Genomic DNA, 55,121 nt, shown 5'->3' on the forward strand with positions numbered 1-55,121 from the left:
ACGACCACGCTTAAATTCATTTACCCAGTTATAAACCGTTGCTAAGGCAGGGGCAGATGTGCCATGAACTGAGTCCAATTCATTTTTTATCTCATATGGAGCGCGCCATCTGTTGGTCATTCTAAGGACTTATTGAACTACCCTCGTATATTTGACGCAGATTTTGAGTGAAGGTTTTTCGATTTTTCTTCATCTTAAAATCGCCGCAAACGTAAAAGTACATTCATATAAATTTTCTTCCGAACGCGATCGTGTTTTGCAATTTTTCATATTGGCCAAACCCATACGTTAGGGGTCCCATTCCAATCGGGGGTGAGTCGGCAGGTATAGAGGTGATAACCACCACAGCTCCATAGGACTGCAGGGCAGCGCGCCTTCGCTGGTTTCGTTACCTCACAGAATTGGAGAGTGGATCATTCCACACATCTTCCTGAGAAGCAGTGTCACCATTTCCAGTGTTTTTTAAGATAGCAGGATTTCAAATTCCAGAAAAAAATTGTAATTTTTTTACGAGTGTAATCGTAAAAATTGGTAGTGATGATAGCAGTAGTAATTTTTTACTTAACATTTGTTAAACTACCACGAAAGAATTAAATTCCATAAATATTGCAAGAAAGATATTGGACTACAAGCATACTGAGGTATCAGAGACGCCTGAGAGGGATTGAAAAAAATAGTAATGAAGTAGACCTTGATCTCCCTAAAGCAACCATTTTATGAAAGGCCAGTTTATGAAAGTTTAATGAAAATGAAACCAGTTTATGAAAGGCCGCTTATGAACCTATGAGGTTAGAGCGTTACCAGATTAAGGGGAAGAGGGTGAAAATGGTGCAGGGTCCAGATACTCTGTCGTTCGCTTGATTAAACCTATGGAGAATAGACATAAGGAGCTCAAACTCCTGTACATTGACTTCACCAAAAACGAGCATTTTTCTATCGGATTTCTATCTAATTTTCTATCGGAATTCTAGATCTTTCCGAGCGCGGCGCTAGTGTGGCACGGGTATGGAAGGCCGCTGTCATGGTTTCGTGTAATTATAACCTCAAGGCTCAAAGAAAATTGCAAAATTCGTAAAGCGTTGAATTAATTTCCTTGAGCTATGCCAAGATTATTAGAATGTAAAAACTGCTATATTTTAGTGAAAGTTTGATACCAGTTCTGTGATGCGTAAGCATACAAGATTTAAAACTGGTAAGTTATATACTTATTTTTCATGTCACCATATAATTTAACTTATTTTAATTAATAATAAAAAGCTTAGTCTTCGAGGCACATTTTAGATAAACTTCAAAAACCTGGCTATGGATAAAATGATACTAAATTTCAGAGGAAATATTTGGTGCATTTTAAACTGGTGAAAAATCCCATAATCTTGATTATTCTCGATTCAAATTAAAATCATTATACCAAGAATGTTTTGTTAATTCTTTACCGCAATATTTCAAAATTACCTACACGGAAAAACTTTCAATTATAAAATTTGATGGTATAATATTTATTTTCACAACACGACAATAGCAAGCGAGGATATAGAAACACTATATCAAGAATTACTATTGTGAATATTAAAGACTGAAGTTATTATGTCTATTGAAACTTAAAATAAATTATTAAATAATTGCACTTATACCAAAAGAAACTTACTATAATCCCTAAGACATACTGTGAAATTTACAAAACACAATAGTAAAAACATTCTGTCTATGTTCATTCTACGCATTTCTAATTTTTCCCATAGAAAATAGGAAAAACTTCCATGGTCGAAAGAGCAAAATAAAAATAAATTCGCATTCACTTCACGCACTATAAATTTTATACGTTAAACATACAATTAGATATTTATATTTTATTGTAAGCTGATAGAGAAAAAACCTTGTTAAAAGATATTATCCCTGGCGGGAATTGAACACGGTTCTCCGGGGCAGCAGAACGGAAATATTTCCCTGTGATAAAACAAATTATAAGTTTTAGGAATTTTATCATCCTCATGAACTTCGGCGCATGTAATGACGTCATTGGGTACTGAATCGCGAAGCAATTATTAGGTTTGTAGTATAATTATAAATTAAATGGAAAATGTATTTCTTCCTATGGCTGCGGCAATAATACTATTTTCTCGACTATATCCTAGATTGCCCTCGAACTTTTGTAAATATCAATATTATAATGCCAAATATTACGATCAAGAGTTTCTGCCTGAACCTCGTCCATTGCAGGATCACAATGAATAAATGTTTCGAGATTAAGTAAATTCTTTCAATCTTTTTTATATAAATAATAACTGATCTATTTAAATCAAATATAATAATCCTTAATATGTAATGCAAACTGTATCAATATCGACGATGTAAACATGGGCAGCTGCCATTTTATCTCCGTGCCACATTAGCGCCATACGCGGAAACGGGAAGTACTGTAACCATGCCCATACGACAAAATTTGCTCATTTTCGGTTACACTTCTTTGGGCTACTTATGTCTACTGTCTATGATTAAAACATTTGAAGACAGCAGCATCCAAAAGCACATTACTCTTTTTGCAATAAATTTACCAGCAAAACACTTTAAGTGGAAAGAACATACTTACACTGTAAAAAAAGATTTGTGTAAAATTACAAAGTTTCGGAAAATTAAATATTGTGTCATTGTAAATATTACACACTGGTCTGTGTGATTTTACAAAAGTATATAAAATTACATCCTCTAGCGATGTTTCACCCTGACGGAAACTGAAAAATTTTCTATTTACAGTTAATTAAAAATTTAGAAAAATTAATCAAATAATATGTGAATATGAAAGCGTCTCTCGTATTCGTTGTTCATCGATGCCTTCATCCTTCAATTTTGGAGCATTTTTTTTAATGCGAGGAAATTGACAGCTATGTTTAACTTTATTTTTTTATGGAATATTGAAACATCAAAAAAATACCCATAGTATCTTATGTGTTTTAGGTAAGTGGTAACGTGTCCGGCTTGTAGCCCTGATAAATTTTATTTTATTTTATACTTTCACATAATGAATTTTACATTTTCTCATGTAAAATTATGGACCGAATAAGAATATCACAACTGTTCTGTTTTCCCAAATAAGATTTTATTTCTGAATGAGGTCAAAGAATTTTGAGGTTATGGAGTTTTATTATTACGAGGAAAGGGTTGATCATTTTTGCGGTTACTATGGTTTATTGGGTCTTTTGAGGTTATGTCAAAATCCTGACGGGCAGGTCTTAAACAGGCAAACAAGTTATCAAACAGAAAATCACTTACTTTCATTTATATATTATTTTTCTACGAAAAACACATTTTTTACAATTACCAAGTTAATACTTTACGGTTGATGGTTATAAATAACTGCCGTAGAACTCCGATGCCTAAAGTTGATCGAACGTATCTTTCTACCATGTTCAATACACAACGAGGTGCTATTATATTTGAAACGATACGATGGTTCCAATGACAAAATATACTTTTCACTTTTCATTTATTTTAACGTGTACCAGCAAACTTTTCTTCTCATTTCCATTAAATGTTTCGTGTATTCTTTTGTTTGCATCAGAAAAACAATTTTCAAAATATTTTTTAACACTGAGTGAGAAAAAAGAATTTTCTATATATAATATTTTAATAATCAAATGAATTTTCAAGAAATTAGTTTCACTTTCAAAGAAGTGGTTCATTTTATTGTCTGCAAATAATTTTATTTTCATTTAAAAATAGGTTCAATTTTCAAGCTAAAAGACTTCATTCCTACAGAACAGTTCAATTTTTAAACGAAAATATTCATTTTTAATCCAGAATAGTGAAATTGCTCAATTATGTGTTATGAATTAATTTGTCATGAATATTAAGGTAAAAAAACGAGAGGAAAGTAGTTGAACTACTTTGTAAAAATTCATTTTTTTGTTGTTGAAAATTCCTTTTTGTTGATTAATGTTCTTTGTTGAGAATGATCATGAATAAAAAAGAAACTATTCTATTTTTAAAGAAAATTTGTATTTTCTTGTTGAAACTAGATTTATGCCGTTAAAGATTCATTAAAAAAAATTTTAAATGCCTTTTATAACTCAAAATCTATTGCAGATTTAGAGAAAGTGGAACGAATGATTATGATGGGAATATAAAATAAAATTCATGTCCATGTTAAATTTTATCCTTTATTATAAATTAATTTAGCATTATTTTACATTTTTAATTATTGTTCATCAATATGTGTGTGCAAGAATTAAGGCAAGATTACTCTCATATTATGTTGACCAATGAAGTGGACAGTCGATCTGTGTTTTGTCGACCTGTGGACAAACAGATAAGAGAATTAGTCTCAACTAGTTGTGCAAAACATGTAAATAGTGGAAGTTAAAGTGAGGTGTGGGTACCGAGCAAGAGTAAGTTGAGTGTGAGTTTGGGAAGTGTGGAGAGGGGGAATAAGAGGAGGAAGAAGAGGAGGAAGAGGTTGGTGAGGCGAATGATAAATTAAGGAAGGGCACGTACTGATAGATAAATGGTTGGCAGTGAGGGTGGGGAGAAAGTGGAAGTGAAGTGTGAGCAGTGCAGGGAAGTAGGGGAGGGGAAGTCAGGTTTTAAGAAGTGAGGAGAGGGAAAAGAGAAGTAGAAAGAAGTTGGCAAAGCGAATGGTGAAGTGAAGGGAGAGCGACGTATATGCTAGAAAGGAAAAGGTGGGGCCTTGGGCTGGGAAAGTATTGAAGGGGTGGTGTAAAATATCGGGTCAATTTAAAATGAAAGAAATTTGATCAATTACACCCCTGATTGAGAAAAAACCTAGACGATTTAGCCACAATCCTATAATATATTCACCTTAGATTATTTATTTATGGTTTTAAAATTACCGGCTTAGTTACCACAAAGCGACAAGTGGTTCAAGAGGGCGGAATTCGTGGTTTGGTATATAGTATCCAGTAGGAAACCCAGCATGCGTTAGTATATCTCCAGAAAGATATTTGGTTATTGGCTGACCTGAACCAGTAAAAAAATATATAATTATTATCAATTTTACAGAAGAAAATTTTTTTAATCATCCTAATAACTCTTTATTGATTCAAAAAATTATTCATACGCAGACTTGAATCAGTTAATATTCACATGTTCTAAATGAGGAGCTTTACTTTGTAAGTATAAAGAGTATATTAAGAAACGCTAAAGGGCGGCTTCAGAGTAAGGTTTTTCTCCACTTTAGAAGTATATAATAAAAATTTGAATCAAAACCTGGGAGTGGGGTTGGGATTGTACTTACTTTAACCACCTCTGGGTCCGCTCATATAAAAGAAATTCATGATTAAAAGAAAAAAAAGAAGGCTAACAATAAAAGAATCCGATGTTAATTTTTAAGTTACCGATTCTAGCACTCGAATGAGCAAGCTTATATTTTAATAAACATATAATATTTCCAGTTCCATCTTCTTCTGTGTATCGCCCGAGAACTTCTTTAGAAGGTGGGCGAATGAGGGCATCGCCTGCCTGAGGAATGACTGGATTTGGCTCTGCAAAAAAATGTATACCAATTATTTAAAGAATTGAAAAATTCATCAAGTTAATGGAAAACAAAATACATGCAAACGTAATATTTTAATACACGTTACCAACCAAACTGCTCTTAAAACGGAGAAAATTGGGTGATTATTTAAAGAAACAGGAAAATAAATTATGTTAAATAAAATAGATGTGTAGGTACCAAAATGAATTCAGTAGAAAACGTTTACGATTTTAGGTTGAAATATATTGCATTTTCAACAAAATAGTTAAGTTAAAGAAAATATTTATTTTAAGGTGATAGTTGAATTTTAAACTAAAAGCGTTTAATTTCTAACAAATTATGGAATAGTTGCAGCGTTATCCAGAATTGCCAATTCTCTAAAAAAATGGTATTAAAATAGTACCACTTTTTTATTCGTTATCTGTAACAGAATTGTGACTATGAAAGGTGACCCTAAAAGTCGACACAGCCGACAGTCAGTCCAGTGTCCACAATCTTGGGAACTTTTTAAGCTGCGATTGCGTCCCGCCGACCAGGCACCGACAACCCGATTGGTCACTATTTGCTCGCTGAGTTTGAATTATATAAATATTCAGATTTAATATTTATAATAAATAATTCAATTATAATGAAAAAGAGGTTATGAATTCTGAATTAAGAGAAATAAATCAGTCGAGTCTTAAAATTAAAATTTTGTTTATTTCCGACAGTGACACTTAAAATAAAATCACTAAAATGACCAAAAATGAATTAAGAACAATTAATTACTGCACGGATAAATGTTATATCATACAATCTTTAATAACTTAAGGAAGGCCTGGATTACAAGACAGTGACACAATATTCGCTAAATATATGAATAACATTTTCAGTCTGTTGTCTAGATTCTAGAAATTTAAACAAATTTTCTATTATGAGTACTGTGACTAATTAATTAATGTATAAACATTATAAAATAATTAATATTGTATACAAATAATTAAATCGTATTCATACTGTTACAACTAATATTTTTTGCGTTTTCCAATCATTATTACTCATAAATATTAAATCTGAATATTTATATAATTCAAACTCAGCGCGCAAACAGTGACCAATTGGGTTGTCGGCGCCTGGTCGGCGCGACGCAAGCGCAGTTTAAAGAGTTTCCAAGATTGGGGACACTGAGTGTCTGTGTTGGCTCGTCCGACTGTCATCTGTTCTCGCTTTTTTTCTGTTGCACAAGCGTGAGTGCCTTCTGTCCGGCTTTTAGTTCGGGGTTTAGTTAGAGTTCGTTTAAAATCTTCAGTCTGGGATTGAAACCTTTATTCCTTCTCTGATTCACATTTGCTCACCCGAAGAAGACCCCCCGCTCAACCAACCCAGCCCGGGTTCGGCCCGACTCAACGCCCAGCTCGTTTGACGCCCGCTATGGTCTACAACCCGACTGTCAGTGTCTTTTCACGAACTGGACGCCTCAACGATTGACGTAAGTGGCGACAAAATTGCTTTTAAATTTACGATGGTGTAATTTTTGTTGTTTCGCTTATCTCAGCTTCCCACCTCCAAAAACCCGTTCCTTGGTATTAATTCCGTAACATATCTCAGAAGTAAATTAATGATTACGATTTTTAAAAAATCGTTCTTTAAGGCCATGTGATGAATATAACAGCTGATCAAGTCAGCCCTAAGATCAATGTTTTTTCACCCATATTGAATAATAAAAGTTTAAATAACGCGAAAATGTTTTCGGGAAATGTTAATAGATATTAAAGGATCGTTTCTGGCCTTGCAAAGATTTGGAGGAAGAAAAAAGATTATTTATGCAAATAATGATTATCGACGGACACATTTGTGTTTTACAGCAGAAGTTTGACGTGCAACTTTCTTTGACGACAGCACGGTCGCTATTTCTCCAAAATAGTAATTAAAGAAAAACTTTTTTCACAATTCTAATTATTTAGGACCAGAGACACATTCTTGCATGCCTTCTATTTATCGTGCCAAATTTTTAACACCATATCTCATTTCGTGTGGACGTAAGTTGGGAAAGAAAACTTCCACTGGTATTTTCTTCAAACAAAATTTTTCTTAAAATTTCCACCGGAACAAAGCAGAGACATGGACTTTATTACCTCCTTTTTCATTTCCCAAACTTTCAGAACGATATCTCATTTCGTTTAGACGTAAGTTGGGAAAGAAAAATTAAAGACCAGGTTTGGTCACGTGACCCTCGCGTCACATGGCCTTAAGTTTATTAAACTTCGCGTCGATGGAGCGAATAGATGTTATAGATTGAAAATTACCTTCTTCATATCCAAGAATCCTAAACTTGCGGCCAAAAATGTCCACTTCCCCACCTAAATATACGCTTTGTGATTTCCGTGGCCAGCACGATGGGCACATTGATTCTGTAAGTACAAAATAAAGTTTTTTTTCTAATAAGGTGGCAGTAAGTGAAATTGGAAAGTCAGTTAATATTAACGCGACTCGTAATCATTGCCGTGGTCTAAACTCAAAGCCGTAAAAATTTGACCTGTATATTTGGAAAAGTTGCTGTTCTCTAAAATCAATAATGCAATTAATGTAAGCTAAGAGTGATATTTTTTCTGGAAGACAGTTTATAATTATTTCAATGATGTTCATTTATTGAAACAGTTTTTGTTTTCTATAAGAAAGCTGATGCATTTTAAGGGATATTATTTGTTAAAGACAATTTTTAATTATTCAATCAACTAATAATCATGCACTTGCGTCATTTTATATAAAAGGTAAGAAAAATTCTATTTTTTAAAAATGTTTCACATTGTAGCTCTCATTGATCAGTATTTTCTGATCTGAACAATTCTACAGCAATTTTTTAACCAGTAATCGTTTCTGTACAACAAATTGTATATAGCTACGTTATGGATAGGGGTTTCAGATCGATTTCGTCAAGATAAGAAAACACCGAATAATAAGCGAAATATTTTAACAGATTAAAAAAGAAACTAGAATTTCGTTCCCTTTTTTGAAAAGTCGCAAGTGCAAGTTTTTTGGTCGTGAAAATAATTGAACACTGTCTTCAACAATAAACATCACTGGACGATTATCAGCTATGTCATCAATTCCATAAAATGATACCTTGAAAAGATTTTCGAGTTAATGGAAAAAAATGATACTAACAAAAATCAATTCCGATTTGACGCCACAAATTTCAAAATATTTTGAGCCAAAGATGTTTTTTTTGATATTTGATTAATTTTTGAATTTGTGTTTTATTTTTTTATTATTTCCTAAACCTGTTCAAAAAATTTAATTTCCTTGGAATTCTTATTATTATCCACTATAAAGATGGATGATTTTCAAATCAAAATTGTAATCTTTGCATAGAAACAGAGAGATAGAGAAATAGATATGGCAGTTAAGAAGACTGCGGAAGGATGTCGAGGTGAAAGGAATATTGCCGAACCGCAGGCGGGCCTTAAGGAGGGTAAAAGCACTATCAACAACATCTACGTTCTGCAGCAAGAGGTGAAAGAGAATTAGTGAAGAAGGGGTCAAGAGTGCACGCGTTTTTTGTAGATCTTAAAGGCGCGTTACCATTGGTTATTACGGGGGAGGTTGTGGGAGGCGATGGAGAAGAAGTCTTTTGGATGGATAGGGGATTGAAGAAAGGGTTATCGCTTAGCCCAAAGCTTTTTGAGATTTTAATAGCGGATATGGAAAGTAAGCTAGTAGCTGGAGAATGCTCCTATTGTAATCTGCAAAAATTTAAAAACAAATATTACGGACAAAAATAAAAATGAGAATTCTTGAAGTCGCCAGTGATGAGTGTCTTATATAATAGAGTGGAGGTGTTGAGGTTAAAAGGAAAGTGAGGAGGTAAATAGGATGCAGGAGAGGTATGTAAAATGGAAAATGAGGTTGTCAAGGAATACGGCTATTTACATTGTCAGTAGGGAGACGGGCAGAACAAATCTAGGGATTATAACGAGAATTCGAGCGCGAAAATATGAGTAGAAATTTTTAGAAGAGGGAAGGAGTAAGCTTGTTTAGATAGTGTTGGTGAGAGAAGGAGAACAGGAGAGGGGCTGGGAAGGTGGCGGTTGAAAGGGAAAGGTATTTTAGAACAAATGGTTTGCAGATGGATGACGGGAGAAGGATGCACAAGGAAGACAGGATGGTATATGAAATGGTTAGGATGACCGGCATGTAGAGAGAGAAGGCAGAAGGAGAGAAGGTTGAAATGGATGGGTTAAGTGTGGAAGTATTGTAGCGTAAAAGGGGTGATGAAAGGCTAGCAGAATATGTGAAGGGGGTATTGGGCAATGTTAAGAAAAAGAGGAGGAAGGAGGAAGAGAAATGGAGAAGGAAATATTGTAAAGATTAGAGTAAGTAAGTGTAACAAAATGGTAAATATTGTAAATAGTAGATAAGTTATTAAGTATTAGTCGCGGAGGAAGAGGTTGGCAATGTGTGGCTAAGCGATAAAGTAGGCAAATGCGCGATAGGCGAGGCGAAGCGAGAAAGGTAAGGTTATAAGAGCGAGCAGTCTTAGAAATAAGTTGTGGATGAATGCTAGTTTTTAAGAGTTAGTGTTAAGAAATTCCTGTATAAAAATGGGATTGCCAGTCAGTCAATTTTTTTAAAGGCTAGCGGGCTAAGAGATCAACGATTATCTGTGTAATTATTTTCAACGAAAATGTTAATAGAGAACATGTATAATATCTTCAATAATTTGAAAGTCTTCATTTAATCGCGTAGGCGTGTTTTCCAAATTTAAAATTTGTAACATGAAAAACTTCAAGTAAAAAAAGGCAATCGTAGAATGTAATTTATAATGTAATTATATCACAAATTAATCCTTCCTTGAGTTTTAGCTATTTGAAAAGAAATATAAAAATAATTTTGATTTCAATTATAACTCGTGATATATTGTTCAGGAATTTATTAAAATTTGTTACACTTCCTTCTGTGTAAGCAATATAAAAAAAATCTGCTTTCTACGTGGGAAGATTCTCATCGCGCGCTGTAATTTCGTGATTGCGAATTCTCTTTTGTTAAAAGATCTTAGCAGCAAATTTGTTTTTTTGGAGTTTAAAAATACTCTAACTCTGATCATTTTCTTTTCATAGAAAAAAGTCATAGTGCTACATTGTTTGAGCTTCTGAGTACTATGAATAACCGTACATAGAATTTAAAAATCTTAAAAAAATGTGGTTTCAAAAATGTTTGGTACGATCAAATTATGAATTTTAAAATTTTCGTCCAAATTAAAAGAGTTGTTATGATTATCTTATAGGTCTTTTAAAAATCAACGTTTTTCTTCTCTCGACTTTTTTCATATCATGCGTTGTTTGGCTAAAAATGTTCATTTTAGTCATTAGGATAAATTATTTGAGTTTCTGAGTACTATGTACACCCGTAGATAGAATTTTAAAATCTTGAAAACATGTAGTTTCAAAAATGTTGAAAATCTGCTCAGTTTTTGAATTTGGATCCAAAATAGCAGGTTTACGAACTTGTTCTTTCTTCTTAGGCCTCAAAAAAGTGTGCAAAAGCAGAATCCAATCTGATCGATTTTTCGAAAGTTATCGTACCTACAAAATACAGACTACAGACAGACAAACACCTGCGTAAAAATCTTTTTTCTGTCTCAGTGAGTCTCAAAACGTGGAGATTTGATATAAGCCGAAAAAGTGAGATTTTACATAAAACCAATATCTTCTCATTAGGATGAGAATGTAAAAAATATTAATTTTTAGTCGCGTATTATAATAATTAATTAGGCACTCGCACATTATAATCTAGTGAATCATATGTTAGCGCCCCAGGTAAAAATTACACAAAAGTTGTACAAGGCACGTATTCAATGGTAACATATGTTTTGACTGTTTCTAAAAAGAATCAAATAATTTTTGAATGTAGTCTAGATCCTCGATGTATGATATCTGAACGTATAATTGATTTGCTATTATTATGTTGCATTGTACTTACGAATAGAATCAAGAAATATAAAACCAAAAAGCAGTAGAGTAAAAATAAATTTCTTCATTGTGCTACAGACAAAGAACTGAATTTTCCAGAATTTCTGAAGCTGTAGCTGATAGGATGTTTTGAATGTGTATCACTTGCTTTTCTATGACATATAGAGATTCCCTCATTACTGATAAAAATGTTTACATAAAATTAGTTCCGAAAGAAGTTTTCATCTAACTTTCCTTGAAATTGTTATTCTCATGGTCATGTAAATTGAAAATCCGGTCATTGTACGTTACAGTAGGCTGAAAATACAAAACTTTTAAAATGTGAATCAATCGACGTGAAAAATTTAAAAAAATCTCTAAGGTATATAGTAAATTTTGAAACGACCCATTACTTTTCCCTTAACTATTTTTGAGCACTTGATATTTTGATTTTATTTAATTAAAAGCAATTATATCTTTCAAAAAGTCCCATAATATATTTTTAAACCATTTTTTATCGGACCAGATTCGAAATGGAGATTGTTTCCACAATTGGTTCTTCTACTTATAACTTAGCTAGATATATTTCTAATGTTTCACAACCAGTTCCACGTAACACAGAATCATTTGTTAAAAATAGCTGGGATTTAAAGGACACTCTAATAAAATTAAGGTTCCTTCAACACATTCCTTAGTTTTATTGGAAATTGTTTCAATTTTAAGTAACATTTTATTAGATATAGAATTAAACTGCATCGAAGAAAAACTATTACAAAATAAAAATCTAACTAAAATAACGAAAAATGAATTTTTAGTCCCTACTAGAACTGTTTTCAATAACATTGTTTTTTCTTTAAATGGAAAATATTATAAACAATTAAATAGTTGTCTTATGGGCTTACCATTGTCTCTTATAGTTTCAAATTTGGTTTTAGAAGATGTTGAAACAAGAGCTTTGGAAAAATTGAATTTTAAACCCATTTTATATAAAAGGTATGTGAAGGATATTTTAACTATTGTTCCTACTAAACAAATTGTAGATTTCGTAAATACTTTTAACAGTATTGGAAATTCCCTGCAGTTTGCATTTGAACTAGAAAATGATAATTGAATAAATTACCTTGATTTACAAATTATAAAAATAGCTGAAGGTAAGGTAATTTTTTTGGAATGGAAGCTTCTAATGTGTCCCCCAAGGGTTTTCATTTTTCTTACACCTCTTTTCTCTATTCCTTAACACACCTTCCACACACTTACTTGGTGGTGGAAGGGGGACCTACAGTTGAAGGTGGGTTCCGAACCACCGAGAGCAACAGCCTTAATTACATAGAGAAAACCTTTTTCTCTAGAGGTACCGGTCCCATCACACGAGCTTCATGGTCTGGTAGATATCTTGATTTTAATTCCCATAATTTATATTGTCGAAAGGTCGGCCTAATAAAAGGTTTGATCGATAGATGCATAAAATTGAGTGATAATAGTTTCAGGAAAGAAAATTTGGATCAAATTAAAATCACTTTAGTTGAAAATAATTATCCGCTTCCTTTGATAAATAGTATTATTCGAGAATGAATTCATGAAATCTACAATGGTTCCAGTAAGAAAAATAACTGGGTTGACATGTAAAAAAATCGGATTAAAAATTAACGTTATCGTATGTTCAAGGACTTTCTGAAAGGTTCCGACGATCGTTAAAAAAATTTAACATAAATGTTTATTTTAGTAATCAAAAATCTCTTGAAAAGTTTTTACTTAATCAAAAAGATATTGTTAGTCCTGAAAATTTGTCTGGAATTGTATATCTCATTAAATGTAATTGTTCTGAAAAAGTTAATATTGGTGAAACAGGTAGAAGATTAAAAACTTGAGTTTCAGAACATAAAAGAGATTGTAGAGTTGGAAATTTCAATACAGGTCTTTCACAACATTGTTGGAACTTTAACTATTCTTTTATTTTTAGAAATATTAACATTCTTGCTAGAGAAAAAAATACATATAAAAGACACATATTAGAATCATTTTTATAAACAAATATCACAATATTTCGATAAACTTACAGACAGAAATCATGAATGTCAAAAAAATATATCAAAGTATTATAAAATAAACAAAACCAAGTTAACATTCCAGTTACTTTGGCACGCTTTCCTTATTCCCGGTTCCTTAAAATGACGTCTTTATTTTGTATTAATGAATTGATCACCTTAATGTATGTCTCTTGTCTACTTTGCTATGTTTGACATTGATCCAAAACATTGTAAGGATTTTTTCGTCAATTAAATGTAGTTTCTTAAAAAAGCCTTTTTAATTTTTGTGAGCCTTTCCTATTATAGGTTTTTTTACATTTTAATTTAATTTAGTGTCACACATCATTATTACTTTTAGAAATTGAAATTAAACTATTGACAGATCTTTGACTTCAAAATTAAATATTCTTGTTTTTTACTAGATAATTAGCGCAGGTAATTTTTATTTCTTTTACTTTTTTAAATAAACAAATTTGTTCGCAATTAATTTGTAAGAAAAGGTCGTTATTTACATATTACAAATTAAGATTTTCTAAAAAAGGCACGCAGTGTTAGCCGAAACGTCAGAATTTTAATAAACGAACTTTTCAGTAATTTCGTTCTACTCTTTCAAGTAATGAAGACCGTAGGACCTACGAAAAACCTTACTCATAGAAGTAATTTAATTCATTATCAACAAATTTTTCAATTTCTATTAATTCTATATATTTCTACATGTTCTATTAATTCAGCTTAAACTTACGTAAAAAAACAAAAGAGAAAAAGTAGTAGAACTACTTTAAAAAAATTAAATTTTTGTTCTTGAAGATTCTATTCGATTGGTAATTAGTTTTTTTTGTTGAAAATGATTTTAAATGAACATTTAACTATTCCATTTATGGATGCAAATTGGTATTTTCTGGTTGCAACTAGAACTATTTAGTTAAAAATAAACTTGTTTATTATGGTAGAAAATTAACCTTCTTTGTTAAAAACTGATCTTTCTGATTGAAAATTCATGACTTTTTTTTGAATATTTGATCATGTTTGTTGAAAATTTATTGTTTTTGTTTACTTAAAAATTCTTTTCCTTTTAACTTAGACTTTAAATATTCTATTTTCGAATGAAAATTTATTCTCACTTTTTGCAACTACCACTATTTGCTTGAAATACCTTATATTCTGCTAGTCTTTATTGAAAATTCATTTTTTTATTCGGGTAAAAATGCCTTTTATAAAATACAATCTATTGTAGATTTAGAGAAAGTGGAACGAATGCTAACGATGTGAATATAAAAGAGAATCCGTGTCTATGATAAATTCATTTATTATAAATTAATTTAACATTGTTTCATATTTTCAATTATTGTTCGTCAATGGTTATGCGCAAGATTTGAGGTAAGATCAACCTCATATTATGTTGACCAATGACGTGGACGCTCGATCTTTGTTTTGTCGACCTGCGGGCACACGAGGACCAGAATTACAAAATTTGGATATTATTCTAAACCACATGTGAATATTAAATTAAAAATTTATGCTAAGTAGTCACACCGAGCCTAGACTCGGCTCCAGTGGTGCTAACAGTTGCAAATTTCATAACTGCGCAGGCGTCTCGTGAAGGAGAGACGAAGAGGATACCTGTTTTTTTTCTTACCCTTCCCATGCGCGACGCGTGCGCAATGGGAAAAGTCGTGGTCCATTAGCACTACTGCTCGGCTACCTCGTTGCATAGAATAGTCGCATGCCGGGAAGTGGTGGGAGAGCGCGCGCACGCCCGGAACATACGACGCTCTCCCACCACTTCCCGGCATGCAGCGGTGTACGCCGGTTTTCCGCAATGAGGGAAATAAGCCTAGGCTCGGTGAGCAACTTTAGACTGGGTTCGTCCGTTCTCTGCATATAAGTCTACAATGAAGGCAACAAATAAGCTGTATCCTTCAACTCATGGTAAATTTGTGGATTAGAAATGAATGAGAGAAAGTACGATAAATTATTGGAAATAAGGGTAGTGTCGTGTATAATATAAACAAGTGTCATGTAGGTGGTGCGCAAGAGTAGGGGATGTGTGGGTTTGGGAAGTGTGGAAATTAGGAAGACGTTGGTGAAGCGAATTTGAAGGGAGGATGTCGGTCTGCCCGTACGTTGTATTTTTCTCCAAGAGGGTAAATGGGGGAAGGAGATTTAGGGGAAAGTGCGTCGGGGAAGTGACGGAAAATGAGGGGAGCGTAAGTAGGGGAAATGGTTGGAAGTGATGGGAAGTCAGGTTTGTAAAATGAGGAGAAGGGAAAGAACGTGAGAAAGAAGTTGGCGAATCGAGTGGTGCAGTGAGGGGAGGTTTTAAAATTTGCGTCCATTTTAATTGAAAGAGATTTTATCAATCATATTCTGATTGAGAAAAAACTGGACGATTTAGCTACAATCTTATAATATGTTCACCATATATTAATGAATTTTAGTTTTCAAATTAACGGTTGGATTACCACAGCTCTCCGATCATTTCTTGAAGTGGGCGAAATCGATATTTTGGTACATCATAGCCAATAGGACGGATTTTACGTTTTAGTACATTTCCATAAAGATATTTAGTTACTCGCTGACCTGAACCAGTTAGAGAAATATATAGTCATTGTTAAGTTTTAAGAAAAAATTTATTTTAATTATCCTAATACTTCGTTATTATAAAGGGCGGATTCAGAAGAAGGTTTTTCTCCAATTGAGAACTTCAGAATGAAAATTCGAATCTGGCGTTGAAGGGGTGGGGGGATTGTACTTATTTTGGTCATCTTCAGATCCGGCCATTCAAAGAACGTTATGATTAGGAGGGAAAAAGAAGGCTGATAATAAGAAATTGTATGTTAATTTTTAATTTACCAACATAAGCAGGCACTTATAACAGCGTCTCAAAGAAACATCACTTTGTGTTCTTCCATTATAGTATTGAGAAGTCTGTCAATTTGTCCAAGTAAGTTATATTACAGATCTTGAAAGTGATGTTGTAGGCAATTACATCTCTTTCAAACTCGACTAAAGATCTTTGCAAAAAGGTTTCATTTAATCCATTTTAATTAGTATATGAGGAATAGAATGAATCTTAAATTTTTTCAACCAGAATTCAACAGTTTTCAAAATTTCACGAAAAAATGGAAGAATAAAAGTATTAAAAGGACTACATTTTTTTAAGGTGGTAATGTTATTACCAATTGGTACAGGAAAAGTACATATTTAGGTTGGATTTAAAATTTCGTTTCTGCCTATCCTTATCAAAACAAAATTGTAGTAATCAAAAATGTAGTTGACAGAGCTTTAGGCTTGTCTCATGTTTTATTTCACAAAACAAATTTAAATAATATTAGTAATATCCTTTTTTAAATAGTTTCTCACAAAAGTTAATTTGAGAAATATATAACAATTAAAATAAAACAAATAAAAAAAGTAATAGTTTCCTGGTAGATAATTAGAAATCAAAAAGGGCATTTGGTGAGTTGCTATCTCATTTTTCTTTCCTCTTTCTTATTTTTGTCCAGAGATTCATTTTTTTAAGAGGATCATTTTTTATATTATAATAGGAGCATTGTGCGATGATTGTTTAAATTTGGTCGTTGTATTTTTGGTTTTACTTTAAGACATTTTATACATTAAAGTCCAAAAATTTTTCATTGGTCCGAAATAAGGAGGGATTATATGTAATTGGAAAGTTAATAATTATTAAACAGATTCGTGGCGATTAGCGTGGTCTAAATTTATTCCTGGAAAAATTTGACTTTCGATTTTTGATAATCGATTCTCGCCAATTTGTTTGCTTTCGTAAAAAAAATCTCTATTTTTTTCAAATTGGTATTTTTTTATTTGCTGAAACCATTTTTTTCCATGCAAGTTTTGAAAAGTTACTGATTTCTGAAACTCATAACGTAGTTGTCTATACATTTGGTAAAAACGACGACTTTACGACGACTTTACGACATTCTATGTCCATGTCGTTTCGGTGTCTTTACGATATCGTAAAGACATTGTCAGATCATACGACTTATTTACGATATCGTAAAAACACCTTAACGACATGGACATAGGATGTCGTAAAGTTGTCGTCAATATGTCGTAACAATGTCGTAAAGACGTCGCCAAATTTCGTGCCCACTTGGTTAGTGACGTAGCTGATAAAGTGTAAGCCATATTTCTGATTGAAGACAATTTGTAATTATTTCATCAACCTATAATCATGCACTTGCGTAATTTTATACAAAAGCTACAGAAAATTCGAGGTTTTTTCATCTTTCACATTGTATCGCTCATTAATCAATATTTTCTGATCTCAAAACTGATAGTCTAACTTTTTAAAATAATACTAGTTTTTGGAAACTAATTATTTACAGTTTCGTAATCGATGGTTTTTTTAGATCGTTTTCGTTGGGATAAACAAATATTGAATAATAAGCGACATAGTGTAACAGATTAAAATAAAAACTCAAATTTTCTTCAACTTTTCTATGAAAAGGCGCAAGTACATGTTTTTCAATTGTTCAAATAATTCCCCAGTAGGCACAAAATTTGGCGACATCGTTACGACATAGTTACGACAACTTTACGACATCCTATGTCGTCCATGCCGTTAAGCCGTCTTTACGATATTGTAAAGACGTCGCCAAATTTTGTGCCCACTGGGTCAACACTGTCTTCAACAATGAAGATAACTTAAGGATTATCAACTGCGTCATTAATTCCATAAACTAATAACTGTCAAAGATTTTCGAATTAGTTAACAAAAAATTACGCAAATAGAAATTAATTCCGAGTTGACGTCACGAATTGCAAAATACGTTAAGCCGGAACTATGTTTTCTTGGATTTTATTATTTTTTTTTTTAATTTCATTTTTTATTGTTTTATACCTTCCAAAATTGCACAAGCTTGTAAATTTGATTACTTGAAACACAAATTGTTAATTTTTGGTAAAAAAACGGTAAAAGAAGAAAAAATGAAAAGTTTAGAAAAATGTTGAAACTTTTAAGTCTAATCAATTTTCAGCGAAAATCCTAACATGAAATACGTTTTAATATTTATACTAACTTTAAAGTTTTAATTTATTCGCGCAAATGTTCCGAATAGCACAAATTTTTCTCAATTTTCATGAGTTTTTCTATGATTTGTCTCAATGCGAGCCTTGTCTTGGCTGAGATGGTCGAACCATTTTTGGCTCATAAATAAGATTAAAATTGATGAATGAAAAATTTGTAACTATTAAACTATCTTTTTTTTTAATTAAAAAATTCAGAATCTGTGCGCCTGAACGAGTATAACCCTTAAAAATTTTCTTAAAAAAAAAAGTTGTAACTTTCTAGAAGGATCTCATAAGCCCTTGCAAATAAGTGAAACAAACAATATTTTCAGTATCATCATTAAACAAGTAATTACAAGATTTAAAAATTCGACTCAAGAGATAAATTGATGTCTTCAAGACATAAGAATTTGCCTCCAAGGTATAGAAACTTGTCTACAAGACATTGAAACTTGTCTCCAAGGCACATAAACTTGTCTCCAAGATATAAAAACTTGTCTCCAAGATAAAAATTGAAGTCTGGCTCTACCTCAAAACTGAGACATGCTAAAGTCGAACTTTTCGACTTCAGCATGTCTTGATTGTGGGCAATTCAAGTCTTACTCAAGTCGAAGCATTTTTACTTGGACTAGCATCTTTGGTAAAAAAAAAAGTCGGCGTGGCCACTTACTTAAAAATCCGTGTGGGCGGATTATTAACTTGGTATTATTATGTTATGTTTCCTCAAACTTTCCTGGAAATTTTTATTGTTAGAGTCATGCAAATAGACAATTTGTTCATTGTAAGCTAGAGTAGGTTGAAAATACAAAAATTTCTACATTTGAAAAAGGCCCTACAATGTCGCATTGAGGTCAGAAAATATTTATTTAAACAATTTTAACAAATTTCTTTATGGGGGTTACAAACTTATGGTAATTTTTATTTACAGTTCATTTTAAAATTAAATGATAATGATCTACGTTTTGATATCCCCTGAAGCCGAACTTTATACCATTTTTTGATAAGAATCGAGTTTTTTATTTTATGCATCGAAAATGTATGAGTCAAAGATTTAAATTTAAAGCCAAAAGACCAGAAATAAAGGGACAAGTTGCTAAAGGAATTTCAGCGTTTAAAATTTTTCACCAATTTTTTTAACCATTTTTTTTAAACGTATAGTTTTTAATTTATTTATTGAAATTAATATGCAGAAATCGAAAAGTCCAATAATTTACCAAAAACTTGAGACAAGTAAAAAGACTTAAAGAAGGCCTGTTAGGAATCTAATGCTCGTTAGTTTAAAAAAATAATTCGCTGGATGTTAAACATAATAAATCAAATACATGTTGGTGTATCGAGAAAAAAAGTAGATATGATTTATTTCATTAATATCTGTCAGATATAATAATTTATTAATTTATTCGACTCATTTTAAATTTATTACTATATACTATTGTTATTAAAAATTGGTCTTTTCTCGAATTTTAATTGTTTACACTTTTAATATCAGGAAATAAACGAGAAGGAAGGTGAATGTGTGATTTACCTGTTTACCTAGCCTATTCTTAAGTTTCAATAAATTTATTGCAATCTCATTGTTTGGAACAAACTTGAATCTGTTGGGCAATCTGATTCTTTCTTTTAACTTACCTATTTCTAATGTTTTTGATTTTTATACTCTTTTTTATATTAATATGTATAGCCTGAAATAAATTTAAATATTTTCAACAAATTAGAATTTATTTATTTGGCAATTAAATAATAATAATTTTTAATCAAATAAATAAATGAAATAAATAAACAAGGATATTTTCTTTAAAAAAATGAAAAGTTTTTATGCTAAGTTGTACTGTTTGTATAGGTTTTCATGGTTATTTGTTATTGTTTCTAAACAATTTTTCATGAATTTTTCCCTGTTTCAAAGAATTTAACTTTTTCCTCTGTTTTGAAGAAACTTCCGCTTTTTCCCTTTTTCGTAGTTTTTGCTTAAATATGAACTGAATGAATACCCCCCCCCCCTTCCCAATCAAAATATTTTTGGTTAGAAGTTCATTCTTTTTAATTAAAATATTTTATATCGTATTTCTGCTGTTTAATTCATCTCGTAAAAAACTCTGCTATTTAGTTAAAAATTTATGTTAAATACGTTGGTAAAAAATTATTTTTTGTCGAAAATTGATTTAATTTTCGAAACAAAATTGGGAAATACCGGCTACCAACAAAATAATTTGACTTTCAACCAAATAGATGAATTTTCTATTAAGAAAAGTATATTTTTGACAAAAAATTGATCTGATCAAAATTTCAAAACAATATAGTTGAATCCTCAAGCAAGAAAGATTAATTTTTGATAAAGCAGTACATTTTTAACCATGAAATATGAATTTTCTGTCAAAACGGATGAATTTTCAAATCAAAAAGAACTATTTTCATCTAAAAAAGATTTCATTTTCACTTTTTGATATCAAAATATGAGTTTTTAACGAAAAGTAAATATTTTAATTTTCAACCAAAAACTGGTATTTTTAGCCAACGAAGATGCAATTTCTACTAAAATAGAAGAATTGTTAAATTAAAGAGACAAATTTTCAAACAAATGGTTAATTTTTTATGAAAACAATAGTCGAGATGATTTTTCAGAACGAAAATATGAATTTAATAAAAAAGTAAATTTTTTACGAAAATACAGTCAAACTTGGATTTAGTCACCCTCCATTTAATGTTTCCGAGGATTGACGGTGCGTGATAGGGATTGGTGAGATGAGCTGCGGGATGATATCCGGTGCTCACTAAAGCGCCACAAAACAGAGAGAAAGAGAGAGAAACAAGAAAGAGAAATAACGGGAGAGAGATAAAATAGTTCTGGGACTGCATATAATGTCACGTTCATTAAGAAAATAATCATTAATAATACAGGGCCACAAGATGAAATTGAGGTGGAGCATCTTTCAGCCTAGTTGACCTTTATGTTTTTGGGGTCACTGATCACGATCCCGGTATTCATATGACCCCATCAAGTCTAGATCAAGGTCAAATGAAGGTCAAACACCTTAACTTGATTGATGCATTTTTTTGATACCGGATTCTGAAAGAGCGGAAAATTTTACGTCCGAAAATTACGAAAGAGACAGTGAAACCGAGAGTAGCAAGGAAAATGACGAAGCAAAAGGAAGAAGCTCAGCTCAAGAAACTCAAGTACAGTACAAGTCCGATAACTTGCCGTCCAATAAGTGTACACTCCCCTTAAAACGTCATCACACGTACGACGCGCACACTAATTGTGATTCTCCCACTACGTGTGCTATTTTGCTCATGATTTGCGCCCATGACTTACGCATGCGCGTACGCAATATGGTGCCACCAGAGGTAGCACTCGGAATTACCGAGGATTTTCCCTTATATCCTAAGAATTCTAACGTGCACTAAAGTTGCATTATTTTACTAAAACCTTTTATTATAATTTAATACCTAGAAAAAACTGTACCCAAAACTTAGCGAGGGAAAATTGTTCAAATTCTTTTAATAAAAAAAGTTGGGCCAAATTGTGATGCCACAGGACCCTTTTTGGGTTTGAAAATTGGTGCGTTTTCAGCCTACTCTATCTACAACAAAGAAATTATCATGCTACATGAGTATGAAATTAAAAATTTCAAGAAAAGTAAATGAATCTTACTTACTTCGGAACTTCTTTCTGTCATCCAAGGTAAAAAGATAGACGCGTGACTATGCAGTTTAGGGTTAGCTCTGGATCTTGACAATGAAAAACACGGCCTAAGCGTCAATAATGAGAAAATATCTATAGCATACAAAAACAAGTTTCACACGTTCAAAAGTTCATACGCATTCCGGAAACTTTCTACAAATCAGTTTTTTGTATCAAAATGGAGAATTTGATATTGAATCTACTACTCTTCGCTTTTATATTTCTCAAATCCGTTCGTAAGTAGAATACAATATTAAAATACCAAATTAATTGAATATTCGAATATCTTACAACCAAATATCGCATGTATTCAAATATTATTTGTTTTTTCTTTAAAACAGTTGAAACATATGTTATCGTTGTACACGTGTCTTTTATACATCTTCGGCGTAATTATATATTCACAGATATAGTATCTTATTAATGGTTATAAAATCATTTTTTATGATATTTTTTTTATGAAACCAATTAAAATGCGTTACAAAGTGGATTTTTGAGTGGATTGCTACGTCGACTTTCACCTGAGATGCTAACATATATTACACCAAACCATGTAATTTGCGCAAGACAAATGTTTCAGGGTATTGGACGTGGATCAGAAGGGTGACCTTGAAAAGGACCTTGGCATTGACCTTCAAGGTTATTTCAAGGTCAAATTTTATTTTTCAAATAAAAACTCATATTTTTGACACTGACAATCGAAAGAACGCAGAATTTTACGTTCAGATATGTATCAAGGACATGTGATCCGATGGCCTTCGGGGTCATTCCAGGGTCGTGTGAACTCAAATAAGGTCTTCAATGTCACCATTCAGATCCTCGTCCAAGACTCTTGAAACTTTTGTCTGAAATATTTCTCTCGAAAACGCATATTTTCGGTGAGCAGCCGTCGACGCCTTGTTTGAGTGTATACGACCCTGGAATGACCCCCAAGGTCATCGGATCACAAAACCTTGATGCATATCTGAACGTAAAATTTTCCGTTTTTTCGATTGGCGGTGTCAAAAATAGGGGTTCTATTTAAAAAATAAAAGATGACCTTGAAATAAACTAGAGGTCAACTTCAAGGTCAGCTTCAAGGCTACTATTCAGACACTCGTCCAAAACTTGGAAACTTTTGTCAGAAATACTTCTCTCGAAAACGCATATTTTCGCTAATCAGCCGTCTAGATTTGCCGTATTAAAAATAGGGGTTTTCATTTGAAAAATAAAAGTTAACCTTAAAATAACCTTAAAGGTTAACGCCGAGATCAGTTTCAAGGCCACCTTGGTTTTCAAGGTGAACAAAGAAAAGCGGAGTGGGCTACAATGAGTTAGTTCCCACCCACCGTCAACCCAAAAATCGGCGCTATAAAAGACATTCGCTGTATTTACAATTTTATTTTGTTTAGGTTATGTGTGTTTTTCACCTGCAATTTGAAGCCAATGAATTTTGCTTAAAATTATCAAATTAAGAAGCTTAAAAAATTTTAAATGTGCTAGTGTTTTTCGCCGGAAATTAAAATTGGTATAAAACATTATTGGACTTAAAAGGAAGATACACAAAAATTTAACAAAATTGTGGGTCATGTTAGCGGATTACACCAGGAATTAGTATTTTTGGGAAAAAACTTTATACGTCAAAAAAATTAGAATTTTTGGAAGAATTTGAATAAATAGTAAACACAACAAAAAATATAGATAAAATAAGAAAACATTTTTTTAGCGTATTTAAATTTTTTTACAGTTTCTGTTTGTCTAAATAGCACAAAAAGTCGGTAAAGATTTCGCAAAACTGGGAATGCTGACTTGGGAATATTCCATTGAGAAATTAGGGCAAGATTGGTTCAACCAATAAAATGTCTGCTTTTGAGGAATATTGCGCAACAAGGTTGAGGAGAGTCTGAAAGATTTATAAAACCTAATTCGATGCGCAGTAGTGTTATAAGGCCCTTACAGCTGCGCAGTAGTTTTCAACGCTCTCTTGACATACTTGCGGATATACTCACTATATTAATTTGTCATATTTGCAAAAAAATTGAAATTTGAAAAAAAGACAATTTTAACCATAGAATACTTTTGCGCACTTAATTAAGTTATATAAATCGTCCAAACCTACTACACGATTTTTTAATATTCTTATCATTTATGATTGAGAAAGTATTAGAATTGTATGAAATTTAACATCACACTTTTTCAATGGATCTCCACGTTTCGAGACCCCCTGAATCCGAAAATCAGGTTTTCACGATGGCGCCTGTCTGTCTGTCCGTCCAGCCGTCCGTTCGTAAACACGATAACTTTCGAAAAAATGAACGAATCAAATTCATTTTTGGCACACTTTTTTTAGGTCCTAAAAGAAAGGACGAGTTCATGAACCAGCCATTTTTGATAAAAATTCAAAAAGTGAGCGCATTTTGAAAATTTTTGAGACAACTTTTTTCTGAATTTGAAAATTCTATGTACGGAAATTTATAGTATTAAAAAGAGAAAACAATTTATCCTTATGAGTTTTTCGATAAAAACAAAATTCTCAGAGTTATAGCGTTTTCAAAATTTGTTTAATCAACAGAAAATCAAAATTTGAAGCCGAAAAACGCACGATATGAAAAAAAGTCAAGAAAAGAAAAACATTTATTTTTGAAAGCCCTACAGCATTATCATAACCAATTTTTGGATTTTCTTCAAAAATCGAAAATTCAAATTTCGATTGCACAAAAAATAATGAAAAATAAAAAATTCCATTTTGTGGACAAACTATGTAGGACACGAAAAAAGATGAATAAACAAAAATGGTTATCCCAAAAAAGATCTACAATTTCGTTAAGAATAACTTCTTGATAGGACTCGTACTTTTTGTTTTATTTTTGAAAATAACGTTGAAAAAACTACAATAAAATAAAATGTATGGAAAAACGACGAAAGTTACGAGAAAAAAATCCAACAAAACCTGTTAAAAAATTTCTGTCGGAAAACGAGCGCGCAGCGCGAGTGTCACGATGAGAATGTATACCTCAAAGCCTACAGAGCTTTGAGAAACTTAATCTTTGACTATACTTAATTAAGTAGAAAATTCAGAATATCAAGACGCATATAAATATTGCCATATAAAAGACATCATTTTGATGAAGTTTTTTTCAAGCATTCCAAATGCAAAGAATAAATATTCGAGCGCGAAGCGCGAGGTAACTTATTATCGAGCGCGAAGCGCGAGATTCGACTGTCGTGCGCCCTAAGCGAAAAGTATATTAGTCCTAAAATGTTATTTCTTCTTGCAGAATTAATGAATAAACAACCGGCATCTCATCCATATAAGACAGTAAAAATTATGGGTGTGACATATGAAGAGAAACAAAAAGAAGGCGGTAATTATTAATTTAAAGCTAATATTTTTGACATTTCAAGCCCCCTTATTTACGATTATTTTTTAGTATACAGATCTTCTAGGGAGACTTGAGATACGTCCTTCTTGTGTTTTGAGGACACGGAGCGACCCAAGGATAACACCTTTCTGTAGCCTTCTTGCAAGTACCTTTGCATATTTTCGGGACGCGGTTATGTCTTTGAGATTACAAAAAAGCGACAGTTTCGTATGTCCGAGAGCACCGATCACAAGGACAATTACTTTAACTGATTAATTTGAGATTATATGTATATTAATTAATACACTTTTCAGAGAGTACCAATAATAATGTTGCAAAGACAAAACATTAAATTTTCAACATTGACGTGAATAAATATTGTAAGCCATGAAAATAGTAAATTTAAATTAAATTGTCGTTTTAGTAACATTTATAATGATTATTGAAAATTAAAACTCACGCTTACTTAAACTAATATATAAAAATTTAAATTTCTTTTTAAAGTTAAAAAATAATTTACTTTCTTTCATCATAAGACATTTATAAAAATTAATTATGCTATAGAAAATATCTATTGTTGCAAATATTTTAAATATTTATAACGCTTTATATTATTAAGAATAGGATTTATAGAACCTTTAGAGATAAAATAACGAATTTAAACTGTTTTTTAAATGTTTGATGACAACTTTAATGAATTCTTTTGTCAATATTATTGAAAATTCATGTTACCAATAATATGCGTTAAGAAATATTTAATGCATATTTTCGATAACATTTTTACTCTATACATCTCCCTGAAATTTAAAATATTTCTTATGGTGCAACCCTTTTTGTAAATTATTTTAAAATTGAACAAAAAAGATTACGATCATTAAAAAAAAATTTTTTCCAATTTTTTTTATAACAACATTATGAATTATTAAATTATTATTATTGAAAATTCATGTGAAAATTAAGGTTAAAAAAATAGTTAAATTGCACATTTTAACTCATTATTTCGTTGACATTTTTCTTATGGTGGAACACTTTTCTTCAATTATTTTTAAAATTAATCAAAAATATTGCGATCTTTAAAAATAATTGTCATGAATATAAACCATATGCAGATTTTTTGATAACATTTTTAATACACTATTTTTTAATATTGTTGAAAATTTATATTACCAATAATTTACGTTTGAAAAAAAACAGTTTAATTGTAATTTTAGTCTGAACAAAAAAATAATTTGCGTTAAAATCGCTTAATCGCATATTTTTATACTGACATTAAATAGTTTGATTATTGGTGACCATGTTTGAAGTTGTTTTTTTTTAATCCAGAAATTTCTCAAATTTTGTTCCTCGACTTCAATAAATATAAATTTAAAATTGTATCACAAAGTCCTTCAATTCTTATCTTTAATTCGACTCTATAAAACCGCTGTCGGCCCCAAATACGCTTGGACATTTTTAGTCATAACTTAGAAATCCGGAAAGATTTGTAAAAAATTTGTTAGCTTAAATTCAAGGTGAGCGGTTAAATACTATGTGGCATAAGATTAAAAACTTCGTAAAAAATTAATATTATAGTAATTTTGTTTTCGAAGTTATTAATCTAAATAGACACTTCACAATCTTTATACCCTGCTTCTCACCGTTCCTTTTTCAGTTTAAACTGTTCTAATTTTAGTTACATAGATTTATGTATTTTTAAGCGTTGGATATGTTCCCCATTAATTCTTGGGAAAATTTGAGCATTTTTAAATATTTAAAAAAAGTTTATGGAGATTTCCGTAAATAATAAGTATTTTGACAAACTTTTAGGGGATGTTCCACAAATTTTGGGGAGTTTGGTTAATATTCCACGCGGATGTATTATTATATGGCCCCTACTAGTATTCGATCAGGCCCCGATTGGGATAAGTCGGGTCACCTGACTAGCCCCCGACTAATCTACCGTGACGCTACTGGTCGGAGGCTAGTCAGATGACCCGACTAGCCCCCGACTTTAAGTGGGGTTGAATGGTCGGGAACTAGACTAGTTCCCCATTTGAATTTCTACACGGGGTTCAAACTTTGAGTGATTATTTATGACGAAGGGGAGGGTTGAAAAGTCTTGGATAAGGACTGGCGTAGTTTTAGTGTCTACAGAAAAATATATCATTAACCGCCGTTGCTCTAGTTTTCAATATATTATATAAGTTTTTTCATCTGATACAAATTCGCTGACATTAAAAACGAAATTTTCATCTAATTGTACAATTATTCTTAGAATCATAATTTACTACAATTAAATATTTCTAATTTAATACATTTTTGAATTTTTTGAATATCTAGTAACTAAATTTTCTTTACAGACGAGGATCCATTCCTTCCAACTCTGGATGATGTTGTGATTCGCGTACTCGACTTAACATTTCCAGTCCTTTTGGGAAGAGTTCAGATAATTGGTCCAAGTGGAAGGTCTGACTATGTTAGTCCGAAAGGTAACATAAAAATTAACATAAAATTTTTTTAAATCAGAGAATTTTGACTAAAACGCTTTCTTGTTTTCTTCTTTCTAATTGTGCAGTGTTTTATAGAGGAAAATTCACAGGTGGTCAAAATGAGTTAACCCCTAAACCCCTTGCCAGGTTTAGATTCCAATTTTGAATGTTAGCTTCTCAAGTGGAAAAAAATCTTCCTGAGAATCTGTATTCGGATCTTGACCCAAATATATTTTATACACGCGAAGTAAAGCTCCTACAGAGGCACCTGTTATTGCCAACAGGTTTAATTTTGAGTGCAAATAATTGTTTTACAGTAAAAAAGAATTGTTGGGATGGTAAAAAAAATATAATTTAATTTGTTGGAAAATTATTAGCAGACTGACAATTTACAGTACAATTTAGTAGTTCTAAGTTGAAGATATTATGAAGCTTTAAAATTCTAAATGACTTATGTTTTTCTTGCTGATTCAGGTAAGGTGTTCTTCCCTATAACAGGTGACATTCTAAGACGTGATGGCCGTTTTATTGGAATATACGAGAATTACGTTGGATTTCACCCGATTCATCCAATAAGTGGTAATTTGAAAACTAAAATATAATCTAAACTGAGTATATAACAGAATTCTGTTAAAGAGCTTGAAAACAATATTTCAGAATATTTTTGTGGTTCAAAAACTTTAAAATATCATAAAACGTATGGAAGATAAAATGTATGGATCGTTCTCGCCTTTTCTTGAGATGTCTTGATAGAGTGTGGCACTAAGAAAATCATAAGTGAGGATAAAAAAAATGTTCGGAAGCACATTTTGAGGAAAGGTGAGGGCGAATCCATAAATAAGCACCCCCCCGTGTCTTACACTTTTTTTCCAACAAAAAATACTTACCCAAATATTGCAATTAGCACATAGAAGGAATGACTGAGACACTTTTTAGAAATTCCAAAATATTAAATACAGTTTACATAACTGCCTCAAATTTTAAACACTGTTGATTACTGATGTTTATAAGGAAAAATAATTACATTTCATAGAATATTAAAAATTTTTCAACGTCTTGAGGTAATGTGTTAGTATGTTTTAATTGAAATTTAGAGCCAATTGTTTTTGTTTAAAGTAATTAAATTCACAAGCTGAAGCAATTGTTTAAACAATTTCTTTTTATGTAATTTTTTGCCACCAAACCGTAAAAAGTTATTATTTTCTGAAATTGATGACGTAGTTAATGAATGTTACAAGCGATATTTTTCGTGAAAGACATTTTGCAATTATTTAAACAATTAAAATCAGGAATATCTTTAACGTGATTGCACGGAGAAAAATGGATATTTGAATGTAGATGTTCAGAAGGTGAGATTGGTACAGCTAACATGCAGATATTTATGCCAAAGATCTACTATCTTTTTGAGATGTTAATTGTGAAAATATCTTTTATTTGAAACTGAAATACATTTCGATGTGAAAATCGTCAGTGCGCATGAGTATCGTGCATTGGAATTTCCTATACACTGTTATTTTCCCGTGCGCAGTTTCTTCACCCCCCACCTCAGTCCCCATACGGTCTCTACAGGCAAGCCCGCGTCAGTGCCTGACGAGTTGAAAAAAGAGTCCCGAAGATCACTCTTTGGTTTGAAATAAGGATTTTAGCATGAACTCATAAAAATGTGGACAACTTTTTAGATATAATATTCTAAACGTAAAACTAATTCATAAATGTCAGAAAAGTAATACACTAATTGCAAAAAATTTAAGGAACAAAAAATTTTTCCGATTTTTTAGTGATATTTCAGAATGCTGTACCTTAGTAAAAATGTTCATATCAATGTCTTAATGAAAGTATTTTTAAGCTAGAAGTTTCTAGTTTTGAGATCTTTTTCCAAAAAAAAAATGTCGGCTCTACAGTTTCCGCGCATTTTAAACAAGCAGTCTGAGAAAAAGTTTCAATTTTTTTTCAAGTCCATGAGCTTGTAAAAACATTTCAACTAAGCTATGATTTGAACCGGATAGCTTCTTTATTCAGCTTCAACTTTCCATTTTTAAAACCTCGGTACGACCATTTTTTACTGAGATATCAAACTCAAAATAAAAAGGACCCTTTTTTCTTTGATCAATGGCTGAATTTTTAATCCTTATGAAATGAGTTATGTCAAGTGTGCCTTTTACAGCTGAATAATCCCCCAAAAACCCTGCAAAATTACATTTCAACCTAACAAACCGCTTCCCTATTTTTTTTTAGCAAATATTTTCTTTTCTTTAGTGTCACTGCGAATTTGTCAATCGACAAAGGAATGGAACATGACTAAGAAAATACATTCTACACTTGAGAAATATTACTCTTGATTCTATTATATTGATTTTGAGTTGAAAAAATCGTATGTCTACAACAATACGGAAAAAACACTGCAATGCGTGACGCATTGTGACTTTTTGAATTGCGCAAATCAGCATCGTGTGAACCATTTCGAATTGGGATTCAAAATATTGCGTGATATACTAGACTGAGATTATTCATTCGCAGCTTACTCAAAATTATTTTTTATATCCTCCATCGATTTTTCGATTATACAGGGTGGACACGCTGGGGCTTACATACATGGCGAGTTGAATACTACCCGAATTGCACAGCAGCAGGGGAGAAGCCATTATACAGGGGTATTTTCATATTTCGCGCCTTTAAAGTTGCATTCGGATCGGCCAAGGCCGTGCAGCCATTCTATAATGTTATTGGCACAGAAAAAAAATGACGTTTACTTCTCAGTTCACATGTCTCACTTCATTATAAATAAACACTTTTATTGTATGTAATTACTATATAACATAACCTATATTGTTTTGACACTTGTATCCGTTTGAAGTTTCGAACGCAACCATGGAAACTATTGTAAACTTGATCCGAAGATGCACGGACTTGACCGAATGGCCGATCCGAATGAAACTTTAAAGGCGCGAAATATGAAAATAGCCCTGTATAATGGCTTCTCCTCTGCTGCTGTGCAATTCGGGTAGCATTCAACTCGCCATGTATGTAAGCCCCAGCGTGTCCACCCTGTATATGAACATTGAAGTTTAATTTCAAATTTACAAATGAGTTTTCAGTTACTTCCTTAAATAATCAAGAATAAATAAACTCCTCAATTATTCAAATCTGTTATTTGACATAATCATCATGTAATATTTTGGATATTTTAGTGGAACATTTTGGATGTTGCTTACTAATATTGCTGTATCATAGTAAAACATCAAATATTTTTACCGTAAACACCTAGATATTAGGTTTAAACATCTATTTTTTTCCGCTTGTAAGGAAAAATTGGTTTAAAAAAAGAATATGGTTGAAAATATTAGCGTGTAAGTTCCGATATAAAAAATACTAAATAATAAGCGACATAGTTTAAGAGATTCAAAAAAATTAAAGTTTCTTGAAATCTTGATTAATTATTTAAATAATTGTAGACTGTCTTTAACAAAAAATATCGTTCAACGATAATTAGCTTTGTCAGTATTTTCATAATATAGTTACTACACTGGAACCTGGATTGAATAACTGTTTTGGGCATGGACCACAATTGGCCTTGAAGCTATTTCCAGGTCCTCCAAACGTAAACACTCAGGACCATGTGAATCATTACTAATTCAAATGGCTTCTCTCTCACCACGAGACTGCGGGGTGATCTGTTTTAGAAATTAGTGAATTCGAGGTAACTAAATCCAGGTTCCAGTGAATTAAAAATTTAAATAAGACACAATTGTTTAAAAAAGTGTTTATTTTCAAGTAATTGCCAAATAATATTGAAAAATACATTAATCTAAGAACTATTATTACAGAATCAAAATATCCGAGACATGTGTTGAGGAACGTAGTAATTGGTGGAAAAACATATGAAGTTGGTGCACGTCCAGAAATTATGGGACCTCCAGGATTTCCGACACGTCCAGGAGGTAATTAGAAATTGCAAACGTCTATGTTGGCATATCTCCATAAAAGGTTTAAAAAATAAGTTTTTGAAAGTTCTTTCCTAGTTTATTTTTAGGCTACATATATCATTTCGAAATTCTTACATAGGGTAGACGTGGTATGTTTTTACGCGAGGCAATTTGTCACGTTGGCTTCATTTAAAAAAGTAATAACTAGAGAGCAGCACTAATCATTTCCAAAACTTTTCTATGTATGCCAACTCTTGATATGTTAAAAGTGTCGCGATTGCATCAGCCGTGCTGACAGAAAATCAAGTTAAATATTATCTTCTGCAGTGAGTTAAATATAACTTTCTCAATTTTGACGAACAAGATATTAAGTATATTTTTCAGGAATGAAAGAACTTTTTATTATATTAAATATGTACTTTTAACCCTGAAAAGTATCTTCTAATTAATTCGTAAGTGATCAGTAAATTTTTTCACAACTGTTTCCCTTTATAACAGAAACGTTCCACATTTATATTAATGAAAACAAACATTTGCACAGAACTGTTGAGGGTTCACTTGAAACTTTGCGTATCAGAGTCTTCTTAATTGTCAAATAGAGAGAAAAAAATCTTTGGAAAAAATGTGTGACAACGTGCTCCGGTTTACCCTTCCTATAATTAACTCATAAGGGCGTCATCAAAAATAAGATTTTTTTTGGTGCAGTAGAAATCACTCTTCTAAACTTCTGTACTTCCAAAAGAGGAATTGCAAAACGGAGGATAAGTCTAAACTTTTTGCCTGCAAATTGTGATAATGTAGGAATGTAGGAACGTAGGAGCAGAACATTTTTTAATGGATATTTTCTTCATTATCATATCATTATACTATTATTTTTCCACTTTTGAGTGCATATTTCCGCGAACTTATTTTCGTCTATCCAAAACAGTGAAGAGGAATATGTTTTATTACAAGTGATCTTCAAAGCTATTCGCAAAATTGTTCACTGATAAGCAGTGCGCAGGAATATGTACTTAACTATGCAAATATGAAACATGTTTTAAGTAGTTTATAATATGTTTACAATGAAAAAAATATTTTAAAAAAATTTTAGATTTCTACATTATTCAACTCTCTGACGGCAGTAAGATTGTTTCCTGGAGCAACGTCATTGCCTCAAACAGAATCAGCATTTGCAAGATAGTTAGATTGATTCTTGGTTTGTCAATTACAATCTTTAATTTTCTGCAAGATATATCAAGATTACTTAATCATGACTCACAATATCCGTTTCACACAATATTTTTCGCAAAATTTGCCTCCCTTGGAAGTACAAAAGTTTAGAAGAATATTTTTATTTATCAATGTCTTAGCCAATGTTTCAGCAACATAGCGATCTGATTCTGAGTTGCAATATTTGAGCAACACTTTGCGCACATTTTTCACACATATAAACTGAGCAAAATTTCAATATTCGTTTAAAATTAAATATTCTAGTAATATTTCTGAACATTACATGTTATAAGATGAAGTTCTTTAAGTGCGGGTTTTTCAGATTGCAACCAATCAGTTCATTAAGGCCATGAGTGAAGGTTAGGGTTATTTTCACAACTTCGACTGTGCATGGCTTTAAAGTTACGAATTTGTGATAATTTTGCACATCCAAACGCACTGATCGCAATGACAATTACTTTAACTGAATAGTTTTGGTACAGTCCTTTGCAACTCCTTTTTAAGGACCTGAGAGATTTCCTGCTTGAAGTCTGGGTGAAGGCTATCAGGCCTCGAGTGTGCAACGGAGACTGCTGTCGGAAAATCGTAGATCCAGAAAGTTTGGCACTTCTCGTTTTGGACAATTGACTTCCTCTCCCTCGGAGTGTTCAGCACGGCAGAGACGCGACAGTAAGAGCGACACAAGGATGTTAGTAAAACCAAACTTAGAGCCGCATTATCTCCGTAGAGATACGTTCCCACGTGGGTAGACACTCAGATAGTATGTGTTCTAGATATTCAGCGTTTGTATAACACGCTCTGCATCTATCGCTGGGAATTTCTTGACAGGGCCGTGTGAAGGTAGGTTATCCACCTTTCTGGCTCTTTGAGGAGCGTTAATGAAAATGAGTTACAGTTAGTGAGACTAAATAATATTGAAAATCGTCATTTGTTTTCCATATGCTTGTGTCTCGCTTACTCTAATTTCTTTACATTTGCACCTCTCAAGAAGTGAGAAAGACAGATAACTTGCATGTGACATCGGATCTGCTGCTTGTTACAAAATGCGCTCATGCTATACTAAGGTGGGAATGACTCCATCCTGGCAATTGAAAATGAATCCCTCTGTACCTGAATGAAGCCGTGATGATCTGAGAAAAGCAAAAGTTTTTTCCTTCGAGAAGGATTGTTTTTCTTCATTGTCATACAATTTTCCATGTTAAAATTCATGATAAGGGTTTCAGCCGTCTGCTCTGCGGCTTTATAAAGGAAAGCTTCCTTTGCCACTCATCTCGTGGTACCTTACCACTTTTAGAGGATGATATCTGCCATTTGCAACGATGTAAGTTGTGCTTAGAACCATGCGTTTATCAAGACATTTGAGATTCAGAAGTCTGCGACAGCCATTCTCTGTCCATTGAATCACCCCAAACGAAGAGGTTAGAACCGGTATGGCAATCATGTTAGTCGCAGATACCTTGTTTAACGCTCTCAGATTCAAAGTACAAACCTGTCGTAGAAGATGCTTGTATCTGCTTCGCAGAGACTCCTTTACTGAGGTTATGTCCTAAATGTGGCTGTGAGGCACGTTCAGACATGCGCAGGTCACTCTAGTTCCAGTGTCAGGATGTCTAATCAAACTTATATCCACAAGCTTAGGGTCCTGGGGAACGCCAACAATCTTTTTTTTGTTCGGATATATTTCGGCACACTTGTCCAATCTAAAGTTCATACCAACCTCTCCTGTGTCTTCTCTATGATAGTAGAATAAGTGTGATGCAAAAAAGCAGAGGGTTCATCGTATCACTTTGAAGGATGCCCTTCTGTAAGGTGGCATTGTTAAATGTCACACGATAATTTTCAATACAGGCCATTTGCAGGACGCGCTGATGGGATGATGCGTCTTTGCAGACACACCTGTTGATTAACAGGTTCTGTAGGCAGACTGCTACACCTTTATGAACCCACTTTGTTTGTAAATCTCTTTCTGCACAGGCTCAATTCTTTGAACTATCAACCGTACAATACAGAGACCTCTGTCGTACAAACATAAAAAACCACTGGTACCAGGCTTTTAAAATAATATTCTATGTAAAGATCTTATACAGTGTATGCACACAAGTTACTGACCTGTAATTCTCAAAGTTAGGCAAGTTATCTTTTTTCGGCAGGAGTATAGGGCGACCTAAGACAAGCCACTACGGAATGGGAATTTTAGACTTTAAATATGAGGTGAATATGCGGGCCAGATGTTGGTGTGTAAAAGTAAACTTGTTTCATCAGAAGCTCTCGGTACCATCTAGTCCCACAGCAGAAAAATATCAGTATCGCTCTAATTCTCCGTACATTATGCATATGTTTTTTTCATCTGATATGAAATTTTGGGTATTCACAACAGAATGCTCAATACAATTTTACAATTATTATTAAAATCAAAATTTAGTACAATTCAGTATTTTTAAGCTATTGGGAAATTAAGATCAGTATGACATATTAATGGATTTTTTTGAATATCTAGTAATTATATTTACTATATTTATCATTGCAGACCCAGATCCAATGTTCCCTCGTGCGGGTGATTACATGCGCCGTGCACATGATTTATTTCTTGTAGCAGTTTGGCATTACTATACACAACTTCAAATATATAAGTGGGTTGATACGAAAGGTAACTCAAAATTAACATCTAATTTTGTTAACGTTAGAGAATTCTGACTTCTCTCTAAATATGGATTAGTGAGACATTTACTGATTGATATAGTAGATAGACGTGCTACTGATAAAACAGTAATTCCAGACTTATTCACTTATCAATTTAGTAACAACATTGTGATATGCTCCAACTCTTATAAAAAGTATTAACTTCACGAGTTGGTAAATAACAGTCAAATCTTGAAAGTAAAATAATAAATGACCTTACTTGTCATTTAGAAACAGCGAAGTTTTCAAACAATTTTAATATTCAATCACATTTATGGGTCTTAAGCATTTACATTAATTATTTTATTGAATCTACTAAAAGCGTTTATAAGTATGACTGCTAAATTGACATGATGCGAAGCTACAAACTTTTAAAATTATTTACTCAATTGAATGAGTAAGTAGCTTTTTCAGTGACATTTCACTGGTTCAAATGTAGAGAGTTGAACGCCTTCTTTTTTCTAATTCTGAAGTATTTTATATACATAGGTGGATTCATAAATCGATAAATGAAAAAACCTCCTTCCCTTAGAATTTTGATACTTAGCTTCTCAAGGGGAAAAAACCTTCTTCTGAATCCGTCCTTTAGAATTTTTTGATCTATTGAATATTTGTTGGGATAATTTAAAAAATAGTTTTTCATTTGTTGGACAATGATTAGTAGACTCACAATTTTATAGTAAAAATTAATAGTTCTAAGTTAGCGATATTTTTAAGCTTTAAAATTTTAAATGACAATATACTCTTGTTAATTGTTTAGGTAAAGAAGTCAAACCTGAAAACGATAATATATTAGAGCGTGGCAAGAATAAGATTGGAATCTATGATTATTATTATGGATTTCGTCCGATTCATATGAAAGAAGATTTTCCTCCAGCCAAAGCTTCCTCGTCCAGACGGTAATTTGAAAGCTAAAATACAATAATTTAAAGCGAGTACGTTATAGAATTGTACCTAAATCGTCTAGATTTCTTAATCGTTGGTGTAATTGGTAAAATTTTTCTCATTACGACATCCTGTGTCCGTGTCGTTCTAATGTCTTTACGATATTGTAAAGACATCGTCAGATCATGAGACGTTTTGATAATATGGAAAGACGCCTTAACGACATGGACATAGGATATCTCAAAGTTATCGTAAAGATGTCGTAACGATGTCGTGAAGGTGTTGCCAAATTTTGTCCCCACTCGGTACTTTCTCTTCTTTTTCGTCCTCTTCGCCCTTCCCATCAAACACTTCTCTTCCTCTACTGACATTTCCTCACAACTACTTGCCCTCTTCAACAACTATTTTTCCTTCCCTACTCACGAAAACTATCGAACTGACCCTTTGCCTAGCTTGCCATCACTACCCACCCATATTTTCAATCTTTTCCTCACTTTTTCTCCCCTCATTCCCCGTCTTCGAAAATCATGCGACGGACGGAATTCCCAAAAAATATAAGTGTTTCTTCGGGAGACAACGACATCCTAAGAAGTTACCATAAATGGAACGATATAGTTAATTTATTGCCTTAATGGTATGCTTGTCTGCTTTGCACAACTAGTATGAAATGATACCTATTTAGTATGAGTTTTGACATAAGATTTGTTCTATAGTTTAAAATAATATCTAAAATTATGTAGGTTTCCAGTTGCCACCCCGTCGAAATAAGGAAGATCGACTGTTCACGTCATTGCTCAACATAATATGAGGTGTGATGTTGCACACAACTATTGACGTAAAATAAAAACTTATCAAACAATGTTCAAGTGATTTATAATAAATAAAGAGTTTTAGCATTGGCATACGTTTTCTTTCACTCATATAATCACATCTTAATCACTCTTTCTTCATCCTCTGTTAAATCTAGAATGGACCTTCTGTTCGAGAGCGCTAATCTTCCAATTCGGAACGTAGCACACTGGGACCTAAGATTAGTTACCACGGATTAATTAATTTCTAGAAATTACTGCCCGCAGTTACTTTACGCGAAAAAATTTGAGTCCTCTGACTTATACGTCAGTAAAAAAATGTAATAGTTTTTCGAGACCATGAACTTTAGAGCCTAGTTTCTTTCTCAATACAAAATAATAGAAAGAACTTAAAGAAATTCACTAAGGTACTTTAAATATTTCTCAAACAATTTTCGTTGGAAAATTTAGACAATATAACAAACGGTTTTTCACAGATATAATAATACTATATTCAGTTTAAATAAAGATAATGAATTAATTATTTAACTGTTAGACTGTTATTTGAACGATCAATAATTATTTGAGATTTTCGAAAATTATTACATTTTTTTCATAAAGCGGGATTCCTTTCTTCTAAAACATTACTGATAGTCTAGGCAACTGTTTCGAATTTACGTCACTTCATTGTTTTCATTAGAACTGAAAAATAATAAATTTTCAATGGGAATTGCTATCTGAATTCACTAGACTTTCAAGATGACCGGCAGCAATTGACTCGACCCTCCGTGATAGGTAACCATCAAAAGAATAGAGGGAAAGCAATCTCGCATTTATGAGAATGGTGAAGAATTAACAGACACTATGTAATTTATTTTGAAACACAAACCCGTTGTTTTGCTTTTCCTTTAAATTATTTTATACGGGTAATACCGGTATAATTATTGACGGAAATGGTTTTTCTGACTGGTAAAATATTTCCCAAACTTCAGGTTGATATGAAATAAGTAGTACTCATATTGAAAAGTTTCAAGAAAAAAAAATTGCATATAAATTTGCTACCTAATAAAATGACACATCACTCATAAGGCTAAATCATTGATGTCAAATTTACAAAAATTTAAATTGTTATGCTTAGTAGTTTTTTGGCATGATGCTTTATTCAAAATTAATTCTACTAGTAAAACATTATCAATCTTGAACTGAATGTAAACTTTGATTTAAAATTCGTTCAACTATTGAAGTCCTATTGGGTAGAAAGTAGATCCTATTCAGGACAAGCTTCAGTCAAAACAGATGCTAAGAAAATAGCAGGAATTGTAGGCGCCCAAGGAAATTTAAAAACTAAAGCACAAATACGTAGGAGTCTTGCGTTGTCTGCTTCTATCAGACCATAAATATGATTATTTCTTGCATATAAGCACCGTTCTATTCTATTCTATGATGAATATTTTCTGAGAAATTGTAAAGATTTGAAATTGATGAAAATAAGCGCGACATTGATGCCACAGATTTACGAGGAAAGGTTAGTGAATTTCTATGGAAGATTACTGCGAAGATTTCAGCAATTGAACCATTGAACAAAGCACCGCTCTATTCAAACACTTACATTGCTTTGCGAATTATCCTTTTTCATCCGTTTATGTCGCGAGTTTTAGAAGAAGTTGTAAAGAAAGTATCGTGAAACAAAAAATCCGAAAAACATGCCTGTCCGAAAATTTACAGATCTATTTTATTCTTTTTATTGAACTTTTACTCGAGTAAACGCGGTTACACATCATAGCCACGGACTAAGTCAAGTCACTAATGAGATTAGAATTTTATAAGTTAATTCAACTAATTTAATACGATGCTTGAAACCTCCTGCGATTATGTTGTAGGTTTGTTGTAGCCGCAATCACAATGGGATTAATAGATGCATGATTTACATTATGGTCTTTACTTCATGCCTTAACTCGCTATAATCTTGGATCTGGGTTGTATAGGTTGACTGCCAATTTGGTTAAGCGGACCAGCAATGTCGTTGATGTACTCTTCTACCTTTTTTTTATCGTATCACGATGCCAGGTCGTTTAGCCTGGATGTAATGATCCGTTTGGTTAGTAACATCCCAATAAAAGATGTAATCTTCGCTTTCTAACACGGGCATTGTAATGTATCTGTAGAAAGGCATCCATTCTTTTAAGAGTCTTAGGCTTAGGGCAAGTTTTTGATTTATAATGCCCGCTACATTATTATGTCTGTGCGTCTATTCTCTTTGAGCCATGACGCGACAGCGATCAATAATATGCTCGATGGATTCGTTGTTATCTGCACATAATCGGCACCGGTCAACCACGTCTTAATGTAACACGCGTTTGCGATAATTCCTGGTGCTGAAAACCTCTACCTGTATCGCAATGCCAAATTCTTCCGTCTCTGGATACAGAACACCCTTTCTTAGCCAAATATTGGATCCCTCACTATCTACTTCATTTTGATCTAACGTGTTGGGGTGCTCACCATGGATGGCTTTTCGTTTGTTGTTAAAATAGTCCCAGAACTGTATAATTTGTGACTCACACAGTTTTTTGACATCTACAACGCCCCTACCCCCTATATGTCGTCTTAGAACTATCCTCTCAATCGCTGGATTTCTGTGGTGCATTCGGTGCTTCGTCATTTCTACGTGAACAATTCTGTTTAACTTTTCAAGGTCGATGTTAGACCATTTTATGATCCCGAAGAAGTACGTGATGACAGGGATGTCATATGTGTTCATTGCCCTGATTTTGTTTGCCGAGTTGAGAAAACTCTTCATAATCAATCTGAGTCTCGTAGTGAAGGCAGTCGTTAGGCTTGTCTTAACTACCGTATGCTGAATACCCTTAGATCCAAGAATAACAAGATATTTATATGATTTGCCTGCAGCCATTGCCTCAATGTCATTTTCGAACTCGTTCTCTAACTCTGCGGTCCCTAATTCCCCTCTGATTGAATGAACGGTTCTACATTCATCTATTCCGATCTCCATCTGGATATCATTAGAAAACTGTTGTGTGACATCGATCACTTGCTGCAGTTTCTGGACCCAACTAGCGTACAGCTTTAGGTCATACATGTAAAAAAAATGAGTCACTTGATGACCATCCTCATTATTATGAATTCTGAACCCACGAGACATGCTGTTTAGAGTTTTGTTAAATGGATTCAACGCTAAACAGAACCATAGTGCGCTGAAGGAGTCTCCTTGAAATATACCCGTCGTAAAGCGTATTGACCTAGTTATCCTTGGTTCTCCATGATTAAAATACTTGATTCTTGTACCCCAGAGCCTCATCGCATGTCTTAGAAAGTCAATAATACTTGCGCAGATTTTGTAAAGTTTTAAGACTTCAAGCAAATAGTCATGCGGCACGGAAGAAAACGCTTGTGACTAGATCTTTACAGCTTCGCGAGTTTTCACAACAACTTTTTTGTTCTTCTGTAAGAATGTCATTCTCGTCGCAATGAGAATATACCATATCTGCAATGATAGCTGTAAGACATTTATAAATTGTTGGAAGACAGGCTATCGGTCGAAAATCCAATGCATTTTGAGCGTCTGGTTTTTTGGTCGGAGTCTATAATCTCATCCAATATTGCTGGTTTTAATGTCTCGATGTGCCGAGAGTAGATGATTTTAGTAACATGGTTTATCAGCTTTCTGGTTCTATTTACTTTTTTTACATTGACTTACTGGAGCCAATTTGCACTTTGCGTTGCTGACATCAATACCCAACTTGATCTTCCATAGTGGATCTCGATTACTTGCTGGGACAAAAACTGAATTTTCAGGCCTAGTTTTCCGGCTTAACGTTCTAACGGTTGCCACAGCTGCACATTACACAAGAGTTTGCACTTCTAAAGCAGTTTGTGCTACGTTCAAATACGTAGGTGAAACCTTGCAGTCTAGATATGCTATTAGTGCACGCAGATCATTTATGATGTTTATTTTGGGCAGCGAAGGCCTTAGTGTTGGTTCTACATATCTGAAGTCTAGTAAAGCATGACCAAAATTCCTCTCAAGGTGCTGTAGTTTTTCCGGGATTTTCCTATCCACAACATCGTTATTAATACTCGGATGTGGTTCTAACGTATCCGGTACATGATGTTTATTATTCCTAGCACCTATGCCTTCAGTATTAATCAAGTCTTCGTTGTCCACATATTCCAAGGCGAGTTCATCAAAAGGAAGCTGCTGTTCCACTTTTATTTTGATAGCAGTTATTCCAACTGCCGAAAGCAGTCATTTTAATGATATTAAGCGTTTTTGATCTGCCAGATTCTGCTCAGTAATTTTGAGGCTAGCTCTGGGTATTTAAGTAAGAAGAGTCTGTGATGTTCTGTCCTCACACTTTGCCCACATTTCTCTGCCAAAAAAAGGCACATAACATCTCTGTTCATATGGTACGTCCATTTTTGTCCCTTTGTTAGTTGCTAATCCTCTGCTTCTGCCTCTGGTTGTATGAGGCCATCCACCTCTGGAGGATGTGGTGTTGGATCATCAATCGGTTGAGAAAGAAATTCAATTGCTCTTGCTTGACCGTTTGACGCCGCTTCCTATAACTCATATTCATTGCTGTCGTTTTTGAACGCCAAATCAATCTGTTGTTTAATCTCTATTTCTCGGTCTTCTATCACCTGTAGATTGGTCCTGATGTCCTTCATCTTAGCGATAAGATCTCTTAGTGTGAATTTCTGTATATTGGGGTACTTTGAAGCAAATTTCGTTTATCAATTGTCTCCTACGGTATTTCTTTCGAGGTGATTGTCTGCAAATAGCTAACGCTAGCCAAAGCATCCTCAGCAGGCACAGTTGATGTTCTACTGCTAACCGTTTGTCGCAGATGTTTTAACTGGTCAGCTGTTTGATTAGTGAGATCTGCCTGACCGTCTCGTAGCTCACCATTGCCGTCGTTCCGTGTGCTGTGGTCCCTGGCTGTAGCGCCAGGGGCGCCCCGACGATCCTCAAGAAGTGTCATGCGTTTTAACATCTTTAGTATGCTCCTCACTATTATTTGGGTTTTGGTGTTCTCCTTCGTCCCTCTTCTTTTCGTTATCAGCCTATTTGGCATGGAAAACCCTGCCAGTAGCAATTCTGCCGCCAACATAGAGGTCAAAGTCTTAAGAGAAAATCTCACGACCTGCCGTGACATCAATGCGAGTTAAAAGTTAATTCAACTAAGTTAATACGATGCTTGAAACCTCCTGCGATGATGTTGTAGGTATACATTTACGAGCAGCCACGAGCGTTAGAGGTGACAACAGTCAACTCTGGATGCTTTCTTAGAGCTACCATCTGCCACTCCATGAATTTTTCGTTGCTCACTTTCTGATGGTCAAGAAAGTTTCTTATAATGCGATAGGTGTTAAATAAAACCGTCTTATGAGCTACTGCGAATACCCTACTGACTTCTTTATGTTCAAGATGTTCAGTGCATCTTGCGTGCACATTGCCTGTAGCCGAAATTATAATGGGATGAATAGATGCATGATCCACATTCTTCCGTGTGGTCTTTACTTCATGCCCTAACTCGCTATACTTATGGATCTTGGTTGCATAGGTTGACTGCATAGTAGGTGTTCCCTACCGAAGGTGTTCTCACGTTGATGTCGCGGTTAGGACGTCAGCTTCTCTCTCATGACTTTCACGGCTATTTTGGCGGTAGCATTGGTACTGACAGGGTTTCCCATGCCAAATAGGCTGATAATGAAGAGGATAGGGACTAAGCAGAACACCAAAACCCAAGTAAGAATGGAGAGCATACTAAAGATATTGAAGCGCATGTCGCTTCCCGAGGATCATCGGGGCACCCCTGGAGCCACAGATGGGGCCACAGTATGCGTGACGGTGGCAATGGTGAGCTGCGAGATGGTCAGGCAGATCTCACTAATGAAACAGCTGGCCAGCAAAAACATCTGCGACAAAAGGTAAGCAGTGGAACATCAACTGTGCCTGCTGAAAATGCTTCCGCGAGCATTAGCTATTTGCAGCCCATCACCTCGACAGAAATACCGTGGGAGAGCATCAGCTGGGATACGACAATGAAAGAGCAGTTGGTGCGTCTCTATTACGAAAGTGCGAAGTTTGAAACGAAAATCTATTATTATTTTTATTTAAACTTTTACTCAGGTGAACCCGATTACAGACAATAGACACGGACTGAGTCAAGTGACTGATGAGATTAGAATGTTACAAGTTAATTCAACTAATTTAATACAATGCTTGAAACCTCCTACGATGATGTTGTGGGTATACAATTATGAGCGGCCATGAACGTTAGGAATAATAATAATAATCAATTATTTTGTATCTATGATTTTAAACGAGGCAGCATGAACGTCTGAACTGAGAAGCAATCAGTTTTAAAATTTTCTGCCCACAAAAACTACTGGTCCATAACATATACACCATTTTGGGGTAAAGTTTCTTCCGAATCAGTGGAGGCGCTCTACTAAACAGAGTTGACGCTGTTAACTGTGTGAGTAGCGTAACAATTCTACGTGTTGGTTTAACGGTAATTCCAAACTTCTCTCCATGCAGCAGCTTGGCTATATGACGAACTCGCCTATTGGGCTACGACATATACTCTGAATACGAGATAGTTTGGGGCGAATTGAAACAGAGGCTTTGTAATTTGGCGCCGCCCCCGATCGATAGAAGAACTTCGTTTTAGAGTATGTGTCATGGTGCAAAACACAGCCGTATACAGCAAAGTATAAACATGCATAGCAAGTTAAAAAAAATGCGTGATCAAAACAGAAATAAGGTTCTGAAAAAACCCTTTCTCCGTTACTCCGCTGGGAATCGAATCATTGAACTTCTGAATCTCCCAAGATTTAATTCTTGTTGAAAAATCCTATTTTGATGGACTGCAATATGGCATCGGGCCTGCTGGTCTCACGTCTATTTGCTCTATGAAAATCGAGAACTGAATTCCTTGTTACATCACGGACCAAAGTTATGATCTCTTGTAGAGGAAAGTCAGCTAGGATTCCAGGTGCTTGGTACCTTTGCACTGTCTTGCGATAAAAGAACGGCTTTCGCAAGCATATCCACGGGGGCAAATCGACAGGGGGGGGGGGTGAAACGGAATGGGTTCGATTAGAAAATATCAAGGGTTGAATCGAAAAAATTCAGATTAAACGGTAATTAATCGGCGACGTTCAACTAATTAAAACTAATATGCAAGTGAATAGACACAAGGGATGGAAGAAATTGAATGCATAGTTAATCAATCATATGAATTCATTGGCTCGTTTATGTATTTGCCTCACGTTACGTGCTCGGTTTTTGCATTTGTCTCTTATTTGTGCAAAGATATTCTAAAATTAAAGGTGAAAGCATCGACAACTGTAATTTGGTGATTGCGAATTCTCAACATTATGTTAAATTTATATTATATTCATTTCGGTACCTCAGCCTGATCCTATTAATTCAGATGGTGGAAAATAATGTACAAATTCTGTTTTCCATAATTACTTAACACTTGCTCCTTATTTTGCACACGTTTTTGTTTACATTCCATTATTAATTTTTTAAAATTAATTTGCTTACATTCAATGTTATTTTTTATGATTTTAACTAAGAATACGCATCCTAGGGTAAAGTGGTACAAAGCAAATTTGCAGATATTATTTAGGCGAAAAATTTGGTTAAATAAAATGTTATTGTAGCCATTGTCGTTTTTCCAAAAAGTTAATTTTTACAATATATGGTTTTTTAATCAAAAGAGTTTATAACAAAACTTGTAGATCTTTTTTAGAAGAAAAAATTGATCTTTTCTCTTCACTCGTCTATTGTGTCTTTTTTTAAACATTTGTTTATTTTCATTCTTATCCTTTACGATTGAAATAAAATCTACTTGTTCTATCTACAAATTATTAATGTTAATTTTTCACGACTCAAATAAAAACTGCGCGTCCTATCAAAAAATTATTTATGACCAATAAGCTGCTTTTTTATGGAAGAGCAAATCCAAAAAGGTGTTATGATAACTTTGTAGGGCTTTCAAAAATCAACTTTTTTTGTGCTGACTTTTTCCATATCATGAGCTGTTTGGAATGATATCTTCAAAAGCTATCGCTTTTACAGATAGTCACACAGTCATACATATATACATACAGACAGACACATTTAAAAAAAACTGCTTTTCAGGTTCAGAGGGTGTAAAAATGTGGAGATTTGACAAAAACGATGGGGGGAAGGGGAATACAATTTCAGACAAATTCTTTGCTGAAAATTAAGAAAAAATCAGTTCGATGGCAATTTTTGTATTCTTTATAAAATAATTTAACATATTTTGATAGTTATTTTCGTCAATGGCTGTTTGCAACATCATCCTCATATTGTGTTGGCCCATTACGTGGACGGTCAATCTTCGTCATATCGACCTGTTGAAAAACAGAAATTTATGCAATAAATAAAATTCAATCGTTCAATTCATGGTAACTTTGTAAGATTTCGTAACCCCAGACAGAAACCCTTATAGTATCGGTCGGGCTTCCGTCTGCTTATCGTTATTTTTGCAGGAAGTAAAAAAAGGGAGATGTTAGGGAACTGACTGGGTGAAAAATTTTTCGAAAGAGAAGGCTTAAGTGTCTCAATTAATATCCTAATAGGCTGCAAACCCTCATCCGCAGGCGCAGTTACTTTTGCACTAATTTTAATATTATTTCTACACAACTCTTGAGCTCAATTCAAGCAGAGACACTTCATCAATTCCACGTTCGATGGAGAAAAATTTGGACGACTTAGACACGATGCTATAAGGTATTTGCTTCAGATTGTATTTTGGTTTTTAAATTACCGACTGAACGAGGAAGTGTACGTGCCTACAGATGATTTGGCCAAATTAGACGAAATCCATGATTAACCACATAGATTCCGATATAAAGGTTTTTACGCTGTAATATATTATCTTCCTCAGGAATGACTTCTAGACCTGAAGCAATAAGATAAATAAAGTAATTTAGAACTTTGAAGCTTAAAAATATCTTTAACTTCGAACTACCGAATTGTACTATAAATTGTAAGTTTACTTATAATTAATTTTCTTTTATTCCTTTGAATCTTTTTTATTTAAAAAAATGATTTGAAGTAAAAATAAAATATGCTTATATTAACACGTTCCTCTGTAAGCGTTTCACTTCGCGTGTGTAATACATATTTTATAAAGGACGCAAAGACGGATTCAGAGGACTTGCTGCTTCCAGGTATAAAAATAAGTTTCGAAAAAAAGGCTCAAGTAGTACTAAAATGAGATCACTGATTAGAATCCAGATTTATTTGTTTTACATTGAAAATAACAGCATGAGGTTACCCTCATCAAATAGAGGACGTGAAAGAAATTCTCTAATATTCACAAAAATTATACATTAATTTTCAACTTACCTTTATCATTATAACATTTACATCTCATAGTTCCACGTTCGCAATAGTATGTTCCCAAAACTTCTAAATCATATGGGTTATTTAGGCGCAGTAGGTTATCACCAAATTCAGTCGGCATTGGATCCTTGACTGTAAAGAAATTTAATTACCAGACATGGAAAAAATGTTAAAATTCATTAATATTTCCTAGTGTGAAACGTTTAGGATTTCAAGTTGAAATATATTATACTTTTAGGAAAAGATTCTTTATTCGAAAATAACGATGTTTTGAGAAAACTGTCGACTTTTAAACTATTATATGAATTTAAACGAAAAATTCATTTTTGTCCGACTCCTCTTAACATCGCGTTATTGCATGTACGTGAAGCAGGTTTAATGAAGTAGCTTTCAGCCCAGTGACCCAGTGATCCAAAGCAGAAATCGAGGCCGGACAGGCTTTTAGGAAGCTTCGCTTTTGTCTCTTGTTATACTACCCCACAGATATCCTACAGTCTTGAATGACACTACATTACAGTCGCTAATGACCCTGGCAGTTCATGAAACTATGAGGATTCATGAAATAAACAATGAGAAAAATTAATTTCCAATAAAATAGAAGAGTTTCCACCAAAAGAGGTGAATAGATAGATAGGCGACATCAAAACTGTAGGTGCAGATGTCATGAGAAATTTACACGCATACGCACACACATATATCATGTAACATATTAAAAATACCGCCACCATAAAGACCATCAATTTGTCGAAGAACCACGAAGGTCAAATGGACCAGAATTGCACAAGTGAATTAAACGATTCAACAGCGCAAAGCAAGACTAAAAAACTAAACGCATACGAGATGCTTACTTACGACTTAATCAATCACGAGATCAACGCGGTATTAGAGTAGAAAATGAACGCAGTAGATTGACTGAGTTTCGGGCGAACGAGACACCTTAAAACATTCTTCTTGGAATGACAAAATTATATCAGCACAGGTGAGACGGATCAATCATTTGAAAAAAACATTCGAATACACGGCAAAGGTTGAATTTTATGATCATCCAAAACTCCTCAGTTATGAACGTCATCTACTCTAAATGTCCAACTTTAAAGTTTCAAAACGAACCACTTATATTGTGTTTCGGGAGCGGTAAACTTTACTTACCATTAATTAAGGATCCTTCTGAGTTACTACTGTCTCTTACGTTAGAGGAGCACGATCTATTTGTGTGTTTCATGCAAGTTATCCGAAAGTAATGTTTCTGCTTTCGAATGATGTCGTTTAAAGTAATTAATATACATAGTATAAGAAAGAAGCTTTATATATCTACTTTAAAAAAAGAGCCAAATCTACCATAAAGCTGGATCACTATTCCCCCTTGTAGACAATAGTGAACAATTTCTGCCGATATACTTCATGGGAGAGAGTGAAGTAGAAGCCAACAATGACACATACACTAATATACACATCATGTCATAACTGACATAAGAAATTACGTTTGTGCTGTTTTCTTTCTTACTTTAACATGCAAACTATTTCCTGGTCAAGTTTAAAGCGATCGACATGACATCAGTGCAAAGATTTTTAAACAAAAATTGACGAAGCTTATCGACACTATCACGAAACACCACATATATGGAGAGAGAAGGTCCTATATTTATTCCATGGAATGGGACGAACGGTGACTCCTACATGTAAATATCCCACTTTGGTCAGAAGAGAAAATTTATCCAGACAGCATCTAGAAATTCCAGACCCCACAGTTGACCCATTTCCATGATAAGAAGTGACATGATTCAGGGCCTCAGCGGATATTTAAATTCCACATCGCCATGCATGAGAGATGGGAAAGGTGCGAAACGGTTTAGTAAAGATTAAAAGGCCGAAACTCAAAAAGGAAAACAGACGCAGGCCATACAGCTTTTATTAAAGTCAAAGAAGTATCGTTGAGGTACATAACCGATAGGATATTCCATGAACGCCATTTTTGTCTAAAATTTTTTAGGGACAATTCCTGACAATTTTTGCAGTTTCGAGTTGTCGGTGACAGCATATTAAATATGTTATTTCAAGAATTGCGAAAAATTTTAGAGATCACCAGTGGCTGCGAGAAAAAGCTAGTTGGATCCACGAAACGATATCCTCAATTAATTGAATGCTTTTATCTGGGACAGCTTGCCGGGAGACATGACAACCTACATATCCTCTGGAAACGTTACCAATGATAAACATGTCATCGACTATCCTCTTGAATTTTCAAACTCCTTAGAAGAAGCAGGAATTCTACCCCACTAACCTATTTTAAGAATTGGCTTATCAATCACGATATTGCGAAGTGAAGACGTACCGAAATTTTGTAATAGGACCCAACTTATCGTAAAACTATTGCATCAAAATTATATAAAGGCAGTTATTTGGACAGGTGCTGCGAGTGGACACCACGTATTCACTCCAAGAATTTGCTTAATGCCATCAGATATAACTTTCCAGTTCTGCCGGATCAGGATTGGTTCCTGTCAGAAAGGTACGAAATTCTCAGAGCGAGAGGGGGCTCATTCCCTATATAATCCAATAGAATTCCAAGTTCTTGGTACTGAATACGGTCGAGGGTTCTTAAGTCCGAAAGAGTGCACGGGGAAAAAAGGCCAATAAAGACAGACCCTAGCTAAATTCATATAGACAATACCCAAAATTGCAGAATATAAAACGCAGAAGGCTCTAGCAACAACTCGTAGTTCGGCTATAGCTTTCAAATTGATTCCAGCGACGTACATATTGTGAGATCCAGGTCACGCACATGTCATAAAAAATCGCCAAGTCTATCAGGTTTGACTAACAAACGATGAAGTGAACATTGATCTTTAAAAATATCTCCTCCAAATCAGTCGAGATAAAAAGAAGGTCATTAGCGTACTGACTTGCTTTTCCCTCTTCGGTAAATGATCACCAAACTTACGCAGATTGAGGTTAAACAATATAGGTGATACGACTGCTCCTTGTGGGATCTCGAATCCATACTTCTATGAAGCGCCACTGACAGAGAAGAATAATCTTCTCCTAATGGAAAAAAATGATATAAAGTCAATCACTCTAGCCGCAACTGCCAAACTATTTAACTTCTTCATCAAGACCACTGAAAGAACCAAATTAAACTCGAGCCTGATATTAATTGTAAGGACTAGGGTAGGCTTGCTCTTTTCCAGGTCACTCATTATCTCGGTGGTGACCAACCTGCGCGGAAAGTTTTTTCGAACAACTTGCACATGGTGGTCGTCAGAGAGATTTGACGTAACTCGTTCAGCATGGTTGGGGACGAAGATGACAAAAGTACCAACATAAGTTTTTGGAAAGATGAAGAGTGCATATATTCAGTTGAAAAGAAAGAAAAATAAGTCTAGAAACGTAGAGCCTTACAGGAATTCAAGGCTGTGTTGAAGTCTGCCCATGAAAACGGACAGTTTATATGGTCGCTCTGATCAGCCTCTAAAATAGCGGGAACTACGATAGGAGAAATATTATAGGATCAATGTGTCTCCTGTAATGACCGTAAAGTTCGCCAGATTTGTATGAAACCACACGACGAATTCAAATAATCGCAGAAGTGATGAAAGATGCAGTACTTATGCTTCGTGAAGCATTTTTTTGACTTCATTGTCCTCCTTATTCCACCAGTCTACCTCTTCGGAAATTACACCGATATCCCAAAAATAAACTAGAATGCGAAACACTGCCTTTACAAACTGATCATAGATGTTCGCAGAATTTACCATTCCGAGAAAAAGACCATTTAAGATTCTTGACATTCAGTTGATTTGAAGAAGAGCAGAATGTCTATGGAGTTGCGTTTAGGAGACACACAACAGGAAAATGCACGACACAGCCCTCTGATACTCAAATTTTCCCACTTAGAATCCCACACATGGAAGTGTCTATTACAATCACCACATAGGAGGATAACATTACAGCCATCTACACAGCTAATAAAAGCATACGAACAGTCATAAAAATTGCATTCCAATTGCGAAACATAGGGGATTCAAAACTGTAATTATATGGTACCTTAACGTACTGAGACAAAGTTACAAAATCTAAAGCTACTCAGCCACTTACATTTATTCAGTGATGATATAATATTTCTAGCTATGAACGATGCTTGAGTCAGTGAGTCTCAAACCTCTCCTCCAGAGATACATTAAACATAAGGGTCAGCTTTATTGTTACAAAGCGATGCATAACAATCACCACTATAAAAAGAACTCTCCAAGAAAGATTTGGTAGAATTTGTACTCGCTTGAGTGGCGACAATCAGATTATAGACAATCTTTTCTACACCAAAATGATTATGAAACTCCCAGCTGTTAACTATTTATGCTACAAAAGGGGGAGCGGTGGTATAGGTGTCTCCCCTAATGCAGGCACATCATGTCTAACCTCATCAAAATGAGCAGCTGAACAGCTTGGATAGTGGGAATAATATCTGAAAAAGCATTCCGAAGTTCTCCCTGAAACACCGAGCTTATCCTGTGCTGAGGTCTTATAATTCCTCGTGAAAGGAGAACCTCCTGGCCGTAAAAAAGAAATCGCAATCATTCCAGTTCCCGTATCTCATAATTTAAAACCCATACAGGTAAACTGGACATGTCCTTGAAGAAGTCAGATTAGAGACCTAATCGTCATCAATGAATTCACATACTAGTGTTGCAACATCGAATAAAAAACATCGTTCTTATAAAACGATTAAGCATCAAAAGAAACTACAGATATTTCCGAGGTCTATCAAGCTAGAACCTCCACAAACGAAATTCCCAAATTTCTTAATGTCAGAATTTTGGGCTGTATTGCCGATTTTTGGGCTCCGCTTCTTTTTATGAAAATTCAAATTTTGAGTGGAGCTGCTGACTTGAATCAAGCCAGCACCTCCACTATATAAAAATTGAAAGAAAAAAAAATCAAACACGTCAGAATTTTGGGCTTTTTTTGAGCTCTTAAACGCACCAACAACCAATTACCAAAAACCACCCCTACAAAATATAAAACCACCCCCTATGTAAAAAATCATATTCGGAAAAAACAAAAAACACCAGAATTTTGGGCTTATTTTGGGCTCTAAAATGCATGAAAAAAATTAAAAAACTATCCCCATTTTCAAAAACCACCCCCTTGCAAAAAATAAAATTTGCAAAATCCAAAATGAACCAGATTTTTGGCTCGTTTTAGAGTCTCAAATTCACTTAACATTATATTACAAAAACCACCCCTGTGTAAAGAAAACGTCAACCTAATAATAAAAACTTAAACCTTGATGTTAGCATTTTTGAACAGCCCAAAAATCAGAGACTCCATTTGAACCGTGAAATTCGAAAAATATCAGAGACTATAGCAACATTGTAATATTCCGAAAAAAATTGTTTAAGCACAAAATTATGTTTGATTGTTAAAAAGGGACTGTTTTTCAACGTCAAGTGTTGGGGACCAAAAATCGGAGTAGGTATTTTCAAGAAGCCCAATAATCATAAACTCTACTGACACTAGAAAATTCTCAAAAATATTAATTTTTGACATTCATATGTACATGGTAGAGAAGAGTTGATTTTATAAGTTAAGGGTTGAAGTCCAAAAATCGGAGTGGATATTTTGGAGGAGCCCAAGAATCAGAGAATCGACTGACATTAGAAAATTCTCAAAAATATTATTTTTTGATAAAGACGTATAAACGTGGTAGAGAAGGGTTGATTTTATACGTTAAGGGTTGAAGCCCAAAAATTAGAGTGGGTATTTTCGAGGAGCCCAAAAATCAAAGACTACATTGACATTGACATTGGTTGCATCAAATTATTCATAAGAAAGTAGATCTTAATTCGATCTTAAATCAATTTTTAATTGGACACTAAAGAAGATTCGTCCTTATCTGTAGGATTGCTTGTAATAAATTTGAGAGTTCTTTTAGTTAAAGTTAAATAAATATTTTATATATTAATTTATCAAAAGAATCCTTTTGAATTTAAATATTGTCGCTAAGGATGTTTCTAAAATATTAGAAATTTTAATTTTTTTTATTAATTCTTTTCCTATTTGAAAAATCTAATAATCTGAATAGATTGTTTCAGAATCATACACAAACTTTAGATTTGGGCACTATGATCTATTTTTCAAAATCGTCATATTTGGCTTTCATCAATTTTAAATTTGATTGCTTTATTAAATTTTTGTCCAGAAAAATTTGCTTATTAAATTAAAATGTCAGCCTGATAGTTATCAGTATACTTGTCAGTCAGCCCGGGCATTTTTTTATCGGCTGCCATGATGCTTCTTGGATTACCTTCTTTGTTCCGCCATGATACAGGACGAAGTTACGGTTGGCTAATTTGAAAATAAATTAACAGTTGGGATGAAAACATTGTTGTTTGAATCGATGAATCGATGCAAAAACATCAATATTTCCGATATATCCCCATCGATGTTGCAACACTATCACACATTTTCTAGCACTCCAGCATCAATTACTAAAATGTCCAAAGAGTTGGCACTTTAAAAATGATCGTGGTTGAGGGATACAGGTGTAAGAGCAAAAGAGAAACCTGAGAGAAAGATGCTGCCCGAAACTTTTCCTTCTGATAATAATGAGAACTTAACCATGTCCGAGGGAGAACCGTCTACAGGCTGGCATCTTTCCAATTGTCTAACAATATTTAGACCTTGAGGACAAGAGCATCATATCTGCTCATTCTTCTGTCCAAAGATCAAACTCCGGAGGGATATTATCCAGCTGACTAGAAACTGGCAGTACCATATTCCGAGATTCATTTGGCTGAGAAGACAGAAGGAATGGAAATAAATCCCTTAAAGGGGTAATCTACTATCTTCTGCCGTAAAAGAAATTATTATTATTATTATTATCTTTTTCTAAAGGAGAAAACTTATGTGAGGATGTGATTGCATTTGAAACACTGGCATCATAGTTGATATGTGTGTTAGCCCTGCTGTTAGCAAGGGGGTTTCTCATCAAACCTCTACCCTTAGAGCCAGATTTGAAATCACCTTGAGGAATTCTATGTTTCCTCGGGCCCTTTGAAATCCCTTAAGTAGGATATGGCTCTAAATGGGAAATCAGTATCATTAGGCGCAACATAGAATTAATCAAAGTAACTAATTAGATAACTGACAAATAAGAAAGAAAAGTAGGGTGCTCCAATAATTTAGTAAGGATGAAATATTATTATGCATAAAATTAAAAAAAAAGATTAAATCTCAGAATAAGAAAATCACTATTATAAGTAATTTACTGAAAAAATCCTAAAAATAAGTTCACTGGAAAACAGGGAAATTAGCAAGTTAGTTGGAAAAAACTGGCGAGATACAATTTCAGGGCCGAATAAAGGAAGCCAACGAAGGGGAAGAACATAACAATCCGTAATTCCGCTAAAAAAAAACTATTAACCGACTCTATCCAAACGCTGCGCAGTTCAGCCGAATCTGATTTCTTAAGGAGAGTCCCAATCGTACGAAGTCTTGGAAATCTCGGAACTCTCGAAAATTTTAAGGATACTGTGAAACTCTCTATGCAAATTTGATTGGAATTGCCGCATTCATAGTTTGAAATTTCCAGAATCCTCTGTGAGCAGCTAGTGATCCCAGATCTGAAACGAGATGTGGTCCAATACTATGACAGGGCTATGTCCGTGTGAATATAGTAGGAGACGCTGTAAATGACTGAGTTGCGCGCGCAACCCATTTCTCCTCTTCTGAATTTGAAAACTCGAAGGTGCACGATTGCCGGTCGTAGCACTTCGTCGATTCTATTTATATATCTATCTGCTAACAGTTACGAACTGAAATTTTTTTGAATTATTATCATTTTGAACCTTAAAAATAATAGCGTAATTTGTATTTTTTAACCAGAAATCTCTAAATGTTAATGTCATAAAATTTTTTAAAAGGTTATTTCGTATTTTAAATTAATTTAATTTAAAAAATTGTAAAATTAAAAGGTGTTAAAACTTTGTGTTTTATACGTATGAATTATTGAGCGTTTAAATGAAATATTTCTGAATTGAAAATTTTTTTCAAAGCAATTGTATGTATTTCTGAATTGGATCAGAGATTTTTTGAAAAAAAAAATAATAATTCAGATCTGGGACAAGCCATTATAAACAACAATTAAGAACTACACAAATTTGAACAGAGTGGTTAGAAATAAAAAGCCTTGATTTGTTAAAATTGTAATGAGCTAAATCTTAAGTTTGAACGCTACAATTTTAATTTAGAATAAT

General features: G+C 33.6%; 1 protein-coding gene across 1 annotated transcript; it reads left to right on the plus strand.

Annotated features, from left to right (window-relative positions):
- The first annotated feature begins 6,755 nt into the window (after positions 1–6,755).
- LOC117179027 lies at positions 6,756–37,514 on the plus strand. The gene is made up of 8 exons (XM_033370649.1): positions 6,756–6,956; positions 25,416–25,502; positions 27,839–27,967; positions 28,442–28,546; positions 31,792–31,905; positions 35,630–35,749; positions 36,542–36,680; positions 37,407–37,514. Exons 2-8 carry the CDS (start codon positions 25,421–25,423, stop codon positions 37,432–37,434), a joined length of 717 nt encoding a protein of 238 aa, XP_033226540.1. The 5' UTR covers positions 6,756–6,956; positions 25,416–25,420; the 3' UTR covers positions 37,435–37,514.
- Positions 37,515–55,121: the final 17,607 nt, after the last annotated feature.

The sequence above is a fragment of the Belonocnema kinseyi genome, chromosome 8, assembly GCF_010883055.1.
Source record: "Belonocnema kinseyi isolate 2016_QV_RU_SX_M_011 chromosome 8, B_treatae_v1, whole genome shotgun sequence".
Lineage (NCBI taxonomy): Eukaryota > Metazoa > Arthropoda > Insecta > Hymenoptera > Cynipidae > Belonocnema > Belonocnema kinseyi.

Excerpts from the sequence above, each read along its gene's own strand:
- LOC117179027 (XM_033370649.1), top strand. The coding sequence starts at position 25,421 with ATGAATAAACAACCGGCATCTCATCCATATAAGACAGTAAAAATTATG. Across the intron at positions 25,503-27,838 it reads AGAGAAACAAAAAGAAGGCG|ACGAGGATCCATTCCTTCCA; the intron begins GTAATTATTAAT and ends TTTTCTTTACAG. Across the intron at positions 36,681-37,406 it reads AAAGCTTCCTCGTCCAGACG|GTTTCCAGTTGCCACCCCGT; the intron begins GTAATTTGAAAG and ends AAAATTATGTAG.